Source organism: Henckelia pumila, chromosome 4, assembly GCF_033568475.1.
Source record: "Henckelia pumila isolate YLH828 chromosome 4, ASM3356847v2, whole genome shotgun sequence".
Taxonomy (NCBI): Eukaryota; Viridiplantae; Streptophyta; class Magnoliopsida; order Lamiales; family Gesneriaceae; genus Henckelia; species Henckelia pumila.
Window position 1 is genome coordinate 30213729 of NC_133123.1, and position 72089 is coordinate 30285817.

The 72089-nt window shown below is 35.2% G+C and overlaps 4 protein-coding genes and 1 long non-coding RNA gene across 7 annotated transcripts; all 5 read left to right on the plus strand.

Moving 5' to 3' along the window:
- Window positions 1–21564: 21564 nt before the first annotated feature.
- Window positions 21565–25424, plus strand: LOC140865782 (protein trichome birefringence-like 19). Its single transcript, XM_073270551.1, has 2 exons — window positions 21565–22120; window positions 24503–25424. Exons 1-2 carry the CDS (start codon window positions 21635–21637, stop codon window positions 25307–25309), a joined length of 1293 nt encoding a protein of 430 aa, XP_073126652.1. The 5' UTR covers window positions 21565–21634; the 3' UTR covers window positions 25310–25424.
- Window positions 25425–25804: 380 nt separating this feature from the next.
- On the plus strand, window positions 25805–27318 carry LOC140860761 (glucan endo-1,3-beta-glucosidase 12-like). The gene is made up of 2 exons (XM_073263764.1): window positions 25805–27164; window positions 27287–27318. The coding sequence occupies exons 1-2, from the start codon at window positions 25805–25807 to the stop codon at window positions 27316–27318; spliced, it is 1392 nt and encodes a 463-aa protein (XP_073119865.1).
- Window positions 27319–28978: 1660 nt separating this feature from the next.
- On the plus strand, window positions 28979–33211 carry LOC140860130 (proline-rich receptor-like protein kinase PERK8). 2 transcript variants are annotated; one of them, XM_073262955.1, is made up of 10 exons: window positions 28979–29022; window positions 29389–29473; window positions 29853–30994; window positions 31070–31474; window positions 31750–31830; window positions 31910–31980; window positions 32132–32214; window positions 32339–32486; window positions 32596–32757; window positions 32840–33211. In XM_073262955.1, exons 1-10 carry the CDS (start codon window positions 28992–28994, stop codon window positions 33026–33028), a joined length of 2397 nt encoding a protein of 798 aa, XP_073119056.1. In that variant the 5' UTR covers window positions 28979–28991; the 3' UTR covers window positions 33029–33211. The 2 variants fall into 2 exon arrangements, with proteins under 2 accessions (XP_073119056.1, XP_073119055.1); XM_073262954.1 differs by lacking the exon at window positions 28979–29022 and having other exon boundaries at window positions 29266–29473.
- Window positions 33212–35033: 1822 nt separating this feature from the next.
- On the plus strand, window positions 35034–41780 carry LOC140860763 (histone acetyltransferase HAC1-like). The gene is made up of 13 exons (XM_073263773.1): window positions 35034–35191; window positions 35312–35981; window positions 36139–36435; window positions 36521–36793; window positions 37773–37901; window positions 38327–38527; window positions 38638–38774; window positions 39248–39551; window positions 39850–39986; window positions 40276–40354; window positions 40456–40836; window positions 41022–41248; window positions 41337–41780. The coding sequence occupies exons 1-13, from the start codon at window positions 35034–35036 to the stop codon at window positions 41428–41430; spliced, it is 3087 nt and encodes a 1028-aa protein (XP_073119874.1). The 3' UTR covers window positions 41431–41780.
- Window positions 41781–44193: 2413 nt separating this feature from the next.
- LOC140867446 (uncharacterized) lies at window positions 44194–46047 on the plus strand. Of its 2 annotated transcripts, XR_012145148.1 has the most exons (4): window positions 44194–44437; window positions 44535–44669; window positions 44771–44911; window positions 45832–46047. It is a non-coding gene; the product is annotated as an uncharacterized lncRNA (long non-coding RNA). The 2 variants fall into 2 exon arrangements; XR_012145147.1 differs by having other exon boundaries at window positions 44194–44669.
- Window positions 46048–72089: the final 26042 nt, after the last annotated feature.

A 72089-nucleotide genomic window follows, 5' to 3' on the forward strand; every position in this document is an offset into this window, starting at 1 on the left:
AGAGCCCGTTTAGAAACAAAAGTTATTGGCTTAAAAAAACACTTAAATAAGTTCAGCTTTTTAAAGTGCTTTTATTAAAAAAAAAAAGCAGAAGTGGTTTTAGTGTTTCGATAAATATTAAAAAAGTGCTTTTTAATTAAAAACATAAGCAAAAGCCAAAAAGTCAAAATTTCTGACTTTTAAAAAAGCACTTATTTGGGCTTAAATAAGTTCTTTTTGTAAAACGTCTATTGTAACCAAACACGTAAATTTTTAAGAAAAGCACTTTTTTTAAAAAATAAGTGTTTTTTTTCCAAAATGTCTACTGTTCTCAAACGGGCTCATAGTCTTACTCTTCAAGTTAGACCAATGTAGAGGCAGAAAATGAAATGTTAGCACGGTCTTGAGTGGTATTTGCAGCTGCAAGCATTACAATTCATGTTGGATTAACAATATCAAATATTACATGACCTTAAATTTAATTTAATAAAAAGCTCACTCTTTTCAATTTCTTCAATTTCTTTATATAATTCAAGGTCATCCTCTATCGGATCTTTCCAAAAACTGAACTCCTCTGCTCTTAGCAAATCACTAGTGCACACCAATGCCTCTACCATTTTCGGACTCAAACTGCTCTTAAAAGGATCCACAACTCTTTTGTCCAAGTTAAAAGCGGACTCACTAGCAACGGTTGAGCATGGAATTGCAAAAATATCCTTGAAAACAAGTGAAAGGATGTAGTATCTAGTTTCACTTCCTCTCCACCACTCCAAAAGATTGAAAGATTGATTAGATCGCTTTTCAATCTCATCCGCTAAGTACTTATCCACTTCATTAGATATCTCTTGAAGTTGTTCTTATTCGTTTTGTGCTTCCACATCATTAAACAACTCATCACAAAGACCACCGCCACCACTAGTTGTAAGAGTGGGTGCCCAGTGAGCCAACTTGTGGTTATGGGCTTTGATGACTCTTTGTATAAACAATCTTTTGTTTAATATTATTTACACTTTTATTAATGGCAATGACTTTATATTACTTCATATTGTTATATTGTGATATACCATTGTTGTTTTGATAAAGACCTTGAATATACTATAGTGTATGTAAGATGTGGTAGAACATGGGGATGTCTATCATGAAATACATCTTATAGTCACTGTATATTCTAAACTGTTCCTAGTCGATTGAGCCGTCCGATAATAAGGATAAGGATCGCTCGAGTTTGAGACTAGCATTTGCGATACGGAGTACCACGTTTCATTGGTAGGGAACATGGAGATGTTCGAAGCATGCAAATGGATATTCATAGGATGAATAATCGAACTACCCTATCCGGACTTTCCAAGTGGTTATCACTTATCGAGTGGATATAGTCCGCGGTTTTGGTTGTATACCATTAGTCCTTATTACTTGAAACATCATGGAGACTCTATATGCTAGTACTGTGCTTTGACTCGTTTACCGACTCTGAGGGGGTCATCAGGTGTCGAGATTGGGTACAGTTACAACACATATAGGAGTCGATGCATTGTTGTCAAGGATTCACCACATACTTGCGAGTGTGGATATCCTATGCGATCTGAGGAGATATTAGTGTGACGAATCTCTGGCCAGAGTACTTGATGTGATTTAAGAAATGGTTTCTTAGTAGCACATGCGATGTCACTAATTTGATCTTCAAGATGTATTGCATAGTTATCGAATCTTGAGCGACTCTCGATATACCAATGGTTGTTGATTCGATCGGGATATATGGATGAAGGGACTGTACTGTACGCTAACCAAAATCTACTGGTTCTTGTAGGCACTATCAGTGATACCTAGGGAATCATGGGGCGATGTTGCTAGGCGCTTTACCATGATTCGTTGGGCAAGTCGGAAAGTGTTGTTCTGAGTCACAAGGAGTTGTGAGCCCACGGCTAGCTGTATCCCTGAACCATTGAGGGTCACACAGTGTAATGGAGTTTTAATCCCCGTTGAGATAGTTAAATTTAAAGAGTTAAATTTAATGAACTAAGAAGTTGGACTTCTTAAATAAGAGTAAGGGAGTAGGATTTTCTAAAATGACATAGGGATGGACATTTTTGGAAACCACTGAATTCGGATTCAGGAAAATTTATCTTGACATTAAAATGTGCAGAAATGGTTTCTGTGCACATTGGTGAAATCGGTTCATCAATCGGAGTCACGATGAATTTTATATTAATTTCTGAACGAGCGGGCTTTGCTTGTCGGGCCTCAACTTATGACTAATGGGCCCTAAGGTGTTAGTGGCCTGCATTATAAATAAGTTATTGCAGTACAGAAATTAGATACAACAGGTCATAATTTTTGAGACAGAGTTTTCGAAAAAAACCCTAGCCTCCTCTCAAACAATTCGGCCGACCTCTCCTCCCTCTCTGTGCCTGAGAAATTCCGGTCTGTGATTTTGAATTGCAGTCAGGAATAACGAATCAGATTCGTTTAATCTCTTCGCAGAAAACTTCTGATAGATTTTCTAGTGCAATCTATCAGAGGGATTTAAACCCCATTCGTGGACCTGATTGAAGGAGTTCATCGGTTCCAGGGAGAGACAACAAGAGCAGATTAATTCTGTTGGTGTCCAATAATCTCGCTTCGAGATTGAAGGTAAAAATTTAATAATCGTTATTTAATTTTTACACACACTTATAATTTAATCGTTGAACGGTTGATACCCACACTATGGAATTGTTCCATAATAAAATTTTTAAACTTTCGCTGCACCGGGTATCAATCGTGATTGATCTGAACGCCAGTTTTCCAACAGTGGTATCAGAGCCAGATTGCTCAGATCAAACGATTAAATTAATCGATTGTACAAAAATTTTTGAGTCTCGGTTTTTGGAAAAACAAAATAAATATTTTTAAATAAAAAAAAAATTTTCGGGGCAAAACCCGGGCAGCGATTGGATCGCTGCCCGGTGGGGCAGCAATCGTTGCTGCCCCGGGCGGCGCACGGCGCCGCCAGGGCAGCGAGAGTCGCTGCCCTAAGGGGGAAGCCGGGCTGCCCCCGGCCCGCTCCCACGGGTGCGGGCCGGCCCGGGGATGTCCCGGGCGGCCCGCGGGAAAAATTAAATTTTTTATTTAAAATTAATTTTAATGTGTTAAAATTTTATTTTTGGTCCGGTCAAAAATTGTTTTTGATTGGTTCACGAGATTTCGGATCGAATTGTTCGAGTCCGTAAATTTTAAAATTGATTTTTGGATAAATTTGAATTTTTGGAAAATTTTAATATTTTATCCTTAAATTGAATTTTGAAATCAATTATTTTTGGTACAATTGATGATAAGATTTGATCTTATGGATATATTAAGTAAAATATGATTTTATCTATAAAATTGGATTTTGTAGATAAAATATGATTTTATTTGATAAAGAGATAAAATATGATTTTATATGTGAAATAAGATTTTATATATAAAATATGATTTTATCTTGTTTAAATTTGAATTGCCACTGCATGTTATCCAATAAATTGATTTTGAATTAAATGTTATTGGATAAGGATGATCGATTGCCATGACCAATTTTGTAGGTGTATGTTAGGAATTTACATTTTGTTTTTATTGTTGTTGGTTTTATTAATGGGCCTGGTTTATGGCCCGATATGAATGTCATATGTAATAAAAGTGGGCTTGGTTTATGGCCCGTTCCCACCCCTAAAAATGTATCCCCTACTTGTCATTGTTATTTATTGTAAATACATTAGATTTAGTGGGAGATCAAGATTTGAAGAAGGTGGGCCCAGCAGACAATAAAGACTGAAGAAATGTAAATTGGAAGCACATGTAATACGATTGCATTGCATACTGCATATTACCTAGGATTGGACTAAGACCCGTGATTGGCAACCACGGGTCAATTAGAAATGGAATCGATCATCCTATATAATATATGATATTATGATTGTATGCATGTTTAGACATAATTGCGTGAATCCGGCAAGCATGCAATAAATTGAATATGATGAGATAAATATTTTATAATTAAAAATCCCTCATTTTAAATATGATTTAAAATTGATATCAAGATAAATAAAGGAAATTTAAATTTGTTTAAATGTTCCTACCTTCCATCAACGGTCAATGTATGTGATGCTACCCGCGGATACGGTCCGGCTCATATTATTGGGGGGGGCCCGTCCGTCAGAAAGTTGTACATTGGATCGACAAATGTTGTAAGTTGGGTGGAACTCCCATGGGATCGGCTCATATTATTGGGGGATCCACATGGCGACCGTCCATCACAACTTAATATTGATGGGTCATCTTGACATGTCACTTTAAACAGCGTCATATTATTGGGCCCTTATTTGACATGAGGTAAATACATGGGGGTTGCTTTGGAAGCAATTGGGCTCTACCTTTTGAGAATTATGGTTGGCTGATATTATTCGGGACCATAAGTTTGTCAATTGGACTCCATGTTCTCACTAAGGAAAAGGTTTCCCGTTTTCACTAGAGGGTGGTGAAATCGTTAAAATAGTGGGAGTGAGATTCATAAAATTAAATTCGCCTATTTTATGTCTTAGTAAATTGTTAAACAATCATTGATATATGTCTGTTTTCCTTTTCAGTATTTCATACAATGAATTCGCGAAATCCATTATTCTCGATCCTTGAACAAAACAAGTTGACTGGCGCCAACTATACGGAATGGTTCCGGAAGTTGAAGATTGTCTTAAATTCGGAGAAAATGCTCTACGTGTTAGAGAAAGCACCTCCGAAGGAAGCACCAGCTGATGTAAGTCCGGAGGAATTGGCCAAACTTGATGCATGGTGGGACCATGACATCAAGAACAAATGCTATATGCGAGCCTCGATGTCTGATGAACTCCAGAGGCGATTTGAGGACACCGTGAATGCTGCTGACATTCACGCTCAACTCAAGGAACTTTTTGGGGCTCAATCGAGGGCTGAAAGGTTCGCTACTGTTAAGGAGCTGATGACGTGCCGCATGCGTGAAGGGACTTCGGTCCGTGATCATGGGGTACGAGTGATTTGTCTCATACAGAAGTTAGCGACCCTAGATTTGGTGTTGGAGCATGAACTCAATGTGGATTTACTGCTTCTGTCTCTTCCTTCTTCGTTTGACGGATTTGTGGTAAATTTTAATATGAACAAGATAGAGGCCACCCTTGAAGAGATGGTCAATATGCTCGTTACATATGAATCCACACTTAAGAAGGATAAGCCAGCTTTCTTGGTGGGCTCCTCATCTTCTGCTAAGAAGGGGCCAAGTATGAAGGGTAAGAAACGTTCTGCCCCACCCAAGAAAGTCGAGCCCGAGAAGAAGCATAAGACAAAGGCTTCAAACATTGGTAAATCCAAGGATGTTTGTCATTACTGTAAGAAGCCGGGTCATTGGAAGCGCAACTGCAAGGAATATCTAGAGCAGTTGGGAACTGCGAAGGGTATGTTCTATATTGAAATAAACATTTCACTTAATACAACTTCTTGGGTATTGGATACCGGATGTGGATCTCACATTTGCAATGATTTGCAGGTGATGACAAGAAGTCGCAGGCTTAGAATGGGTGAGACCCAGCTGAGGCTCGGGAATGGTTCCAGAGTTGAAGCTACGGCCGTTGGAGATGTTTGTTTAACTTTGCAGAACGGTTTTAAGTTATTTTTAAGAGATGTTTTATTTATTCCAGATTTAATTAAAAACATTATTTCTGTTTCTATGCTAGATAGAGATGGTTATTCTTGCAATTTTGTAAATGGGATTTGCAATATTTACAAGAATGAATGTTTGATTGGAAATGGACAACTTGAAAACGATCTATACAACTTAAAATTAAAAGACGTTCCAGTGAATTATGTTGATAAACCGGCGACAACAAACAAAAGGAAAATCGATAGTCAAAACCCGGCAAACCTTTGGCACGCTAGGCTAGGTCATATTTCCTCAAGGAGGATGAACAAGCTAGTGGGAGAGGGCATGTTTGATATGTCTGATATTAACTCTCTACCTACTTGTGAATCCTGTCTGAAAGGAAAAATGACTAAATCTCCTTTTAAGGGGAAACCTGAGTGTAGTCAGAATCTGTTGGATTTGATCCATACAGATGTTTGTGGTCCATTTAGAGTAGGGACTCAACATGGCCACACCTACTTCATTACCTTTACTGATGATTATTCAAGGTATGGGTATTTATATTTAATGAAATATAAGTCTGAAGCATTTGAAAAGTTCAAATAATTCAAGGCTGAAGTAGAAAACAAGCTAGGTAAAAGTATTAAAGCACTTCGATCGGATCGAGGTGGAGAATACTTAAGTACCGAGTTCTTGGACTATCTAAAAGAGAATGGGATTCTCTCTCAGTGGACTCCTCCTATGACACCACAGCTTAATGGTGTATCGGAGCGTCGTAATCGAACTTTGTTGGACATGGTTCGATCCATGATGAGCTTCACTGAGATTCCACCTTCGTTTTGGGGCTATGCGCTTGAAACGGCGGTATTGTTGTTGAACAACGTCCACACTAAAGCAGTGGACAAAACACCATACGAGTTATGGAATGGCAAAGCTCCTAAGTATTCGTACTTGAGGATTTGGGGATGTCCTGCTTACGTGAAGCAGACAGTGGGAGACAAGTTGGATAGTCGATCCAGCTTATGTTATTTTGTGGGGTATCCGAAGAATTCAATCGGATACTATTTCTATTATCCTGCTGAAACAAAGGTGTTTGTTTCTAGGAATGCCACCTTCTTGGAGAAGGAGTTCTTATTGGATAAGAAAGGCGAGATGATGGAACTCGAAGAAGTTCGAGAAGAACCCGAAATACAAAATAACGATCCTACACCTCAGGAACCATTGCTGGAAACGCCTGAACCTAGAAGATCCGAGAGGACTTCTAGACCTCCTGTTCAATATGGTCTTCTTCTTGAAGGGGATCAAGATGAACCCGACATTGGATGTGATCCAAGAAACTTCAAGGAAGCAATTTCTGATGCGGATTCAAATTTATGGCTTGAAGCTATGCAGTCTGAATTGGATTCGATGCATACAAACCAAGTCTGGTCTTTAGTAGATCCTCCTGATGGAATTGTTCCAATAGGGTGTAAATGGATCTACAAGAGAAAGCTTGGGCCTGATGGTAAGGTATTGACCTACAAGGCGCGATTGGTGGCGAAAGGTTACACTCAAAGACAAGGAGTTGACTATGATGAAACCTTTTCACCAGTTGCAATGTTCAAGTCCATAAGAATCCTTATTGCCATAGCTGCATGGTATGACTATGAGATATGGCAAATGGATGTGAAGACTGCTTTTCTTAATGGAGACATTAAGGAAGAAATCTATATGAAGCAGCCTGAGGGGTTCACATCCATGGGAAGCGAGCATAAGGTATACAAGCTTCAGAGATCAATTTATGGTCTAAAACAAGCATCAAGAAGTTGGAACCAGAAATTTGATGAAACAATAAAAGATTTTGGTTTCATCAAGAACCCGGAGGAACCATGCGTGTACAAGAAAGTAGTTAAGGATGCTGTGACATTCTTAGTACTTTATGTTGATGACATCCTACTCATTGGGAATGATGTAGGGATGTTGCAGTCAACAAAGATATGGTTATCAGGTAGATTCTCGATGAAGGATTTGGGTGAGGCATCCTACATTCTTGGGATACAGATCTATAGAGATAGATCTAAGAGAATGATAGGACTCACACAATCAACCTACATCGATACCATATTGAAACGGTTTTCAATGGATGGGTCCAAGAGAGGACATCTACCCATGTGTCATGGAGTTTCTCTATCCAAGTCTATGTGTCCCAAGACTGATGCAGAGATAGAGAATATGACACATGTACCATATGCGTCAGCTATAGGTAGTATCATGTATGGGATGATATCTACCAGACCGGATGTAGCATTTGCTCTGAGTGTCACGAGCAGATATCAAGCTAATCCCGGTCAAATGCATTGGAAAGCCGTGAAGGACATTCTTAAGTACTTACGAAGGACTAAGAATATGTTCATGGTATATGGAGGACGAGAACTGAAATTGGAAGGCTATACCGACTCTAGCTTCCAAAGTGACGTGGATGACTCGAAGTCAACCTCTGGATTTGTGTTCATGCTCAATGGCGGTGCTGTCTCTTGGAAGAGTTCCAAGCAGGACACCACATCGGATTCTACCACTGAGGCTGAATACATTGCAGCATCAGCTGCTGCTAAAGAGGCCGTTTGGATGAGGAATTTCGTCCAAGAGTTGGGCGTCATTCCTGAATTTGTTGGTCCAGTCCCGGTGTACTGTGACAACACGGGTGCCGTTGCTCAAGCAAAGGAACCAAGGTCTCATCAAAGATCCAAACACGTACTGAGGAAATACCACATCATCCGGGAGATTGTGGAAAGAGGAGACATCACTGTCGAACGAGTGGCCTCTGCAGACAAAATCGCTGATCCGCTTACTAAGCCCTTGCCAGGACCATTGTTTGACAAACATCGCGAAGCAATGGGTCTACGTAGTATGACTAGTTGGCTATAGGGCAAGTGGGAGATTGTAAGAGTGGGTGCCCAGTGAGCCAACTTGTGGCTATGGGCTTTGATGACTCTTTGTATAAACAATCTTTTGTTTAATATTATTTACACTTTTATTAATGGCAATGACTTTATATTACTTCATATTGTTATATTGTGATATACCATTGTTGTTTTGATAAAGACCTTGAATATACTATAGTGTATGTAAGATGTGGTAGAACATGGGGATGTCTATCATGAAATACATCTTATAGTCACTGTATATTCTAAACTGTTCCTAGTCGATTGAGCCGTCCGATAATAAGGATAAGGATCGCTCGAGTTTGAGACTAGCATTTGCGATGCGGAGTACCACGTTTCATTGGTAGGGAACATGGAGATGTTCGAAGCATGCAAATGAATATTCATAGGATGAATAATCGAACTACCCTATCCGGACTTTCCAAGTGGTTATCACTTATCGAGTGGATATAGTCCGCGGTTTTGGTTGTACACCATTAGTCCTTATTACTTGAAACATCATGGAGACTCTATATGCTAGTACTGTGCTTTGACTCGTTTACCGACTCTGAGGGGGTCATCAGGTGTCGAGATTGGGTACAGTTACAACACATATAGGAGTCGATGCATTGTTGTCAAGGATTCACCACATACTTGCGAGTGTGTATATCCTATGCGATCTGAGGAGATATTAGTGTGACGAATCTCTGGCCAGAGTACTTGATGTGATTTAAGAAATGGTTTCTTAGTAGCACATGCGATGTCACTAATTTGATCTTCAAGATGTATTGCATAGTTATCGAATCTTGAGCGACTCTCGATATACCAATGGTTGTTGATTCGATCGGGATATATGGATGAAGGGACCGTACTGTACGCTAACCAAAATCTACTGGTTCTTGTAGGCACTATCAGTGATACCTAGGGAATCATGGGGCGATGTTGCTAGGCGCTTTACCATGATTCGTTGGGCAAGTCGGAAAGTGTTGTTCTGAGTCACAAGGAGTTGTGAGCCCACGGCTAGCTGTATCCCTGAACCATTGAGGGTCACACAGTGTAATGGAGTTTTAATCCCCGTTGAGATAGTTAAATTTAAAGAGTTAAATTTAATGAACTAAGAAGTTGGACTTCTTAAATAAGATTAAGGGAGTAGGATTTCCTAAAATGACATAGGGATGGACATTTTTGGAAACCACTGAATTCGGATTCAGGAAAATTTATCTTGACATTAAAATGTGCAGAAATGGTTTCTGTGCACATTGGTGAAATCGGTTCATCAATCGGAGTCACGATGAATTTTATATTAATTTCTGAACGAGCGAGCTTTGCTTGTCGGGCCTCAACTTATGACTAATGGACCCTAAGGTGTTAGTGGCCTGCATTATAAATAAGTTATTGCAGTACAGAAATTAGATACAACAGGTCATAATTTTTGAGACAGAGTTTTCGAAAAAGACCCTAGCCTCCTCTCAAACAATTCGGCCGACCTCTCCTCCCTCTCTGTGCCTGAGAAATTCCGGTCTGTGATTTTGAATTGCAGTCAGGAATAACGAATCAGATTCGTTTAATCTCTTCGCAGAAAACTTCTGATAGATTTTCTAGTGCAATCTATCAGAGGGATTTAAACCCCATTCGTGGACCTGATTGAAGGAGTTCATCGGTTCCAGGGAGAGACAACAAGAGCAGATTAATTCTGTTGGTGTCCAATAATCTCGCTTCGAGATTGAAGGTAAAAATTTAATAATCATTATTTAATTTTTACACACACTTATAATTTAATCGTTGAACGGTTGATACCCACACTATGGAATTGTTCCATAATAAAATTTTTAAACTTCCGCTGCACCGGGTATCAATCGTGATTGATCTGAACGCCAGTTTTCCAACACTAGTACCTCCATCTCCACCATCACACTCTATTTGCATACTTTGATTCTCAACATTCAAGACATCATGTATTCCCTTGCACTCCATCCCCAAAATAACCAAGTTTTGTTTGATCTTATCAATGAACTTTTGGATCTTTGTAGGAGTACCTCCAAATTTTTTATGCTGACTTTGATCATCTGAAGCTTGTTTCTTGGGTCCAAAACATTTTCAATAAATATCAAAGGGTATGGTATGTACGGTATCCCTTTAATATCGGCATATTCAGCATATTTCGGTATGGTATGTATGGTATACCGAATTTCGGTTTTTTTCCAGCCCTAGGTAAGAGTTCTTGAGGTTGATGATTTAATTTCTTGCTCGTGATTCTTCGTCTTCTTCTTTTTTCCATTTGATTTATATTGTTTTCACAAGCCTGTCTTTCCGGGAACTCTTGTACAAATGTGGTGTTTATTTTGCCCTTAAATCTCAGTGATCTCTGTTGTTTCTTTCTTTTCTTTTTCTTTTTTTTTTAAAAATAATATTTATTAAAGGCGGGTCCGAACGGCATGGCTTCCAGTTTACTGTGGTTCCTCCGGGTACATATCGCATCTTATAGTATTCTATTACCTTTGTTAATAGGTGGTTATGCAATATACTCTTTGATAGACAGTATAGTTAGTACAAGTGTGTAAACCGAAATAGAGTGAATATATGAAAAATAAAAAGCTAGCATGAATTGAAACTCTCTGTTAAAAGAAAGATTTCAAATTCAAAGATTCAACAGTGTTCGCAACCTGTTTTGGAATTCAGGAGTAGAAACCTTTTGGAAGGAAGAAACAAGACTTTTGTTTTGATCCTTCCCAGTTCAGTAGTTCCAGGCAGTGGGCAACTTTGGTCCAAGAAATGCTTTAGTAACCATGCATATGCTCGATTATCATGTGTGGAGATTTTCAGAATACTCACCTCGCCCTTTGCTTTTTTTCAAACAAAACACTTACTTCTATCTTTTTGACTTGGATGAGTTGGATCTGCCTTCTGAGTTTTAAAATCATGTTTCTCTGATTTTCCTCTAACATTCAAGATATCAGGGCGTGTATCTTGTTTTCCTTCAAATTTATTCTTTTGTTCTTTGAAAATAGTGCTGCTTGTACCTCTCTAGTGTCAGGGTGCCTCTTCAATAGATCAATTTATCCGATAAGGTTTCTACCATATATCCAGCGGTACAAATTGACTTGTTTGGCTACCAACTAATACCTTCAAAGACTTGAGTCACCGGCAAATCACTCGCCTTGAAATGAGAATATATGGAAAATGAATATTCTAGTTCGAGTTGTATGGTAAAAAATCACTAACTCTAATAATAGAAAAATAAAAGTGATGGAAAATATGAAACAAACAAATCAACGAATTTTATCTTGTTAATTTTGTCTATGATTCATATTCTTTGTTGTTATTACTGGTAATACTTGGTGTGCACATGTTCTATTGGTTAGTTGTTTTCAACTTTCTTTGTGATTATTTTATCTGTTTGATTTTCTTGTTGTTCCCTAGGATATTTGAGTCTCATGACTCTACTTTGGAAAGGGTTAAAAATCATTTGATGTAACTAGAGGACAAGATTATCATTAGGTTGGTTGAGAGATCCCACCTAGGTTATGATGCCCGATTATATGATACGTCGGATGGTCTTAATGTGACCCAGCACTTGATGAGGGACTCAGAGAGGTCTCATGCTAGGGTAAGTTAGTTGAAGTATTTTGCAACATTTTGGCAGTCAAATTGAGTTTGTGAGTGTTCTAAATGTAGTTTGGCGCATTTGCGAATGAGGCCAAACGTCCATTCTTTCCTTTGAACTTATTTTGGCATATGGCGTACCCGTCACCAAGGGTAAACTGTTGATTTTTTATTTTTAATTTTTCTCTTAACTTTCGTACTGCTTTATTAATTCTAAATTTTTTGAACTCCTACAGTTTCTACATGCGGGGGCTGACGATGTTAATATCAACTCCCAAATTTGGGAGATGTACCGCTGAAATCTTCCCCCTAGTTTAACTATGGAGAGAGGTGTTGCAGATGTTGTGGAGACTGCATATTATGATGTACGTGGTTTGCAGGTATGTATGCAATTTGCAATTACTAACAAGCTGATATACTTCTGTTTCTGTAAAAACAAAGCCATGAACTTAGTTTCATTTTTTATTTGCGAATACGAGTTTCTAATTGTGCTAACTGGCACATGCAGAGCCTCACCACTTTTATAACCTTTCTATTATGCACTTGCAGGTTATCTCGGAGAGGATCCATCTAGGTTTGTTTGTTGCAGAGTCGAATTTTGAGCCTCACCCGACATGTACAAAACTGACATATTAACAAAGGTAAAAGAGAAAAAATAACATTTGGAATATGACTATAGTACAAAGATAATAAGAACGATTGTTTTGGTTTTAAACTTGTTGCAGGACCAGGACAAAGTGTTAGATTTGCTCACGTATCCAAAAGTTGAAGAGAAAGTTAAACAAAGGGTGGTGGCTAAAGCTCAGAAGTACGAGCAAGGAGAAATGCCCGGTAAAGTTACGAGAATGGTAAGCAACCTCTTTGGCGAGTGGATAATGCCTCTCACCAAGGAGGTTCAAGTGAAGTATCTGCTCACAAGGATGGATGGCGTTTCTGAGTAAAACAAATTGTTCCAGTGTTCTGATCTGATTGCTGAGAAACAAACTTTTAGTTGCATACTCTGTTTTTCAAACTGTTCCACTGTTTGTGACGTCCGGGGCTGAGGAGGCTGGGAGTGATCGCCGGTGCCAAGAGATTGCACGAACAATGAGCGACTTCTGGTAGGCTTCTAGGCGGATGAAGACATAAATAAACCGATCTCGTGCCGGAATGAGAGAGATTTTGAGACTGTGTAGGTATGAGACTACATAGTTGAGGAGATGTTTAAAGATTTCATATGTATTATTCATATGAAGAAGATGCATCTTTTTGGGGGAGCTCATCATATAAAAACTCCAAAGTTAAGCGTGCTTGACTTGGAGCAATTATAAGATGAGTGATCGAACTGCACCAAGGATCTGTTGTGACCTCTACCTACATTTCTTTGAGGGTAAGCAACCGAGGTAAAATTTTGTTATATTTTAATTTCATTACACCATGCATGTTTGGATTTGAGCTCACTGAAATTTATATATTTCAATTCTAACGCATCAAAACATTTAAATAACGGTTCAAACAACTCTAAAATTCGAATTACCTAACTTAATAATTTTGGAATTTCCAAAATTTGAAACCCTAGATTATCGAAAGTCAATATAATCAAAATTCCCAAAATTTGAAACCCTAGATTCGAATTATAGCTCTAAAACTTCGAAACAAGTTTAAGAAAACCTAAATAACTTTTTACTATACTGAAGAGCGGTTTGCGACGGCGAACAGCGACTACAGGAAACGGCTGACAGAATCGAGTTTCGGATGACGTGAGAAAACCTTGCAAAATGGATATCAGTAGCTAGATCTCGTCGCAAAAATTTCGAATCTATATTTATTTTCTTTTTTTTAGGAAAACTATATTTATTTTCAAAACCGACCACAAACAAAGAAGATACGAGCAATTAAAGTGACGAAAAAAATTTTAAAAAAGAAGAAGAAAAGAAACATAGGGGTGGTTGAGATGAGATTGAGAGGACAGAGTGTCGTGTATATCATAAACTTGTGTTATGTGTATTTATATATATATATTTATAAATATTAGTTTAAAGTTTTAAAAAAATATTAGTTTAAATAGCCACGGTTTTTAAAATCGTTGCTATTTTTGCTACGATTTTAAAGAAATCATTACTAAAATAGTCATTTAAATAAAAAGTTTTGAATAATATACAAAAAATTAAATATTTATGATAATATATATATATACGTTAATGATGTTATATCATCCAAATCTTGATATTCGACAATATATATTTTTATCAAATTTTTGTAATTTATTTGGCATAAATATAAATTTTAATATAACTTCTAAAAAATTATTCTAATTATGTCAAATTATCGGATATTTTGGGTTAGTAGAGAAGAATCAAATGACCTTCGACCATGTTGTCTTTTTTCCCTTCTTATTTTATTTTTAATTTTTAATTTTTATCCTTTATTTAAAAATATTATTTAATATTTTAAATAAGTTCGTTCGCGCTCGAGCGATAATAACAAAGTTAATAATTATATTAATTTTATATTTCATTTATAAATTTAAATACATATATATATATAACTAATATTTATTAACAAATTAAATAATGGATTAATTGCAAATAAATAATTGGAGTGTAAATATCAATATTCTATTTATATTAATATAATTATTTTAAAAGTAAAGATGACTATTATGCGAAAAATCAAGGGTAGATCTGGATCACACACAGATATATATACATAGTTACAAAATAATATAATTATTTTAAAAATAAATATGATTTTTATATGGAATAACAAAATTGAAAAAAACTAATTTTAATATATAATTAAGTGTATATGTCTAATTTGTATATTATTTAAATCATGGAATATTCTTTAATTTGTATATATCTAAATATGGTTAAATTAGACATGGTTTATAAACCGTGGCTACGTTAACCATAATTTTTCTTAAATTATGGCTAATTACATCACGATTTTCAAAAAACCGTGGTTAAATTAGCCACGATTTTAAAAAACCGTGGTTAAATAAATAGTCATGGTGTAATAAAAACTGTGGCTAACTTAGCCATGATTTTAAAAAACTGTGGTTAAATAGCCACGGTGTAATAAAAACTTTGGCTAAATTAGGTATGATTTTAAGAAATTGTAGTTAAATAGCCACGGTATAATAAAAACCGTGGATAATTTAGCCACGATTTTAATTTAGCCACAATTTTTAAAAAACCATGGCTAAGTTGATTATTTTCTTGTAGTGAAATGTTTTGCAAATATTCAAGCTCTCAAATTTTGCATATCTCATCTTCAAAACAATAATACTAATTTACATACTTCTTCTCGTCCACTTTCAATTTACACATTTATTTTTCCAATTTGTAAAATTTAGATTGTTGTACGTAATATTCGATCAGAGTCGTATTTGTGATTTCTTAAAATGACAGATTTTTGTGGAGTTGACAGATTTTTATTAATTTTTATACAATGTCATAGAATTGTAAACATAATTCCATGGATTTCTGCAGAGTTTTTTGCAGACTTTCATAAAAATATGTTTAATAGATTTTATAACTTGAACGACATTGAAAATATCGATAGTCAAATATCTATAAACAAATACAAAAGTTTTAAAATTATAGTATGATGGCAAAAATTATATATTTACCTATCATAATATATTTAGTTTTATGTCGTATCTTTTAATGTCATTAATATTAAAATTATTTGTATAATTTATGTATTAAAATAGAAAAAATTTAATTCCAAAATTCCGACCGACAAAATTCAAAAAATTGAAATTTTGGCCTTTTTTAAAAATTCTTGAATTTCAAATTATAAAAATTAATTAATAAAAAATTTAGAAATATTTTTTAAATCGGCTAAAAACTAAAAAATTTTGAAGAGAAAATGTGTTTATAGAAATGTTATTTGAAATAGAAAAGATAGAAATATGTAGAAATATAATTTGAAAGAGGAGAGAGAATTTTCAAAGACAAATCTTGACATTTTAGCATTGTACATTATGTTTTTATGTTGGAAAAATAATTTTTTTGGTCCATTAACTTGTCCATATTTTGGTTTTGGTCTATTAACTTTTTCGATGTGGTTTTTGGTACACTAACTTTTCATTTTCTGTGATTTTTGGTCCAACTGCATACGTGTCATCTTTTGATTGGTCCAAAATGATGACGTGGACCAATCAGAAGATGACACATATGCAGTTGGACCAAAAATCACAGAAAATAAAAAGTTAGCGTACCATAACCCAATCGAAAAAGTTAATGGACCAAAACCAAAACATGGACAATTTAATGGACCAAAAAAAGTATTTTCCCTTTTATGTTTGTACTTCAATGACTTTCATGGAGTCATTAAAAATCCATTGAAAATTTGAATACCTCTAGAATTTTATGAAATTTATAAAAGTCACTGTTGAATACCACATGACTTTTAAAAAACTCCACGAAAGTCTATTTTGAATACCTCTAAATTTTTGTAGAGTTTATAAAAGTGTAGATTGAATATCTATTGACATCTAAACTCCACCAAACTCTATAAAATTAATTAAATCTCCCACTTTGAATACATAAACTTGAAATTTTGATGTCAATGTCATCCTAAAAATATGGATATATATTAATTCATGAATATAATACATATACATATATAATTAGATTTTGAACTTGAGATATAGACCTAAACTTAAAATTTTGATGTCAATGTCATCCTAAAAATATGGATATACATTAACTCATGAAAAATTAAAATTTAAAATCAACAATTAATGTTGACTTGTCCCTCTTACACATAAAAAAAAAAATATTATCTCATCAAAATTTTTTTATCGAGAAATAAATTTTAATTTCAGAATTTTTTATTTTATTTCATTGGGTATATGATTAGAGATGTTAAAGTGGTTAAATCCGTTATGTTGGCTCTCTCCATCCTGCTAAATGGTATGCTGACTTGATAATTTTTCAACCCGCGCCACTCTGTAAAGTGGTGGGTTGCAGGCCAACCCGTCAACTATAACTGAAAATTTATGAGCCGACTCGCCCACATCGTCAAATAGACAAGTGTGTTACTAATTTTTCAACATGTTCAAATGGTAAGCTAGCCCGCCCCAACCAACTTATGGATTTTAATGGATTACGGATTTTCTGTAAGTCGGTCCGTTTTAACATCTCTATATATGATGATGGTAGATGAAGCAAAGTCCTAACAATAAGACTGTGTATATTTGGGTTAATTTTATCAAGCCCATTCTACAGCCCATAATTATTCCATAAATGGGTTATTGGCCCATCAATTTCCATACAAATGATTATTATGAAGGGATGAAATTTCAAAAAATTCAAGAGATGCCCAATTTAGAATTGAAGTTTTGTTTTAAAAAACTAAAATTAAAATTATTTTAAAGTAGTTTTACTATAAATTATAATATTTTGGAATTTGGATCCAATATTAACAAACAAATCCACCCACCCTTTTTAAGAAAAATTTAAAACAGGGGCCGGTAAACAAAACTTATGTTTTATAATACGAAGTTGCTTTTAAGCATTTTGTTAAATTAGCTCTACATATACATATAATTTTTCAATAAAATTAATAATTTTTTTTTTTTTATCGAAAGAGCTCCTCTATCTAGAAATATTCATAATATACGAACATATAGTCCAACATATATATATATGGAATAACTCGATTATATTTTTCATTAAAAACTAGCTAGAGTGATGTTTGTCCATCACAAAAATATATTCTTAGCTGCATTTTACTTTTTGATATTGCTTGTAAATCTACATATTAATTGACACGACAGGGAAGATTTGAAAAAGGGCCGGAATATTGCATAGGTGGTAATATGCTTTAAAATATTTGAGTTGTATATAATTACCTTAAACTATAGCTTAGGTTAAAAGAAACAATTCATCATTTTTATAACCGGTATAAGACTTAAGATTATGTGTTTAATTCTCATTTATTTTGCACAAAAACTTCAATAAGACTATCTCACGAGTTAATATTGTGAGATGTGTTTCTTATTTGAATCACTCATGAAAATATTATCTTTCATACCAAAAATATTATTTTTGTTATAAATATAAGCAAATTTGATTCGTCTTACAAGATACATAACTACTTTTTTTTGAAAGGAGTTGATTATTATTATTTTTAGTTGAAAAAGGTTGAGAGGGGGTTCGTGTTCGAGTGCTATGCTCAGGAACAATCAAAATGTGGTATTTGAGATAATGCATATATAGTAATCAATTATATTTTTTGGTAAAACGATAAATACTTAGTATATATTAAAATTGATATATATTACATCCACAAGCACCACTGTTTGTGACACGAAATAAACCCTATTCTGTTTTCGAATGTACAATTATATGTAGATATTACATATCAATTTTTTTTTTTGAGTTACATGCCATATTCATGATTAAATGATATGGTTAAATGAAATATAAAGCTTAACTGACACATATTAATAAATAATTAAACAAGGGGCGTTAAATCTCACACAGAAAGGGACATCAAATCAAACATCAAATTTTAAAATTATTAAATGTCACGTTTAGCTGAATAATCCAGCTGCCCATTCATGCATGCATGGCCTAAACAGCTGGATTATCTATTGATTTCATAATTATCATTTAAAAGGATGTTACATGTTACCCACCCATATGAATACGGCGTGCGAAAAGTAATCCATCTCTATATGTACAAAATTATATCATGTAGTAATGCATTCTAATTTGATTGTAATTAGCGATATTCTTTTTCATGACTCAAAAATTCAAAATTTATGCATCTTTAGAATTAGTAACAAAATTTCATTTGGACCTCTATATTTTTCTCTCTCCAGTTTTGGTTCTTTATATTATCTCTGCTATCTTAGTTTTCTTTGGGATAAATATAGTAATTTTTATTGTGTAACATCTATATAGTATTTAGGGCTGGAAATATTTATCAAAATCTCGATCCTTCTCGAATCTTATTTCATTCTCGTCGCAAAAAATTCCTACCCGAATAATATTGGGAGAGGGGTCGAGAATAAATCCTCTTCCCGACCCGACCCGACCCGACCCAATCCAAATTAATTTTTTAAATAAATTTTATTAATAATTTTATTAATATTGGGCATTTGAGCTATATGTTTATTGAGCTTCGTCTTATATAAAGATTAATTATTGATTTATTTCACATCATTATGTATCGTTGAAATGATTCAATATTAGAATCTCGAAATAACATTTTATTTTTTTTCTATATATTTTTTAAAAAATAATTAATAATTTGATTAATTCATATTTATAATTATAACAAATATAGAATAAGAGATGTAAATTTCCCTTCATCTATTTAACAAAATTTAATATTTAACCCATATTTTGAATGTAATTTGTACATAAAATTTTATCAATTAATAATTATTTGGTGCACACTTGATATTCTACTTCGACAAAAATGTAAAAAAACAAGATTTTCATATTTTAATCACAAATTTTGCTATTAAATTTGGTTGTAGATGAAAATATTTCGTGAAAAAATTAATTGATATTAGTTATTACATAAAATATTTTGAGTTTTAAAATAATCAAATTTAATAATAATAATAATAATAATATAAACATATATAATAATTTTGATATGCACTGATATGTTTCTAGTTGAAAATATGGTTCTTATAAGTTTTTAGATAGTTTTTTTTATAAAAAAAAAATTTAAAAATAGTAAAAAAAAAATTAGTTTTTTGAAAATTTTTTTGAACTGTTATCCTTATTTTTTAAATATTATATGTTTATAATTTAACATTTATTTTTTATTTATACAAATAAAATTTTAAATAGTATTTTTTAAAAATAATAAAAAAAATTTGGACAAAATTTTGAACATGAAAAAATTATCGGGATATTCTCTCCCTACCAGACGGGATCCCGAATATTTAGGTTTCAAAAAGTATCGGGTACGGGATCGGAAAAAAAAATAATTTTTCGATTCTTATCGAGACGAGAATCGGGGAGAAGGGTTACGGGACGGGTCTATATTCGGTCCGATTGCACCCCTAATAGTATTGACACGAGGTTACGTATGTATAGTGTCATATTAGTACTCATAAAAAAGCACTAAAATTATTAAAATAAAAAATATACGATTAAGACTAAAATTTAATGATATGGAGGACTAATTAAATTGCAAACAAACAAATATTTATGATTAAAATTATAATTTCCCTTTAATTTTAATTATAAGAAGTCTAAGATCCTCTCTCGTAATTTTCGATTTTATTAAATGTGGTATATAGCATATATAATCATTTAAAACCATAACATTCCTAAAATTAATCATCTTTAGTATTAATTAGTAATCGGTTCTTGCCAACCAATTATAATTAGCAGCTAAAGTGTCATTTTTTTAATGAAATATCTGTTTCTACATTGATATTAATAATAAAGCCAGATCGATCGTGACTATTGATTAAGAAATGTTGATAATAATAATAATAATAATAATAATAATAATAATAATAATAATAATAATAATAATAATAATAATAATAATAATAAGTAAATAAATTCAATAAATTCGAAGCCATATATATAATTAACCTTAACTAATTGGGTGATACTTCATGAAAGGAAGTTGATATTTACACTCCACTTTGTGTTATCTACACTCCATTTCATGTATAAAATATGTGTCTAATTTGCTCACAAATGGAGTATAAATAACAAAAAATGAAGTGTAAATATCAACTCCTTTCATAAAATCTTGCAAGTATATCCTCACACGGTGTGAGTCACACCTAGCTTGAATTATAAATGCTTTACTTATTAATTTGTATTTCCTTCACGCTAGTGAATTTCTTTTTTCTTTTGAGAACAATAAATTAAGAATTGGTATTTAAGATGTTAACAATTTAAAACCAATTTTTTTTCTTTAGAAAAACTATTTTGTTATTTTCCATTATGGACGAGGCCTTGCTCCTAAATTTCAAATTTTCTATAATTTATTTTTTGTGTTGGGGGAGTAGCTAGTTCGTTGTTATTATTTTTAATTTGATTTCGGACCTAATATATCGTTTTAAATTTGAGATTTTGATGTCAAATAAACTATAAAATATAAACCATCGACTATATGAAGAAGTCTTCTATTCTACTTGTTGTTCTAAAGTGTGCTACACTTTGTCCAAATAAGAGATTTCATACTAACATATATAATATGCAAAGAGTAGGTTCAAGCAGAAGACCGATGTTATAAAATTGACCCGCACATTTAGAAGTTTTTGCGATACATGAATATATGTTCTTAATATAAAATTTGTGGTTTTAGTTAAATTTTAATTTACTTTTCTATTCACGCTCCATTTGAATCCAAAGGAAGACAATGGTCAATATTCTTACCAAAACCAATAACTAATTCACACACACACACACACCACATATATAATATCACATTGCCAACTAATGTCGAAACGAAACCTTATAATACACGAGCAATCCTTCTTCCTCAAAACATTTCCAAACAACCCCTTAATTCATCATCGACAGATCAGTACTGAAGCTCCAAGAATATGGAGCTTCACTTCAGGAAAAACCAAACCCATACTCAAAAAATAAAAAATTTCGGTATCGCGATATCCGCCGCATTGATACTCCTCACAGTTATCCGCCTGAATTATCCCGTGACACCGAGATATCCTTCAGTACCACGCAAGAATTCAGCTGAAATCATCCCACCACACCACCATGCAGAGGATATCAAGACAACCGATAATCAAGAGAAGTGCGATATCTTCACCGGAGAATGGATTCCGAATCCGAATGCTCCATATTACACGAATAAGACGTGTTGGGCGATCCATGAGCATCAGAACTGCATGAAGTATGGGAGGCCAGATGCCGGATTCATGCAGTGGAGGTGGAAACCCGACGGGTGCGATTTGCCCGTATTGAACCCGTTTCAGTTTCTGGATATGGTCCGGGATAAGTCACTGGCTTTTGTTGGAGATTCTGTGGGGAGGAACCAAATGCAATCCATGATATGCCTCTTGTCCCGGGTATGTTTAAGTTGGTGTTTTGAAAATGTTTTTAGGAAGCATTAATTCTCGAGTTTTTAATTTCCTTTCACGTTTATTGGAAGTAATCTCAAACATTGTCTTAATCTTTAATTTATTTTTACAATTTTTTCTCCCTGGGATTCCTAGCTATCATTTTTCATATTGATTTATTCAATATTTTTATTTCCACAATGGAATAGTATATGTAGTACTAGTCTAGTAGTTACCATCCACATCAATAATAATTAATTGCCCATAAAGTGGTTTATTAAATATTTGAAATTGAAGACAGTAGACGAGGTTAGATGATATTATTGGAAAAGAAAAATAATAGTAGGTTACCTAAAGTGGTACTATATATTTTCAAAAATCCAATCACGAGCTCAATTATTTGTATTAACGATTAGGTAAATTATTATTAGAAACATATTGCACATCCAGTTATCAACAACACCAGTAACAACTACACTATATATATAGCCTAGCTAGAATACAAAAATTACAAGAATCTTTCGTTTTTTTTAAAAAAAAATGGAACAAAAAGGGTGGAAATCATTAAATATATTATTCCTCCATATCATTAATTTTATAGATAAGATTGATATATACAAGGATGAGAAATTTCAACTAAAGAAGAGTGTGGTGTGACCCAGAAAATGAGTGGGTTCTATTTGTCCTCCCTCTTGTAAAACAAAGTTGTCAAGTAACAATTAATAATCGAATCATCTCACATATGTTTATTTGAATATATATGATTTGATTCGCATTTGAAATTACTAAATTCAAGTAGCTAGAGCTGGAACATACTTGAAATATTTTGGATCCAATGCATGTTCAGGTGGAATTTGGATCATCTGGCTTGCACAAATTAAAAACACCAGATCCAAAAGCCATGAAGTATTGTTTGATAGTTGTAACACATTTATAATTTTTTTAATACAAATATTGTAAAATTTGATCAAAAATTTGAAAGACAGTCCAAATCGTATAAATTTGAAGTTTTTTTCAGTAGATTTGATCATTAAGTTTGAATCATACGAATATATTTGTAAATTTAAGTCTTTTTTATTTTATTTTATTTTTTAATAATTAGGAAATTGAGCTCCAGTTCTAATGTCCAAATAGAGTACTTTAGAAAGTGTGAGCCCGGGCCCGCCAACTAGGATACATAATTGATTGTACTTATTAAAAGTACTTTATTAAACAAATCTTTATAAATATATATAAATACTATTCTAATTGCGGAAACTACTAAAATGGTTAGTAATTAATTAATTTTACGTGATAATTATAAATTGTGTAAGTATGAGCTTTATGCTTGCATCACTTGAAAAAACTTAAAAGATATATAACAACTTAAAAAAATAGATTCATAAACTCATATTTTTCTAAAATTTCACAACCATATACTTTCTAGATTACGTATTTATACCTTTATGAGCTTTATGCTTGCATATCACGTAATTTACTATGGTCATAGTCTTTGAATGCACTCATAAGATATATCGATCCAATCTAATCGTTAAAAATGTATAAAAGAAACATTAATAAGTGTGTTTCATAGTGTACGTAATTCTCTTATCCTGCATATGATTAAATCCAATCCACATCTTATTTCATGAAAGGGTAGGAACAATCTTGATGCAAACTAAACATTATGTGCTTATACATAAAAAAATAAAATAAAAAATGAACCATTATATTCTCTAAACAGTGATTTATCGATGGTGTCTCGTTCATTATCCTGACAAAAAAAAATAATAAAAGTTTTTTTTTGCTAAAATAATAATTGAACTTGACAAATGACAGATACATTGGGAATCCAATATCGGGAATTGGAGCAACTGAACATGGATCCCGATCCTCATCAATTTCTAGGGGTGATGCTTGGCTCCACCTCCACCGGGTGAATTGAAGGGTGAATTTCAATTCACCCGGTGGATTTGGGTCGTTCATGGTCTGAGTTCATATACAGGGGTAGGATCCCACACATAAAATTGTATGGGGTTCGGACTCATGAACGATGGATGTTGTATCGGGTGAAATTAATCCGATATAGTATAAAATGAGCCAATTTCTAGATCTACATATGCACCGTCTTTTTTTTTTGACTTGTAAATTAATTCTATATCACAAATAATTAACCATTTATTTAATAATTATTTACCCAAATTTGGTGTGACATACGTAAAGAATTCCGACTACATCAGTGAATTCGAACAGAGCATGTCCCGGCCCGACAATGCTGAAACGTTACACTAATTCTTTGTCTATATCTACGTTTTTTTATATGAGATAAAATATTCTGCCACCATTTTGTTCGTATGAGTCAATTTGAATGGAGAGAATATAATACTCGATAACTTGTGAGTTCAATTTCAGGTGGAATACCCAATCGACGTCTCCCCCTCGGAAGACGAGCATTTCAAACGATGGAAATACGTGACATACAACTTCACCTTAGCCTACTTGTGGACTCCATTTCTGGTCCGGTACGAGGACCGGGATCCCGACGGGCCCACCCACACCGGTCTCTTCAACCTCTACCTCGACGAGTTCGATGAGGCATGGACCACGCAGATCGACGGTTTCGATTACCTCATCCTCAACGCCGGCCACTGGTTCAGCCGCACCGCCTTCTACTACGAGAACCGCCGCATCGTCGGCTGCCGCTACTGCCAGCTCCCCAACGTCACCGACCTCCCGATGACCTTCGGGTACCGCCGCGCCTTCCGTACGGCGTTTAGAGCCATCAACGGGAGGGAGAATTTCAGAGGAGTCACGTTCTTACGAACCTACGCGCCTTCGCATTTCGAGGGCGGGATGTGGAACGCCGGCGGGAACTGCGTGAGGCGGCGGCCGTTACGGAGCAACGAGACGATGCTGGAGGGGTTGAATTTGGATCTGTACATGATCCAATTGGGGGAGTTCCGGGCGGCGGAGAAGGTGCGGAGGAAGAGATTCAGGTGGCTGGACACGACGCAGGCCATGTTGTTGAGGCCCGATGGGCACCCGAGCAGATATGGGCATTGGCCCAATGAGAATGTGACTATGTACAATGATTGTGTCCATTGGTGCTTGCCTGGGCCCATTGATTCTTGGGCCGATTTTTTGTTTCACCTGTTGAAGACAGAAGCCCGGAGATCATACAGCGAAAAACTTCTTAAGCGCCAAAAAAGGTTTCATTGAATCGCTTGTTTGATTCTGCTTGAGAGTTGTATTTATTTTATTATTCTTTTCATTTATAAATGAAATTATGTATTTATTTTAGTCTCTTTTTTTTTTTTTTTTCCCTCAGATACGATCATGGCACATCAATATTTTGTATGAAAAATGATTAAAATTGCAAGAATGAAAAGATACTGTTTCAAACCAATTAGATTAGCTAGTTAGTTTGATCATGTATGTAACAGAGAAATATTGTATGTGGTCTGCAGCAACATTCCTCATGAATCTCAGGAAAAATGGCAATTAGTCAAAAGAATGGACATACAATAATTGCAATCCAGCACAAAAGGGCTTATTCAAATTTGAGAGTGGGACTCGTTTCCTAAATCCCTCCCCAAAATTAAGTATTTTATATTTCAACATTTAGAATTTAAAAAAACCTGAATATCTAGCACATGTAGTAGCAACTAGAAAGATATGTTCACTCACTCTCAAAGAAAATCACGCAAAAAACCAATGGCAATGTCCCTTGCAAATCTCCTTGTATTTCTCTTCCCTTTTCTCCTCCAACTCAGCCCACCGCCGCAAGTTTCGGCCGTGGGCATCAACTACGGCACGGTCGGAGACAACCTCCCGCCGCCGAAGCGGGTGGCTCAGCTGCTTCAGTCCACCCTCGTTAACAAGGTCAAGATTTATGACACCAACAATGAAATCCTCGAAGCTTTCTCAAACACTGGCATAGACCTCATCGTGGCGGTCGAAAACTCGCACGTGGCCAACTTGAGCTCCGACCCTCATGCTGCCGATGAGTGGTTCACCAGCCGTGTCGCCCCCTTCATTCCGGCCACCTCCATAGTAGCCATCAACATAGGAAACGAGTACTTAACCGCAGACGAAAATCTCGATCAGAAGGCTCTGTTCCAAGCCATGCAGAACCTGCACTCTGTTTTGCTCGCTCGTGGCCTGGACCGGAAAATCAAGGTCACCACACCGCACAGCATGGCTGTTCTTGCTTCCTCCTTTCCTCCATCCGCCTCCGCTTTCGCCGCCATGCTCCTCCCTGCCATGACATCTATCGTTGGATTCTTGGCAGACACCGGCGCACCTTTCATGGTGAATGCATACCCTTATTTCGCATATCGTGACAATCCTAAAACAATCAGTCTAGAGTATGCGTTACTAGGCAATGTCACCAACGTACAAGATCCCAAGGGGTACGTGTACACCAACATGTTGGATGCACAAATCGACAGCGTTCGATCAGCCATTTCTTCATTAGGATTCGGCAACCGTTCGATCAAGATCGTCGTTTCCGAGTCCGGTTGGCCGTCGAAAGGCGAAGCCGGAGAGACGGCGGCGACACCTGAAAACGCAAAGACTTACAACACAAGATTGATCGAACGGGCACAAGCAAACAAAGGGACCCCCATGAAGCCAAATGAAAGCATAGACATTTTCGTTTTCTCTCTGTTCAACGAGAACAAGAAACAAGGAGGTGCGAGCGAAAGGAATTTCGGGGTTTTCAACGCCCAAGGTTCTAAAGTTTACGAGCTGGATCTGAGCTGCCAGTTTTGTTCCGGGGATAGACTAGAGTTCGGGGAGAAAACATCGGTGGCGGCGAGAACTAGGGGCCCTTCTGTTTGGTGCGTGGCGAAACCACACGCAGATGAGAAAGTGATTCAGGCAGTCCTGGACTTCTGCTGCGGACCTGGTGGTGTGGATTGCAGGGAGATTCATGAAAATGGAGATTGTTTGGGACCGGATAAGATACACGCACACGCTTCATATGCCATGAATGCATACTATCAGATGCATGGAAGGAACTATTGGAACTGTGACTTCAAAGGAACTGGTCTTGTTACGTTCAGTGATCCAAGTACGTTTCTTTACACATTCCTACTTTACTACACATTTGTCCCTTGTAAAATTCTTGATTATCTTGTGCTTAATTAGATTGCTTTAAATTCTCAGATCTATATATGTTATGTTGGTTTTCAGGTTATGGAAGATGCCGATATTCACAACAGTAAGAGGGCGTATTACACATTCAATGCATGTGTTAGCTAGCATTCTGAAAGCATTCACTTTCTTGTTCTATGTCAAACTATAATCTCCAAAAAGGGCCTGAAAATTGGACTGTAACTTAATTTGTCAAAAGGGAAGGAAAAGTTAATTTGTCTCGTGGGGAGGAGATAAAGCTAATTTTTCTCCACAATCAGAGGCTTTCAATGTTTGAAAAAAGTGGCTTTTGTCTATCGCATGTTTCCACATTTTCTTGAAAAACAATAATTAAAACAAACATGATCCGCATAATCATAAATTTCAAGAAGCAGTACTGATCAAGAACATCTAGCCAAATAACTTTAAGGTTACAATGCACGCATGAGAAATTTGAATAATGCATATGCATGCCTCTCCAGAAATCTATATCTATCTGGCTATATACGTACAAAAGAAATCATGTGTTGTCTTGCACTTCAATTATTTAATTAAGCCCATGCAAATGATAGCTAGGGAGAGTCACCAATATATTCATGTAATTAATTACACTAAAAAGAAATTGAGTCAAGAGTATTCAAAAATAATATTTTAAAAATTTATTTTCCAAAAATTATTGATTAATCAATATTATATTAAAAAAAATAAAAATTCAATGTATTATATATATACGTACATATAACATATGGGTTAAAATTATAAATCATGCATAAGTCTTAAAGAACATTAATCATTATTTTATGGAAGTTTATTTATTTTATCGATTGTATTTTAAGTATTTGTGACGAAATAATTTGTTCCAGTAGTTATGGGATTATATTCAATTATTTTTGTATAATTAGCATATTTGGATAATATAGCTTATGAAAAATTTATTTGAATTATATCTGAAATTTTCATGTTAAACGTTATACAAGAAATTTAAGGTTTAGAAAACTTTTAATTTAAGGGTCAAAGTAATGAACAATGCATCCATACATTTTGATTATTTTATTTTACATTAAATAAATACTATTCGAATTATTTCATTAGTGATTGAACTAGCTAGTTTGATATTTATTTCATGTATTATATTATTTATTATATATTATTTATCATTTAAAATTTTATTATTCACAATGAATTTATGATAACTGATATCGCTTTACAGATCCATGGTAATTATATAAATATAATTATCCACAATATAGAATCTTAGAAAATAGGTAAAAAAAATATATAGAGGAAAGTCAATGTTAAATATTATTTAAATAAATAATAGTTTTATTGGTAGTATTTTATTTTTTAACATCAATTTGTCTTTTTTTTTTTAATCATTCAGTTGTGATAATTATTTTAGTTTGATCATAGGTTGTCGTTAACTCGTTATGTTTATTTTAGTAGTGTAATAAATTATGGTTTAAACATTAGTAAATTTTTGGTTGATACTCTTGGTTACTTTCTATTATATATCGCGTTTAAATAGATAACTATTTTTAAAATTTTATTTCATTTTATATTGTTCTATATGTCATACTTATTATAATTTGCTACATATCATAATTAAGATCTACCTATTTTTATTTTCTACTCCAAATTTTTTAATTTCTGTATTTCATTAGTATCTACGTGCAGTTTAGAAAAAGACTTATTAACTGACCCAAAAATAAAGAATAAAAAAATAATAATTTGATTGATTCTTGCAACGTGCGAGCAAATCTGAACAATGGGCATGGAAGATTCAACTGTTTTCGGAGGTTAGTAGATCCCATTAAAGACTAATCAGTGTACACTAGCTATTAATAAACTATAAAGAACTCTTAATTTTGGTGACAGAGCGAGCCATTGAGCAATGAACACACATGGCCTTCATGGGTGTTAGTTTGACTTTGCTTCTCCATGCCCGTTAATGCAATTCTTAAATCACGTGAACAATTCTTTAATTAGCTGTAAATTTCTTGTTTTTTTGTTTTTAAAAAAGAAAAGAAAAGGAAAAAGAAAGAAGAAGTTGTTGATAGTCAATGGAAGGCTCTGCATGTTGGACAATTTCCAAGATTTCTCTTATTTTGTGACGAAGTGTTCGGCACTATTACTGAGTGGCACCCACGTTTGGTTTGGTGCAGCTCCTGTATCTTATCTTCCTGGAAAGAAGTTTATTGGGAAAACAGGTTTCGGTGGATTTCAAGATTCTGACTTTGTTGCAGAGAGGTGAGACCTTCTTTGATTTTTTGAGTCTTGTGGTTTCTTGTGATTCGATTGCAATGCATTTGCGTCTGAATCTTGTTTTCTGAAATCTTTGATCTGAATCTTTTGCTCGTTTTTCTATGCTGGATTACTGATCGATTCGCTAAGAAAGTTGAAGTCTTTTTTTCGCGCGTTTCTGGGTACATTTTGAATCTGAGCAAGATAAAATATGGTGTTTTTTGAGGTGGTTTTGTCTGATTGATGAGGGTTATCTTGTTAGCTTCAAAAGTAAAAGGTTGTGAACGTGGTGTTTAAGATTAATGTGCAGTATTTGAATGGAGGTGTGGTGTTGCTGAACTAGATTTCAATAGAAGAAGACTTTTTTTTTTTTTTCTTGTTTTAGATTTGTGGAGCAAATGGCTTCAAGATCACCATCGCCAGATTCTTCTCCTGGTGCAGTGCCACCAGCTTCCTCCAAAAATTCTTCAGTTCCACCACCTTCTACATCCTCTGCTCCGCCACCTAGTTCCTTAGCTCTACCTCCGCTTTCTATCAGTCCTCCGTCGCCCCCAGAATCACCTCCGGCTGTGGCTTCGCCTCCGCCAGCATTGCCTTCTTCACCGCCACCTTCAGCCCCACCCCCTTCATCCCCTCCACCTTCTTCACCGGCCCAGTTGCCCCCACCATCACCCCAACCACCTTCTTCACCTCCCCCACAACCACCACCATCGCCTACGCCGCCTTCTGCTCCACCCCCATTGCCTCCACCTTTGCCTCAACCCACTCCCTCACCACCACCCCCATTGCCTTCATCGTCGCCTCCTCCCTTGTCTCCGCCATTGCCTCCGCCATTGCCTCCACCACCTTCCCCTGCTTCTCCACCACCCACGGTCGATTCACCACCCCCACCAATCCAGTCCCCTCCACCACCATCTAAAGCATCTCCACCCAAGGAATCCCCTACCCCTCCTGTGGCACCACCTCCAGCTGTTTCACCAACACCTCCCCCTCCATCCATTGTACCCTCTTCTCCACCACCAGCCATAGCTCCTTCAGTTCCTATCTCTAGTCCTCCACCTCCATCCCTAGTCCCCCCACCAAATAGTTCTCATCCACCACTTCCATTGCCACCCCCACCAAATAGTTCCGCACTTTCTCCTCCTCCACTTACCAGCCCTCCACCTTCCACCCAATCTCCTCCTCCTCCTGTTACAAATCCATCCTTGCCGCCTTCGATATCTCCTCCCTCACCCCTGCGCAATTCCTCTATCAATGGCAGCACGCCTACCGCACCTCTACCATCCTTGCCCATCGAAAAACCCACTGCAACATCAACTAAATCTAGTAATATAACTGATGTAACATCAGGGAATTCAGGTGGTCTCAAAGGAGGAGGTGTAGCTGTAATAGGTGGTGTTGTGGGATTTCTGGCACTCACTGTTGTGGTTCTGGCTGTATGGTTTACCAACAGGCGAAGAAAAAAGGACAGAAGCCTTAGTTTGAACTATGCAGTGCCCTCACCTTTTGCGTCTTCACAGAATTCAGGTGATATTAGATTGTGTTTCTTGACTCATTTAAATGATTCGCGTTCCTTTCTCATGTTTCTATAACTATAAACAGATTCATCTTTTCTTGGGCCCAAGTATTCAGCTCCTCTAGCTGGAAATGCTTCAGCAAACAATTACATGTACTCAGCAGATGGGGGTATAGGCATGTCAAGATCATGGTTTACCTATGAAGAACTATCAGAAGCTACAAATGGGTTCTCGGAAGATAATCTACTCGGGGAAGGTGGATTTGGTTATGTCTATAAAGGAGTTCTGGCAGACGAAAGACAAGTAGCTGTTAAACAGTTAAAAGCTGGCAGTGGACAAGGAGAGCGTGAATTCAGAGCAGAAGTTGAAATCATTAGCCGAATACATCACCGGCATTTGGTATCTCTTGTTGGTTACTGCATCTCTGAACATCAAAGGCTGCTCGTGTATGATTACTTGCCCAACGACACACTGCACTATCATCTTCACGGTAATATAGTGTTCATAGCAATAGAAACTTGCAACTCCGTGTATACTCAGTTGTTTTCTTGCCTTCGCTTACATAAATCGCAAACTAGAACTGGGATACAGTACAATATTTAAGTTATCCTATTACCCGGTCACTTGTTAAAAATGATGAATTTTGATCAACTTGCCATACATGTTCACAATACTGCAAATATGATCCTTCTTACCAAATTAAGATTTCCGCTTAAATGTAAAAGTATATCTGATTTCTTAATTTGATGTTCTTGCCAAGTGAAGGCAGTTCAGTCATGGATTGGGCTACCCGAATCAGAGTTGCTGCTGGTTCTGCTCGCGGGCTTGCATATCTTCATGAAGACTGTAAGATATAGCCTTGTTATTTACGTGTTCAATTTTTGTTAAGAACCTAATGAAAAAGTTATGGTTTTGTGTTTATCAGGTCAACCCCGCATTATTCACCGAGATATCAAGTCATCAAACATTCTCTTGGATAAAAACTTTGAAGCACGGGTACGCTGATTCCTTCGTACAATTCTAATAGTCTAGAAGATATCTCGTGCTAATTTTTTCTTATAATTGAACCTCAACTAACGAAAGTAAGAAATATACACTTAACACTGAAAATGATACTAATGGTAGTATTGTGTTGTATATGAAACAGGTTGCAGATTTTGGGCTTGCGAAGCTAGCACAGGATTTGGAGTTGCATACCCATGTGTCCACGCGTGTAATGGGAACCTTTGGGTAGGTAACCAGTTCTTTATCGTTAAAGCTATGGCAGGAAAATCAGTCTATAATAGTTGCAGCTTGTTGGATCGATGTTTCTTTTGCATCAACACATTTACTCACTGATCCATATTTCTTGCAGATACCTGGCTCCAGAATATGCTTCAACTGGAAAACTGACCGTGAAATCCGATGTTTTTTCATTTGGTGTTGTTCTTTTGGAGCTCATCACTGGTCGTAAGCCTGTTGATGCATCTCAGCCTTTAGGAGATGAAAGTCTGGTTGAATGGGTAAGCACCATCAACCTTGTTCTTTATTTTAATCTAGGTGGTTTCAAAGAACACCTTTCACTTATCAAGAAACCTTTCGAATATATATGTATGTACCTCACTCATGCAGGCTCGACCCTTGCTGGCCAAGGCACTCGAAGCAGAAGATTTCGGAGACTTAATAGATCAAAGACTAGAAAACAACTTTGTTGAAATTGAGATGTTCAGGATGATTGAAGCAGCTGCAGCTTGTGTGCGCCATTTAGCTTCAAAAAGACCGAAGATGAGCCAGGTACCGAAACTTCCACCATCAAGCAATCAAACACCATCCAGAACATTGAATTTGATCACTTTCATACATTCTCAATTTGCAGGTAGTGAGAGCTTTAGATGCAATGGACGAGTTAGCTGATTTAAACAACGGGATGAAACCGGGACAGAGTGGAGTCTTCGAGTCTAGGGAACATTCTGCACAGATGAGAATGTTCCAAAGAATGGCATTTGGAAGTCAAGAATTCAGTTCAGAAACCTTCGGCTATTCTCAAAGCACCTGGAGAAATTGATGCTTCTCTTCACCTGTAAATTCAAAATTCTCCCAACTGGAAATAAGCATTGTTCTACAGGCACAAACGTCCAGTTAAATTTTGAGAGTTTCTATAATTTGGTAAATATGACACTGTAATTATATATGTTTATGTTTCAGTTTTAATTTGTTTGAATTTAAATCTTGCTTGTTAGGCATACGTGCTTTTCTAAACCATTGCTTGCTTGATCTTTCACATTTGCTTCTGATACTTAGCACAATGTTTTTATTCTTCATATAAAGTTCATTTGTTTTGAAATAACTTGTAAGTAGCACGTGCGCGTGGTGATACATTGTCTATACAATAAATTTATTTTGTTATTTTTCGAAAGAGCTGACCCCGAAGGGGTCAATTATATTTAGTGGATGATCACTGATAATCGTGTAAATTTTGAATTATTAAATGTGAAAATCAACCCAAATAATACAATCATCATTGTTAACAGATTTTCTTGGTGTATGTCTAATTGTTGATATTTGAAAATGTAATCATTCAAACTAGAATAAACAATTCCTAATCAAGTAATCATTTAGCATCATTTTAGTTATTTATTATTTCAACTCGTTTATTAAAGTTTTAAAATATTTTTTTATGATAAATTATTAAAATATAAATAAGAATACATTTTTCACCAAAAAATCCTGCAAAAATAACCAAAATAAAATTACAAAACCACTTATTTAATTCAAATAAACTCCAGTAGTATTATCAAATGATTTTTATGTCATTTATTCAATAGTCCTCATAAATCACCATGATAAATAAATGGAATAAATAAATAATATAATTATGAAATTACTAAATTATTACCTTCGATATATATTTTTTTATTATTTCAGCTATTTTTAAAATCTCTTTCAATAATTCTTTATAATGAATTATTAAAGTATACATTTCTCCAAAAAAAAAAACCCTAAAGAAATAACTAAATAAAATTAGAAACCCAATTATTTAACTCAAAATACCTATAAAAAAATCCAATTATAAGATTAAAAAAAATCCTATAATATCAAAGCCTCTCTCAGGCTTAATATAGCAACATTATTACGGTATTACCTCTTATAGCAACAATTATTAAATTAAATATAAAAATATGTATATTATTATCATATAAAATTCAATTTATGAGTGTGTTGTATTTGAGGAGTAATAAATCCCTCATTTTGTGAATCCGAGAATTATGCTAGAATTAAGCTGCTTGGTTTCTCTCTACTTTGTCTTTAATATTAATTAATAAAATAAAATTCTATTTATTTATGCGTGTGTAACTTGTATTGGAAGGTTAAATCTGTCCTTGGTTAATTATTGAATTATTATATAATCTTTTTCCGTTATTCTGTAGCTTTAATATCAAGCTGGTTTGATTTTTCCTCTTTATTAATAAATAAAATAAAACGAGGGATAAATCTGTCATTAGCTAAAACGATAATTACGCTTGAGGGTTAACATTAAATTATCCACTTGATTTTGTAGTCTCCCCTACTTCCTATTCAAACCTGTACGGATTTCTCTTCGTTTTTCTTCCCTTTTTTTTTTTTTTTTAATAATTGGCGATTCAATTAATAAACGGATGATCACTGGGTAATTTCCTTCTTTGAGATTGTAATGGGAAAGGGTTTTGGATTTTGATTGAATTGAATTGAATGACTTAAAAAAAATTGTTGATTTCGAACTGGACTTGGGGAGAATTCACCTTTCGTGGGTGGGTTTTCGACTAAAAATGGATGTTTTATTTTTTTTTTGTGAATGACTGATTTGTAGGATGTGATGTTATTTATTAAATGATTTATGCGGTCTTGTTCATGGTTTTTGACGTCTAAAACGTCAAAAGTGTTAGTCAGGAGAGTATTTTTTTTTGACTCCAACATATTTGGAAAATGGCTTGTTTGACTTTATTTTAAGCTTCAATAGACTATTGATTTCATGTACCTTCCGTAAAAGTTGATGACACGCTATATTTTCAGGTGCGTTATGTTGTGACGAGATGGACAACTTGGGTCTTTTCCAAAGGTCGTATCAAGATTTTTCATGCTGCCCGCAGCTTCTCGACATTGGTTCAAACCATCAAGTTCCTAGTAAACACTTGAATAATGCCAGAATCTTTGGTTCGCATAAGGCTAGAGACTTGGTGAGAAGGAGCGTGTAAGTTTTGCAATTTGTAGGACAAGTTATATTTGGTTATGCTTCAAGGATGGCAGACATGTCATGCCCTCTATATGTGTTGTCTGGTTCACTTGAAAATTTCTCGCTGTCATTTTGCAGAGAGGAAATCGTCCGTAGAAGAGGAGGCCTTGCTTCAGGTCCGGAAATAATGAAACAAGAATTTTCAGGAAATATCCACTATCGACATCATACCTCAATGGGCGTTGACATTGAGGCTACTCAACCATATCATAAAAGAAGAAATGTTGATGATCCTGATTTATCTGATGATTATTCATTGTGGGTGATAGTCAATGAAGGGAAATCGAAAGCAAAGCGTCAACAATTAGCCACTGTGAAGAGTGAAAGGTCTAGCTCCATACAGAGTTCAGAAAAAGATATTCGAATGGATAATGGTGTTTCTGATCATCAAAATATGGGCTATGTCGATGCTTCCTTCCGTTATGAAGATAGTTGCTTGGCTGATAAACAACAGATGGGGTGTTGCTATGCCAACAAGGCCCTATCTGATTCAAAATATGAGAGCTATGATGGCTTGTCTAATCTGACCGAAGAGCCTTCCATTGTTCAAGACGAAAAGAAGATCAAAACCATGTCTATGGCTAAGGATGGAAGAATAGATGCAAATTGCTTCTCACCTGAATCAACTACTAGTAACCTGTCTGAAGTAGAATTGAAGAAAAATGAAGTGGCCATTTCTCTTGTTGATTTCTTCACGGCTGAGCAAATTAAAGAACACTTGTGCAACCTAAAACAGCGAAACAACCTGGTACGTACAAAGGTGTTGTAATCTATGGGAGCCTCTTTATCTCCACATTTTTGCATTGTGCATTCCATACAATTTGAAGCAAATTTCAGACCCACGACAATTAGATGTAATCACGGTTAATATTCCTGTCTCTCATTCTCTTCTCTTTTCTTGATAGATTGTTGGTGAGGAATCAATTGAAAACACAAGTAGACATGATTTTGGTGAAAATACATGTCAGTTATGTGAAATGGATGAGATTAAGCTAGCCCCTCCAAGCATGTTCTGTGAATCTTGCGAAGCTCGTATCAAATGCAACTCGATCTATTACTGGACTGTGGATGAACTGGGTACACGGCAGTGCTTTTGTACTCATTGCTTTAGGGGTTCTAGAAGTAACATCCTAGTTAAGGGGCTATCTATTTCCAAGGAAAAGCTCCACAAGGACAAAAATACTGAAGAAGAAGATGAAGCTGTGAGATTAATCTCCTTGATTCCTTAATGTTTTTTTTATTGCTTGCAATGTCGACTACTGACCCATTTTACTATTTTCTGCTTAGTGGGTAGGCTGTGACAACTGTGGACGTTGGCAACATCAAATATGTGCTCTTTATAATTCAAAACAAGATTTTGATGGGAAAGTCAAATACATTTGCCCGTATTGCCGATTAGCTGAGATGAAGGCAATGGAGCATGTATCCACACCTATTGCTGTTGGCGCACAGGATCTCCCAAGAACCCTGCTTAGTGATCACATAGAGCAGCGACTTTTCAGGAGCCTCGAGCATGAGAGAAAACAAAGGGCGGAATCATTGGGAAAGTCTCCTGAAGAGGTAAGCAGTACATACAAATATCGATTGAGGATATTCAACAAGTTTGCTCCATGATGTGATTTTTCTTGCATTTATTATTTCTTTTTGTTTCTTCTTTTGTTCTCTTCTCTTTCATTATTTAGTTGTTTCCTCCTTTCTCTATAAGTTCCTATCCTTGTTTATTCTAAAGTTTGGTTCTCAACTTCTTAACTTTGGGATGAAAGATTACCAGAAATTAGAAACATAGTATCCAGGATCACTGGTTTTGAGCAATAAATCTGCATACAAATGTCTCAACCTAGGCTACTTCTGAACGAATTTGGATAGATCATCCAGTTAGAGTATGCTAGACAATTTACATTTACATTCAACGACTACATGACAAAAAAAAAATTCCGCATGACTGCTATTTTTAGCAAGTGATTTATTTTTCAAATGACATTCATGTCTTGGTCATAAAGTAAATGCACGCTCAAGTCTTATCAATCAAAGTAAATGCACACTCAAGTCTTATCAATCAAAGTAAATGCACGCACAAGTCTTATCAATCCAAACACACTTACAAAGTGTGTTTATTTAGTAGTATGAATTTCGAAGCATAAGTGCATAACCTGGACAGTGGTCAAGGTAAAAATTTGTGTTAAGGGCAGATCAGTTATTTGGATGGAGGCTGTATATTTCCATGCTTCTGCTTTTTACTTAATCCGCAATGTATAAGAACTATTGGAGAACCAGTTGGGCTTGCATGCAGATGAGTTAAGCATGTTTGACAAACTTTGAATGTTTTAAGTGGCCTCAAACATTTACTCTTGTAAGTTGTAACGCAAAGGAACATAAGCGAATTCTTGAAAGGTGGCCTTTACACATGTTTTAACTTTGGTGGTCTATGAGTCTATCTAAGCAGTTTATGAGATAAATTCTAATGTTCATTTGACATCGGTGCTTCTGTCGGTTCTTCCGTTCCTGGTTCATTACAATGATATGTTTTCTATTTTAAAAGGTACCTGGAGCTTCAGACCTCACAGTTAGAGTGGTGCTATCTGTCAATAAACAAGTAAAAGTAGGCCCGAAGTTTTTAGATATCCTCCATGATGGAAAGTATCCAACTGAGTTTCCATATAAATCAAAGGTCAGTGTTTGTTATTCTTATAAATATATACTTGTGCTCTGTTCTGTAATGGGGCTGGGACTCCTAAGAAATATTATAAATGCGTAAAAATTTTTTGGTTGAGTTACTCATGTATGATGTCAAATCTTGTTTGAATCTTTTGGCTGGTCGCATTTGAGTTAAAATTTGCGCTTGACATTCAAAACATGCTTCATTAAAGAGTTGCAACTCAGGCTTCTATCTAGGCTCAATGGCTAAAGCCTCATTGTACCTTGATGGTAGATGTGCGTCTTTAGGACTTCTATTAACTATGCTTCAAACCATCAAATGGGTTTGAAGTAGAAATAGGGATATGGGAGGTTCATCTTATAAAAATCTGATGGAGTGGATTGTGCTTTTTACTCTCTCTTGTGGATAGTTACAGGTTTAGAATTGTTTCTCTGCAGGTGATCCTATTGTTTCAAAAGGTTGAAGGTGTAGATGTATGTCTCTTCTGCATGTATGTCCAAGAGTTTGGATCAGAATGTGAACAACCAAATCAGCGCAGCGTATATATTTCATATCTTGATTCCGTGAAGTATTTTAGACCGGAAGTAAAAACTGTTGCTGGAGAGGCTTTGCGTACTTTTGTGTACCACGAAATAATGGTAATTACACTCTCTTGTTATCTTACTTTTCTGTCATTTTGTACATATTAGAAGTTCTACTAAAGATTGTGGATTACATGAGCCGCTCTATTTTGGTTGCATCACTGCAGATTGGATATCTTAGCTACTGCAAGAGACGCGGTTTCACTACCTGCTACATATGGGCTTGCCCACCTTCAAAAGGAGATGATTACATATTTTATTACCATCCAGTGGCTCAAAAATTGTCAAAGAATCTGAGAGCATGGTATTTCACTATATCCTCCTTTTGCTACTCCTTTCTGAAGGATGTGTTTTCAACTGTTTGAATACCCATAAGTGCACAATCCTAAATTAATTCTTACTAGTAAACCGAAGCATATGCGCATGTGCACAAAATATATTTTTATAAATTTAAATTTATTTATAAATTAGGATGATAGGTAAAGGGATAGAGTAATTATAAATTAGGATAACGGGATAGTGGGAAGAGGAGGTGGGAAGTTTTTGAATAATAAATTATGTTTTTGCCTCTTAACTATTGAATATGTTGAAAAAATGATAAGGGTAGATTTAAAAATTTATTAAAATGACCAAATAGAGTTTTTTTAGCTATTATAATACATCAAGGAAGTAAGGATAGTAAGGATTAGTTATTACTCTCTTCATTAGATAACTACATATATATTTGGCAGGCTTTGCTTTTACGCCATGACTGACCAAACCCTTTTGTCCATTTAGGTACAAAAAGTTTCTTCAGAGAGCCGAGGAGGAAAATGTTGTGGTGGAATATACAAATATCTATGATTGCTTCTTTATTCCAAGAGGAAAAGACAACCACAATATAACAGCTGCTCGATTACCTTATTTTCTTGGAGACTACTGGTCTGGTGCTGCTGAAGATATCATACGAAATACCGAGAAGGATAGTGAAGACAAATCTGAAAGCAAGGTGAACAGAAAAACACAGAAGAGATCTTTAAGAGCAACAAGACATAGCGATTCATCTGTTGAGGAGACAATGGATGTTCAAGTGATGCAGCAGGTATGCTTTTCTAAAACTAGTTCTTGGCATCTTGGTTGGGATGGCCTCAGTGGGTATAGTGTCACTTCTCAATGGGTTTCCCTTTTTTCCCCATAAATCTGTGTTTTATTATTCATGCTAGTTGAGTGATAGTTATCTGCAAACCTTGGGTTAAATATTTTAGTTGAGAAAAAGAGTTGAGGGTGTGAGAGACCTCTGGCCCCTCAAGATTTTAGCATATCAAGATTTTCACCTTCAAAGTGACCACTTATATACAGTAGCATTGCCTCTAATTTTATGCTATTTCCCGAATTTACAGCTTGGGGATGCTATCCTGCCATATAAGGAAGACTTTTTTGTTGTCCGGTTGCAGTTCACGTGCGTGAACTGCCGTGAAGCAATACTCTCTGGAAATCATTGGACTTGCAATCAATGCCATTACCATTTATGTAGCAGGTGAGTTTTGTCTTCAAGACCAAGACATTTCTTCTGTTTTTTAACTCAAGAAATACTTATGGAGCTATCTATTAACTTTGTTTCGTATCATCCATCAACAAGCTTTTACCTGGTTTCATTTTATTATTCATACCATCAGCATGTCCAATATGATTCTTGAGTGTGTGTTGAATCACATGTGATTAATTTGGAGAACAAAGAAGTGAAATTATTTCTACACAACATTAATTTTACAGAGGATAATTTCCCTAGAGCCTTTAATACCATTTCTGTTTTATTTTAATCCCAGATGCCATGCCGTGATGGAAAATCCAGCGAAGGAAACAGTCACTAAATCCTGCTGCCCGGAAAAACATCTCCTCCTTCAGGTGCTTTATTTAACCTGAAAATTTCTTGCTCGATTGCTGGTAATTCTGCACTCAACATTCTTACTTTCCTTTTTTCATATTTGGTTTCTGATCCTTTTCAGATTGCCGTGGATGTACCTGAAAACACAGATGATAAAGATATCATATTAGATAATGAGCTCTTTGAGAGTAGACACTCGTTCTTGAGTTTCTGTCAGAAAAATCATTATCAGTTTGACACGCTTCGCCGCTCCAAGCATTCATCAATGATGATCTTGTACCATATCCAGAAGATGACAGAACTAACAATTGGGACCGTCTGCAGCATTTGCCAACAACATAAAACCGTGGAACGGCACTGTGAAATTTGTTCTGAGTTTCTTGTTTGCACTGCATGCTATCAGAGAGAGGGCAATGGTTGCCATGTTCATGAGCTAATCCAGCACTCAACGAAAGTCGATTTGAGAACGACGAGCAAGCAAATGCAGGATCAGGGATTGAAGGTATAGCTGATGTCTTTCATATCCCTTTAAACTATTGAAATAAATCCATAAGCTTACCCAAAAAATTCAATTTCATGCTTGATTATAGAGGTCATGATTCAGATGCATGAAGTCATGGAAATCTTGTATGAATAATTTGATAATTGCTCTGCTTTTCCTAATAATTTACCATAACCCTCCTGCAGATAAAGTCACTGTTGGATCTTTTGTTACATGCGGCACTTTGTCCCTCATCAAGAGAAAAATCATGTCCATATCCCAAGTGCCAAGCTATTAAAACTCTCTTTCAGCACGGTCGAGGGTGTGCGGAACATGTTGCTGGTGGTTGTAAACAGTGCAAGAAAATATGGCACTTGATATGCCTACATGCAAGAAACTGTGAAGATTCTAGTTGCAAATTTCCTCGCTGCATGTAAGCCTAAAGCTTCTGATTTTATGGTCCCAACTCTTTCATGGTTTCAAATACAGCTTGTCACCAATTTGAGCTATACTTTGTGCAGGGATGTAAAGAAGTATAAGGAAAAGATTGGAGCAGATTCCGAACTTCAGAGAAGAGCTGCAGCTAAAGGAAGCCTCTGCAAAAACATTCTGTGACATTGGTGAATCACCAAGAGAAGTAATTGTACAGTTGAATACTGTAAATAACAAGTATGCAGCCATTTTTCAGCATTGGGGACATCTCAGCTGTTTGAAGTTTTGATCACAAAGACAGCTAAAGAACCATCAGAAGAACATATGCATTAGATTTGGGGTCTTGGGGATTTTTAGAAGCTTAGCCCCGTTTTTTCGATTTCGTCATTTCAATTGTAATTAACATGGTCAATTTTTCGAGGTTTTGGGCTCTCTCTTGTCAATTTATATTGTATATATAAGTGAAGCATTAGTTCCAAAAGAAAAAAAAAAAAACAGTGAAGCACTAGCTATATGTATATGAAATGGGACAGTCCGTGACATCTTCCTTATTTGAGAGAAGATTACGAGTCATTGGACTAAGAGGTCCATGTCAACACTGTCACTTTGCAATCCAAATATTGTCAAGTATATTATTGGTTTGATTTATAATGGCTACATTTTTTTTCATCCGTCTCAATTATACAGTCTAATTTTTATATTTAATGTTATCTGTCTTACATTTTTATCAATTTACTATTATTAAATTAATATTATTAACTATTTGTATGATTATTATATTATATCAATATTATTAAATAAGAGTAAAATGAGAAATTGTTTTACAAAATTTATTTTTCCAAACACTTTCTGAGGTAAACCATATACAAACCTAAATAAGTGTAACAAAGAGTATTCTTTTTGAGCTTTTGCTTTTAAATATTGACAAATCTACCCTTTAACATTTCTTTCAATTTGTAAAGTCAAATATTTTAAAACCATTACTCGATTCTCAAGTATTTGCACACATAAATTTTAATATTGATTTTTATAATTTACTTGATATTTATTACGGTGAAATATTTTAAAACTATGATTTTTCCGAAAGAAATTTCTAAATGCATATCCTAAATTGGTGGAGATGCAAATCAATTGATTTTTCAATTTTTCCTATTAATCTTTTTAAGCTAATAATATTGATGGAATCACTTTTTTTTTTTTTGAAATAATTGATAGGATCACTTATTTCCTATTAGATTTAAAATTCTTACTTATTTATATTTTAGATGTGTAGTATTGAGAAATGATATGGTGAGCAAGAGCAACCATCGTGAGCACCCATGTGAGCATCTGCTGACGTGGCATTATGCATATCCAATAGGTGAGTGACACATCAGCTCACATGGGTGCTCACGGTAAAACTAATATTAAATTTTTTGTACTTTATTTTTTAAAAAAATAGGATTTTGAATTTTTTAAGTGCATATTGTTGTAATTGTACTTAGAGTTAGAATGAAGTAAATTATGTATAAAATTCTTATTTTATCTAAATTTAAAAATTCAAAAAATGGTTACATAATTTTCAAAATAAAGTTAATAAATATATATTAATAAAATAGTCTAAAAATATTATTAAATATAGTGTGAGCTGAGAAAAATAAAAAAAGAAATATGAGTATATAATCGTGAGTCGAGACGGATGGAGTATCAATTATCAACATACAAAACTAATAATCGATTAAAAATATCGATTCTGTAAAAGTAGGCTCGACCATGATTTTAAAACCGGCGGTTCTGGTTTCAATTCCTGGCGGTTTCGATTACTTTTAATTTTTAAACCGATTTAAACGAAAATTTACTCCATTAAATTTGATGGTTCGAGAAAATTAACGATACAGTACCTGATGTAATCAAATTTATTAAAGATAATCATTTGATATAATGATAATAATAATAATAATAATAATAATAATAATAATAATAACATTGTATTTTTTACTAAAATATTAATTCATGTAAGCTCAAACTATTTCGTTGAGTGATTTAACTGAGTGTTCTGATATCTCATTTCACAAAATAAATGAGATTATAGCAGTAACACTTTATTCTTCGTTAGATTAGTTTAAGTTCGTAAACTAATATATGTAGCGATTTTAACCATATCTACACATGACGATTTGAATGAAAATTCATTCTAAGTATATAGATGTCATACTTTTTGTTTTGGAAAATTTTATTTAATAAAAAAGATGTAAAATAATGTTTAGGAGACCTTTTTGGAATCACGTTAGTTCACCCCTATTTAGGGAGTGTTTGCAATCACTAAAAAAAATTGATTGTTAGCTTTTGGCTTAAAAAATCATTTTTGTATGTTTTCTTAAACCTAGATTGTGTGTTAGCTTATGCTTAACTTAATTGAAATCCAAAAGCTAGTCATGTGATGATTTTGATTCTCCAAAAATGATTCTAATAAGAAGGTCATTGTTAAAATTACTCTAATCACTTATTTATCAAACACTATCCAACTTTGATTTTTAGATTTTCAAATATGTTTTCAAACACTACCAACTTTTGATTTTTCTTAACTTTTTTATAATCTATAAATTAATCATTTTTACAAAAGTACAATCTATTGCAAACACTCCCTTAATTTTATCATGCCATAGTCGTTTCAAATAATATTATAATTAATTACAATATATTTATACAAAATAATACAAGGGTGAATTCCCCTTAAATCCCCAAACCCAAACTTAGTTTTGGGCTCAGTCCCTGCAGCAGCTATTCTTATTTCGTAGTCCCTGGTCCATCTAATTTGTGTGTTTAAACTCCCTAACCGAATGTTTTTACCAATTTGCCCTCCAAATCTTCAGATGTCAAACAACTTCCTTTCCTTCTTATTTATTATTTCTACTCATCTTTTTTTAAGCAATTTTATTTATCTTCTTCACTGCGTTTGCTCTCATTCCTCTCTCTTCGTTGCCATCTTTCTAGGACCTAACCAAAAAATCATCTGAAAAATCTCAAAGCACGGATTCGATGCTGCTCAACCCCGCGTCCTTCACTCTCCTTCCCCTTTCTCTTCTTCTTCACGATTAGTCTTGGCTCTACAAAAAAAAACCCATTAAAAAAATAACAAGAAGTTTATCAGTATATTAGAGAAGATGAATTTGAGTGACAAACAACCGAAATTTCTCATCTTCCTTGGCAGGTTCGATTCTTAAAATCAATTATTTTCCCTCTTTTGGTTTCCATTCTCCTTAATTTTCATTTGGTTTTCATTCTCCTTAATTTTCATTTGTTGTAAGTCCATGTCTCCATCACAAATGGGCAAAAAATGACCGAAGCCACTAACAATTGGAAATTATGGACAAAGACACGATTTTTAGTCACCTAAAATGACGAAGATTAAATGAAAAAGAGCGACGAACCTTAGAAAAATGGTAAGTTCTCATTGGAAGTATGTGATTGTTCAGACTTACGTTTCTTCAATTTTTTTTTTTTTTGTTATTCAATTTGTACTATTTCTATTTCTAACCTCAAGCCCCAAACCATGGAAGCCACTAAACAATGGAAATCATGGACAAAGATGTTATTTTTAGTGACCAGAAGTTACGAAGAAACAAAAAAAAAGAGCAATGAACTGATTCTTCTCGCAAAATGGTATATTCTTTCTCGCAAAATGGTATGTTCTTCTCTCCTTGACAAATGCAATTTTTAGATTTGAGTTTCTTCAATTGTGCATTTTTGTTCTTCAATTTTTAGTAATTCTTAGAATATTTGTGCTTGCTGCTAAAGAAAAAAAAAGAAAAAAAATAGTATACCGAGTTGTTTGGCTTCTCATAGTATGGGATATTTTATATTCAACAAGTCATTTGCATAATAGATTTAAGTGAATAAACTATAAAGTTTTTGTATCAATCCATGCAAATCAATTGTTTTAGAGGGGTTAAACACATATTGGATTGAATTGCATGGAGCAAAGCTTAAATACTGTAAGATACTTTCCTTTGAGTATTTCCTTTCATTGAAGGAAAAAAGAAGCATCATAAATATAAAAAAAAATGAAGAAAAAACAGGAAAAAGAGAAAAAAAAAAAGAAAAAAAAAGTAGAATGCTGCCCAAAAGATTTATTAGTTTCAATTCAGCTGCAAAATTTTATTTGTTACCTTGTTTGCTGCTACAAAATTCAAATGCAAAATTTTATTTGTTATTAAATTTTTCAGCTACTACAAATATATTGGTCATTGTAGTCCCTTAAATCCGTGCACTGGGTTGAATAATATTCTAAATGGTGTCTTACGTGAATATTGTGAAATGGTTAAATTTATCTAGTAGTAAGAGACCCTATAGCAAATTTCTTATTTTAAATATGTTTCTTCTTTAAACATAAATGGCTTGTGACTCTGAGAAATCCATGTGATTAAACATTGATGGGTTTTGATGAAACGCATAAACCTTTGTCTTAAATTAGTTATGATAGTTTGAGTACGATAATAGGACTGCCTAGTTAATTGCTAAACATATTTTCTTTGTTGCAATTACAATCTGGTGTATTTGCTAACCCCCAAGGACTACTATTGTTTTGTGTGTGGTTAATGACAGGTAGCTAAGGTCATCAGGAGACCAGAGATGATTCTTCTAGAGGCAGCAATACCTGAGTTGTGTCTATACCAGTATATATCTGCATTTCTTCTAGTATATCGGGGGGATCTCGGGTTATTTGGAAGTATATTTGTCTTGTTAAGTTATGTGTGAGATTGTTTTATCCTGTGAAGCATGTAAACGAGATTTATACTATTTTTATGTATTATAATCGTATTTACCATATTTTGGAATCATTTTAAGTTCAAAAGCAATAACGACTAAATTATCGATAAAAAATAGCTTATTTCAAGCACAAAAAAACCCAAGTCTAGTACAATTGGCATGCAATTGAGTACATAATGGAAAATTTTAAGCATATATTCGGAACGAATCATCGTGATCTTCTTTTAAACTCATATGTCTAATTAATGAATAAGAGTTGTGAAATAAAACTTCTTACCACAATTTTTATCTAAAAAACACAAGTCATTAGCAACAAAATTATATGTACAAAATAGCTTACTTCAAGCACAATAAAACCCAAGTTAAAGACAACAGGTATGAAATTGGGCACTTAATGCAAAATTTTATGATTTTTATTTCAAGCAAACATCGTGGTTATTTCAGCTACAAAATGATCTGAATCGGTACAAATTGTACTTAATTAGGTACAGAACACATGGGAACCGAGCATATAATTTTCGGTGAACATATTCTTCTTTTGAACTCTTTTAACTAATTAATGCATAAAACTTGGAAAGTAATTTCTTACCATTAGTTATATCTTTTATGAACAAAATACTATCAACTTACACAAAAAAAATTTATTTGAGGTACAAAATAATCTGAATTCGGTACAAATAATACTTAATTAGATACAAAACGCAGGGAACCAGACATATAATCTTAGAAAAACAACGTGTACCTATTTTGAAATACTATCAACTTACACAAAAAAAATTTTATTTGAGGTACAAAATTGAGTATATTTTTTAAAAAATACTATTACCTTAATAACTGACACAAAATTGCTTATTTCAGGTACAAAATAATATGTATTTGATATAAATAGTACTGAATTAGGTACAAATCGCAAGAAACCAGATAACAACGTACCCTTCATTTGAACTCTTGTATCTAACTAATACATAAGACTTAGAAGAAATAACATCTTAACATTATTTATATCTTTCAAGAACAAAACTTATCACTTTATTACTAGCACAATATAGCTTATTTTGGGTAGAAAATAATCTAAATTCGGTACTAATAGTACTTAATTAGGTACAAAACTCATAGAATCGAGTTTATAATCTTTGGAGAAGAATGTGCTCTATTGACTCCAATAGGTACCATATTTGTACTTGAACGTACCTGGTTTACTTACATATGTATCTTGTTTAACTATTTTTGTAGTAGCCCGGTTCCATTTTACAAGATTAGGTGATTTTAAATATGTTAGAAAATGACATATAATTTTAAAAGTGTCAAAACATGTTTAAGGATTCCTTATTTGGTTAAAATAAGTGGAAAATCAGATCCGGAACGTCCGAAAATGGTAGGGTAGGTCCCGGGGGTCCAAAACCAGTTCGTAAGCACCCGGAAACAGTTCGGAAGAAGCGGTTCGATCGGAGCTTCCGATCAGTTTGGAGCTTCCGATCCCCGTTCGGAGCTTCCAATCCCTGTCCAGTGCCAAGTGTCTTCGAGTATTGAACACGTAGCTGCAGGTGGAGATCGGAGCTTCCGATCCTACGATCGGAGCTTCCGATCGTGGCCTATAAATATGGGTTCTGAGGGACACAATTTCACACCAATCTCACATCTTTCCTCTCGTTTTAGGTATAGTCTAGGTGTTTTAGGTGGTTTCCAGCCTTCCTAGGCTTGGTCCGGAGGTTGGCGAGGCGCTCCAGGGTTGCTACAGAGTAGTGCCCAAGTTCTGGGGCAATCGTCATCAGGGGGCTGACGACGGATGCAGGTATAACTTTGACTCCTTATAGTAAATAGGGAGTATGCTATAGCGCAGTTAAGGCTTTTAGAATATTGTTATAATGCATGAGTATTTTGCATTGTAGTGCGGATTATAGGCTTGGACTTTAGAGCTGTTATAGCTTGCCTAGTAAAACTAAGGTACGTAAATATAGACTGAGATAGCCAATCTCACATCTTTCCTCTCATTTTAGGTGTAGTCTAGGTGTTTCACACCAATCTCACAAATCATGAACAGTAAATCATGCATATTATGACAGATAATAATGCAACACATAATTATGCAACAAATAAACATGAATATTCAGCTGGCTATCTCAGTCTGTACTTACGTACCTTAGTTCTACTAGGCAAGCTATACCAGCTCTAAAGTCCAAGCCTATAATCCGCACTACAATGCAAAATACTCATGCATTATAACAATATTCTAAAAGCCTTAACTGCGCTATAGCATACTCCCTATTTACTATAAGGAGTCAAAGCTATACCTGCGTCCGTCGTCAGCCCCCTGATGACGATTGCCCCAGAACTTGGGCACTACTCCGTAGCAACCCTGGAGCGCCTCGCCAACCTCCAGACCAAGCCTAGGAAGGCTGGAAACCACCTAAAACACCTATACTATACCTAAAACGAGAGGAAAGATATGAGATTGGTGTGAAATTGTGTCCCTCGGAACCCATATTTATAGGCCACGATCGGAAGCTCCGATCGTAGGATCGGAAGCTCCGATCTCCACCTGCAGCTACGTGTTCAATCCTCGAAGACACTTGGCACTGGACAGGGATTGGAAGCTCCGAACGGGGATCGGAAGCTCCGAACTAGTTCGGAAGCTCCGATCGAACCGCTTCTTCCGAACTGTTTTCGGGTGCTTACGAACTGGTTTTGGACCCCCGGGACTACACCTTCAGAATATGCATGATTTACTGTTCATGATTTGTATGCGGCATTTGCATACCGTGTTGAGTCTGTTATCCTTTTGAGATAACCAGTTGTTCTAGGGTCGCTCAGCCCTAGGGTTGTTGTTATTATACGATCGGGTACCGTGTGACACCTACTGGACCGACGGGGCAGCATGTACGTTTTTTACCCAGGACGGTGATAGTCCAAGATCGGGTTCAGTATGTGTGGCACCCACTGGATCTTCGGAGCAGCGTGCGCATACTGGAGGCGCCTATGAACTGAGCATGATTTTCCAGATATGATCCCAGTTATCCAGATCATTCATAGTTCATGTTGCATGCATCATATAGACCTGTATATTCAATACTTTACGTACTGGGCGTTGGCGCTCACGTCCCTGCTTTTATGTCGGACACCCCATTCGAAGGGGCAGGTTTTGCAGGTGGACCAGGAGCGAGATCAGTAGTTGATCGGTGACCAGGGCTTGGTAGCAAGGGTCATCAGAGGATTTCTAGATTAAGATTTTATTCGGTATATATATTCGATTTGGTTGTATCAAGATTTATTTATCTTGGAATTGTTTATCTTTAAGATTTTCCGCTGTTATTTCTCTGATTATGTTTAATTAAGTTAAATGCATGCTTAAGTTCTGATTAGTAGGTGATCACGGCGCGGGTCACTACAATTTTGTTATGTACTTTATCAATTGACATTAGTGTATTTTTTTTGTGTAAATACTCAAGTTGGAGAAATATGTGTTATATTCACCTCGTTATGTACTTTATTTTAATACTATTGTACCTTATTTACTTGAAAATGTACCATCATGAAGTGATTAATTAAATCTTTAGATTATACTTGACAATTGATATAAGTGAAACTTTTTTGAGTAGTTATTATATGGTATTGGGAGAAATTTTCAGCTGCCCAACCAATGATTCTCAACTCGTCTCCGACAACTAAAACCTGGTACCGTGTTTTAGTTATGCGAAAAATCAAAAACAAAAACAGGTAAGGTACCGTGTTTTAGTTAATAATTCAATATTTAAAATAACTATCACATTCACGTTCGGTGGATACAACAATCTTCCCACCGAATACTCAAAATCAGTAAGGTACATATCGAGAACATCATCCGATAAATTAGTACCAACTTAAGGTACATAATTTAGTAAATCTGGTACATTAAATTTAAAATAAGGTATATATAAGACTCAATCAAGCACAATTAGATCCAAATTGAGTATTCAGTTGAACGATTGTGGTTGACATCGAACATGAACTTGATTGGGTACACACAATGTGGGGACCCGGGTTGCTAATCTCATCTTAGGGCAATAAATGATTAATTAACAATTAATCAAACAATACATGAATAATAAACCAAGAGCTAAATTTTATTTTTTTTTAAAGAAGGCCCCTCGCTCGATCGGGTAAATGTTACCGATCGAGCGAGCATAAAATTACAGCTCTCGGGTCTGAATCCATTTTGGCCTCGCTCGATCGGTGGAATTTACCCGATCGAGCGAGCCCAAAAGCTCAGTACTCTGTTTTTGCAAACACAGGCCGCGCTCGATCCGTGGACTTTACCCGATCGAGCGGGCACTCTGTCCAGGAAAAAAAATGCAACTTTGCTGTACACTTTAATTTCAAATCTCATACAAACTTCATATAACTTCTCAACTTTATGCTAAATGATTTACATCCATTCAAACTAATAGCAAGTGATCTAGAATACATGAACTATCAAGTATAAATCAATACTTGACAAAAACAACATATACAAATGATTCTTGCTTTCTAACATGTTTACCAAATCTTAAATACATGTCATCTACTTAAAACCCGAATCACCACATGCTATCTCTCTTCTCAAGCTATCCAAGCCAACTCTAGCTTGATCATGCCCCAACCTGATGCAATGCACACATACAAACAAAGCAACAGCCGGATAACTCCGGTGAGAATAAATCTCAATATGAACAACATGTATATACATCAAATAAACATATGATAGTATATTTGTTCATCTCAATAACAAACATATAAACTCATTCAAATCTTGAATGTCATAACATAACATGCTAGCATTTATAAACACATATTCTAAACCATAGAAATCTCTAGGTTAATGCATAAATGCAATGCATGTGCCAAGGAATAGGCTATCAAATCTGATATCAATAAGCTTAGTTCTTGGGATCCCGGGGAATAAAATCTTTAACTAACCACCGACTTTCCCAATCGAGGTGGTGTTAAATATCTCAATTCCCCTGACTTTGGTACAACTATAGTGAGTCATCTAGCTCTGGATATAAATCTATATTCCGTGTCATGAGTCATCTGACTCTGGAAGTAAATCTACATTCCATGCCACTCACTACAGTTCTCCAAACGTCATCTGCACTCTAGGCCATTCTGCCCTCTGTGCTATTCAGGCTGGAGTTCAAGATGAATGCAACATGTTCTGTATGAATTAAATGCTATAAAACACCTTGAACACATCAATCATATAATCATATGAGCATATAATCAAAACGATACCGACAAATCTGTAAGTATCACATGTAATACATAAAACATGTTCAATACAGAAAATACTATAAATCAAATCAGACAAGTAAACATTTACATAAATATTCTGGGACTTCAAGAAAATAGCTATCTTGAATAATCTATCCCATTTATGTAAACGTAAACCATAACATATATGAAAACATGCATGTATGTGATTTTAGGCAACTCGATAATCAGAAACAATATCGAGTTATTCTGCCCATCTTATTAATGTCTATTCATACCTGTATTCTGAATAACATATCTGACACTCTTGCACCTCTTGATCAACTACAAGCTGCCCAAATCTGTCATCAAATTCTGCTCATTTCAATCTTTGCTACTTGAAGGTATTTTTGATTCAATTTCAAACACTTCAAGTCATTCGAACTCGAACACGTCGATTCAACTTCGATAATCTTCAATTCAAATCTGAAATAGATTATAACATATCTAAACATCAATGTCCAATCTGAATCGATGTTTCTTGAAAGCTTATACAGTTCAAATCTTGCTAATACAATCGAAATTCAAACCGACGTCGCAACTATTCGAGTCCGATAAATCTTTCGATTCAAATATCATTATATCTTCATTCTCGACATAATCACATATTCAATTCATCCACAATAACTTGAAGATCTGCTCTAGACATTGAGAATGCATAACAATTCAAAATCTTGAACCGGCGGCGTAACGATACGATTTCGGTCTTTCCAACAGCATAACAACAATCTTACTAATCATCTCAACTCAAAAGCAACACCAATTCATCAACATAATTTCGAAATCATCAGCCCTAAAAATTCAGAATTATGAAAAATCTTTCAAAAATAGAAAACATGTTCAAACGACGATCTTTTCTCGATCCATCTTAGATATGCTATCGTCATATATGCTAGAACATGTTTATACAATCAAATCTTAATTCTAACAACAACTTAAAATTCAAACATGGTATAACTTCATAAAACTTACGTCAAAACGTAGCACTCGGAGCTGTGATCGCAAATATATGTTCAATCGGAAATTCTACCGGGCAGATCAAAAGATATCAGAGTTTGAAATCTCAAAATTGGCTTGGAACCCTTTTATCTTCCTCTCTCGGTTTTCTTGCTGGGTTTCTGATCACTTTCATGTCTTTACACGTTTTCAATATCAAGTTGCAAGGAGAATTGCATTTTGGTCCCTGAACTTTGGCATAATTGCAAATTAGTCCCCGAACAAGCGATTTAATTCAATTTCAATCCTGAATAATTTAAGAATAATAGAATTTAATTCTAAACTCTAAATAGTCTCAAATTAAATATTCTTGGATTAAAATTAAATCATTTCGGACCTTATCGCATTTTAGTCCTTGAACTATTCAATATTTGCAAATTGGCCCTTGCTCGGATTTCATCCTCAAATTCAATCCTTGATATTTATAATCTTGGAATTCACATCTTAAATTACATAAATATCAATTGCAAATATTTTTAATCTTTTAATTTAAAAATTCCGGATATTAAAATCTTAAAATCCGAAAATCCTCAAATTAAATATTTTTGACCCGAAATTGAAATCTCTAATTTCCATAAATTCTTAAATTCATCTTTTCACTCTTATTCGGAATTTAAATCTTAAATCCCGGCATTAAGCACTTAATATTTTCGGGCCTTACAATTCCTCCCCTCTAAGGAATGATTTCGTCCTCGAAATCGCATTCGATTTGACTGCTGATTCACGTAAACTGTATAGCTGACTGAAATAATACTAACTCCAATTCTGAGCTTTCAATATCTATTCTGATATCTTCTCTTCTATCGTATCTTAATCTTCTTTCTAATTGCTTCTGCAAAACATATAATCACTGAGTCAACTTATATCTAAGTTGCTCTTTCTCGTGATCTAATTCTACATCAGTTAGTTTGTCTTGCTTACAAGCTTATAGACTTCTGTTATATCTGACTTGAATGCACATACATATTCTAGCTGATATTCTTCAGCCAATTCATATGGATAACAATTCATCTATCTGACAATTCACGATTGAGTATTAATCAACTAGCTAGATCAAATACTCATAGCTTCTAAAATCTATTTCTGAACCTAATGATTCTTGGGAAAATTTTCTTTTTTTCTGATCATTCTGTTCAGGCTTCACATTTCTATCTGTTACTCATTTGCTCATTATGTCTATGCTGTTTTGTTCTTATTCTGTTCAAAGCCATCTTCACATTCGCTATCATTTCGTGACTCATAGCTGGTCTGATAACTGATATTTCTGTAAGATTGTTTCAATATAAATACAATTCTATGTTTCTGATCAATCAATCATCAAAATATTGTCTTTATATCTATCAAATAGCTGTCACAGGAATCATAGTAATCACGTGGCAAATAATCAAGCAACTAGTACCGAGTCTAGTACTATAGTTCTGAGCATATCCTTGGAAATTTGGATAATCACATCTGATAGTCCACTAATCAGAGGATGGTATAATGAAATCTCATACAACCAAACACTCAGAACATCTGACAATCAATGCCACAATCTAAAAAACAAATCTAAAGTCTCTATCTCGACAATAGATTTCAATAATTCCTGTAATCTGATCATCTTGCTAAATGCATAACCAATATCTTTTTATGTTTGTATCATATCTAATACAACATATTCATGAATCTGTCGAAATCTACTACACTCTAAATTGCAAAATCATGACGATTCAAGTAGATTCGAACCAAAGTCGTTCAAAAAGTTGATCTGATTTCAACTCTTATGTAACTAATCTGTTACAGAAACCACTTGAGTTATTTTATTCTACTTCTTTTACTGGAATTGTAGTATTGGTAATGGTAATTCTGTCGTATCTGCTTTCATTTTTTTCACCAATACTGATTTCCAGGTGATGACTACATGTAAGTCATACATGTTTAGACAACTGAATGAATATTCAATCTGTTTTCATATGCCTCTTTCAGAATCTGATATTCCATATCTAGAATATCTGGCATAATCAAACGATTATTCACCACAAACATTCATTTGTTCTGCTCTGCTGTCTTATCTCTTATCTTAATCTAGCGTTCTCAGTCAATATTCTATTGCTTGATCTTAGATCAATGTTGCTTTTATCTTTCCAAACCAATCCAGTTTATCTTGGATTGCAACAATTCTGATCGTTTAAGTATCTGTCAAGCATAAACATTTAACAAGTACAGATCTGTACCCAATAAATCCAGCAATTAGCTAAAACCCAGAAATCTTGCTAGTATTCTGAATCTGAATTTCTATCAGTTACGAGCCACATACTTCAAGATACGCTGAATAAATACATCAAATAATCAAAATTCTCAAATCTCAGCTCAAAGGAACTTTCTCAAATCAAGATCATCCAAAATTACATATTCTGAATGATAAAATCTGCTAAGTGATACCATATCACTTGCATATCAAAACTTAAAGCGAGTAAATCAAATCAGACTCTAGCAAAGGAATAAGAGTCAATCAAAATCGATCGAGGTCGAATACAAAAACCTCAGAATCGATAGCAAGAAATTCAAGAATCATGATTTCTATGATGTAATAGCTTCAGCAAAATTGAAGAAAAAGCTCAACTGTAACTGATTTTTCTTATTCTCTATTGATATGAGTTCATTTATTAATTCTTAATTCTCAGCTGAAAATAGTCGAATATACTCTTTCTGACTTAACTTATTGTCATAGAATTAATCATCATTTTGGTACTACATAACTCTTTTCTACGAAATCTGCTAGCTGTTTCTGAAGTTCTTCATTTCAAGTAATGCTCTTCTATACGAGTTGCCATAATACTTTCGTACTAGACACCACTCTATATAGACCTGCATTTATGTCGTAGAAAGGTCAAAATATGTCATTGAACTATTTCTGTACAGTCTAACCATTGACATTGCTGTCAATTCTTGGTTAATTCTGTACTAGTTCAATATATCAACTAGACTTCTACTGACATTCTTCCACAGTCATCGTGATATAAACAGTACCGATATAATAGAAATTTATTTCTGCAACTCATATCAAATAGATCTCTACTCATTGCTATTGCTGATCTAACGTACTCACTGCACATAATCAATCAATTCTTATCTGATACTCAGTTATTGCATTAATATCTATAATGCATATTCAATCTTATTTCCCCAAGTCTGCATTTCATCTTCTCTGTCTAATCATTCAAATGCATTTCTTCTACTCAAAGGCAAAAATCTCAGCAAATACATTGAATAAAGGCTCATCAGATACGAATTATAGCATAATAAATCACTAATCTATGACTGTATGCTATGAAATCGTTAACTAGAATTAACTCACTTACCTGTAATATTCTTATCTGATACAACTTGAGCCTTCTTTTCTGTACTTACTTATTGCCTAAAGTTTCAGCTGGGGGAAGTATGCTTATATGTCTTCATCTGCTGGCATTTAGGCTGAATCAATCTTTGCTGTTGTTGTTGTAACATCCGGTATTTAAAATACGTAAATTCGCATGCATAATTAGGGAAATTATTTATTTATATTTTAGATTTATGGGTTAAATAAATTATGTGAATTATTTGTGCATGTTTTAAATTTAATTTTAAGTGTTTAACCCATAAATAGTAATTTTAAGTGATTTATGAAAGTTTGATTATTTTAGCGCGTAGACGGGACCGTGGACGGTCGAGATGACAACTTTCTACCTAAATTATTTTATGAGTCTTTTATGAGCCCAAAAATATTATTTTGAGTTATATTTCCCCAAAATATTTAGTATTTAATTTTATTTAAGGACCCGTTTTTATCCAAATTAAGCCAAAATAATGACTTTTATGTATCTTTAAAAATTCCCTAAATTGTATTTTCGGGATTTTGAGCTAAATTATCTTATGTATATTTAATTAGGGGTTTTTAAGTTTTATATTTTATATATATAACATTCATTAATTGTTTTAATTATATTACACATTATAAATCCTAAATTACAACCCTAAACTACCCAAACCCCACGCCTCCAAGCTCCCAGCCGCCACCCCAACTATTCATCATCTTCTCCAGTTGATCTTCAGCCCTAAAACTCCATAGTAGATCGGTTTTCAAGGTCCCAAGCAAGCCAAAGTCGTCCCGTCGTCCCGAAGTCCGTCCTACACGTGTTAAATCCATATCTACGGTGAAAGGCATGATTCTTTCTCACTTTTTCGATCCATATTAGTGTAATATCATGTGTGTGTGTGAGTGCTTTGTTTCATATCAAGAAAGTTCAAAAAACATCACAGTTTCCTATCTATGCATCTTGTTCTTGAAGGTTTGCATCATGACTCACGTTTTTCATGTCCATGGCTAGGTGGGCTGCTGGTCCATGGTTAGAGGGGTCCCTTGGGGTCCCTAGGGTCGAGTGGTAGGGTCAGACATGGGCTGGAATGGGCTAGGATTGGTCTGGTTCGAACTGAACCATGGCTGCCCGTTTTTCTGCACAGATTAGGGTTCATGGAAGGCTGCTTCGTGTTCAGTGGTTAGGATGCATGGGGTCGGGCTAGGTGCATTGTTCGAACCACCCAGACGTGGGTGACGTCTGGGTGGCGGTGCTCCGGCCAAGGGTGGCCGGAGTTGGCCGGCAGCAGCCTCACGGCCACAGGGCTGCAAAACGAAGGGCGTCGGGTTGGGGGTTTTGGAGTGGGTTCCGGGTTGGGTCAGGGCCTGGGTCGGGTCTGGTGAGTAGTGGGTCGGGTCAGGTAGGTCCGGGTCTGGGCTAGGTGGGCCGGGCTCGAGTATTTTTATTTTTTAGATATTATTTAAGTTGGAGTGGTTAATGGGCCTAATTAAATCACAAAAAATTTTAATTGGGCTCCATTAAATTTATTTTGGGGGAATTTAATGTTATTGGGCTTAATTAAATTTAATTAATTGAGTCCAATAATTTTATGGGCTTGGGGGCCCATTGGGCCGGGATATGGCCTTAATGGGCCAAAGTAAGGTTGATGGGCTTGGTCCAGTGTTAATGGGCTTGGTCCAATGTTAATGGGCTTGGTCCAGTGTTAATGGGCTTGGTCCAACGTTAATGGGCTTGGTCTAATTGTTGTTGGGCTTGGTCAAACAGTTAGTGGACTGAGAAAATAGTAAATGTGCTTGAGTGTTAGTGCCAGCAGTCCAGTGCAACCATGAGAAAGTGCATGTGTCCTGAATATATATTTAATTTATTTTTATGCATGAAAGTATTTTAGTATTATATGTTAGTAAGAAATTTAATTAAATATATATGAAGGACACACAGTTTATTAAGTACATGCATTCATGAAAATTAATTTTTATGCCATGATTTAAGATTGAGCAAAATAAATATTTTATGTTGGAAGTTGAAGTAGTGTGACAGTTTAAGGGGGAGCAAGTCCCCAAGTTTAAGGGCAGTTTACTGCCAGTTTAAGGGTGATTCGTCACCAGCCTCGTACGATGGTTTTAAGGGCTGATCAGTCGTCATGTATGTCAGTTTTAAGGTTACACTACGGATACAACCATGCTATATTAGAAAATTAAATGCTCAACAAGATTTAAGTATGTATTATGTGTGATTGTATGTAAGATCAGATTTAAGTATGTTGTAAGATTCATAATTTGAAGCATGCTCATTCATGTATATGTTATGTATTATGTATGAAATGTTTTAAGTATTTTCAAAACCTTGTTATTTAGCATGTTGGGCCCTAGGCTCACTACACTTATATGGTGCAGGTGAGAGCGTAGAGGACATAATAGTTCCCACTGGAGGCGAGGACGTATGAGCAGACAGGCAGTGACCCCCGTGGCCGTGTCTGAGTCGTGCTATGATCGTAGATGTTTTATTTATTTTATCATGAATATTTTATACATTTTATTTCATTGTCTATTCTGTTTATTATATTATTAGGTTCGGTGGTTGGCATTAATATTCATTTAACTAGTTTATTTCAGGTGTTGCATTTAATTAAGTTAGTCATGGAATATTTTAAACATGATATTTGTTTATTATTGTTCAGTGGTCTGTATACGATTGTTTTATTTAATTATTACAGTGCATGACTCAGACTGTTAGTTTAGGTTTCATGTTGATCATTTAATTAGGTTAGTATTTATTTAATTAGTTTATTTAATGATGCATGTTAATTGAGCTAGTATTTTCCTTAAAGCCATTTTATTGATGTGCATATATGTATGGGCATATATGTGCATTTCTCTTACTCAGTAGATATTCAGTAGTATAAAAAAAAAAATAATTTCCGCACATGTTTATTTCAAAAGAGTCGGGTCGTTTCATTTGGTATCAGAACACGGTCCTTGGAGGGGTCATCACTGCTGTGCGAGCTCAGAAATCCACGCCAACGGTCTGTAAGTTTTAATTATTTTTAATTTGCTTTAGTAGTAGCATGTGTAAGACCTAAGAGTTTATGTTAGCAAAAAAATTTTTTTTAAAAAAAAAAAAATACTTAGTTATGCATGGCGATTTACGTAAGAAAAATTAGGGTGGTGCAGAATGCCTCCGAGACCGGTGAACAGACGTGATAATCCTCCACCACCTCCACCTCCACCACCACTTACAGCATTGGAGCAGGCCAATGCTAACATGATGGCAGGGATCACTGCTCTGCTACAGCAGCAAGCCGCACGTCCTAGGCTTTCTCATGATGAGGACGTGGCTGAAAGGTTTCAGAAGAAGGGACCCAAGGAGTTCACAGGTACTACGGATCCGCTCATAGCAGAGGGTTGGATTCGATCCTTGGAGACGATCTTCGATTACATGGGGATCACTGATACAGACAGGGTCAGATGCGCAGTGTACATGATGAGAGGTGATGCAGCTTCATGGTGGGAAGGCGCTGTCAGGGGCGTTAACCTACCTACTCTGAATTGGATTGAGTTCAGACGTATGTTCTTCGCCAAGTATTTCACTGAGGATGTGCGTAGCCGCATGATCCGTGAGTTCATGAGTCTTCGTCAGGGGGACAGATCTGTTGTGGAGTACATCACATTGTTTGAGAGAGGTTGCCGTTTTGTACCTCTTATTGCGGGGAGTGCTCCAGAGAAGCTTCGACAGTTTGTGGATGGATTACGGGCTGACATCAAGCATGATGTACATATGTTGGATGTCGCTACCTATGAGGCGGCAGTCAGCAGGGCGTTGCGTTCAGAGGAGGGCAGGAAAGACATCATTCGGGAACAGCACAGTAAGAGGCAGTTTCAGCCGAGTTATCAGCAACCATCTTCGCAGCCTCCTGCGAAGAAGCAGTTTAATGGGCCGTCTCAGGGCCCGAACCACCAGAGACCACATCAGCAGGGACAACAGTATTCGGGCGGGGCCTTTACTCTTGGAAGATATCCCTCTTGTCCTAAGTGCCAGAAGATGCACGCAGGGCCATGTCTCTTAGGAGCAGGAGTCTGTTTTCACTGCAAAGATCCAGGGCACAAGATGTCCGATTGCCCAAAGAAGAAGAATAATACTGCAGGGAGAGTGTTCTTGTTGCAGGCGGGAGAAGCTGAACTAGATACCCCCTTGCTTACCGGTACGCCTCATCCCTAGTGTTTTATGATTTATTTATTTTGGATTATCAGAGTGCGCAGCGGAAGCATGAGTTTTTGGATATTAACACTTGGGAATTAGTTAGGTGTTTGTGGATTGGATCAATTGGGTGGTAGAGACTCCGTTTTAGGGTTTGAACAGCCTAATTTCGAGGACGAAATTCAAATTAAGGGGGGGAGAATTGTAACACCCGGTATTTAAAATACGTAAATTCGCATGCATAATTAGGGAAATTATTTATTTATATTTTAGATTTATGGGTTAAATAAATTATGTGAATTATTTGTGCATGTTTTAAATTTAATTTTAAGTGTTTAACCCATAAATAGTAATTTTAAGTGATTTATGAAAGTTTGATTATTTTAGCGCGTAGACGGGACCGTGGACGGACGAGATGACAACTTTCTACCTAAATTATTTTATGAGTCTTTTATGAGCCCAAAAATATTATTTTGAGTTATATTTCCCCAAAATATTTAGTATTTAATTTTATTTAATTATAGGACCCGTTTTTATCCAAATTAAGCCAAAATAATGACTTTTATGTATCTTTAAAAATTCCCTAAATTGTATTTTCGGGATTTTGAGCTAAATTATCTTATGTATATTTAATTAGGGGTTTTTAAGTTTTATATTTTATATATATAACATTCATTAATTGTTTTAATTATATTACACATTATAAATCCTAAATTACAACCCTAAACTACCCAAACCCCACGCCTCCAAGCTCCCAGCCGCCACCCCAACTATTCATCATCTTATCCAGTTGATCTTCCGCCCTAAAACTCCATAGTAGATCGGTTTTCAAGGTCCCAAGCAAGCCAAAGTCGTCCCGTCGTCCCGAAGTCCGTCCTACACGTGTTAAATCCATATCTACGGTGAAAGGCATGATTCTTTCTCACTTTTTCGATCCATATTAGTGTAATATCATGTGTGTGTGTGAGTGCTTTGTTTCATATCAAGAAAGTTCAAAAAACATCACAGTTTCCTATCTATGCATCTTGTTCTTGAAGGTTTGCATCATGACTCACGTTTTTCATGTCCATGGCTAGGTGGGCTGCTGGTCCATGGTTAGAGGGGTCCCTTGGGGTCCCTAGGGTTGAGTGGTAGGGTCAAACATGGGCTGGAATGGGCTAGGATTGGTCTGGTTCGAACTGAACCATGGCTGCCCGTTTTTCTGCACAGATTAGGGTTCATGGAAGGCTGCTTCGTGTTCAGTGGTTAGGATGCATGGGGTCGGGCTAGGTTCATTGTTCGAACTACCCAGACGTGGGTGACGTCTGGGTGGCGGTGCTCCGGCCAAGGGTGGCCGGAGTTGGCCGGCAGCAGCCATGGAATGGCTGCTGCTCACGGCCACAAGGCTGCAAAACGAAGGGCGTCGGGTTGGGGGTTTTGGAGTGGGTTCCGGGTTGGGTCAGGGCCTGGGTCGGGTCTGGTGAGTAGTGGGTCGGGTCAGGTAGGTCCGGGTCTGGGCTAGGTGGGCCGGGCTCGAGTATTTTTATTTTTTAGATATTATTTAAGTTGGAGTGGTTAATGGGCCTAATTAAATCCCAAAAAAATTTAATTGGGCTCCATTAAATTTATTTTGGGGGAATTTAAAATTATTGGGCTTAATTAAATTTAATTAATTGAGTCCAATAATTTTATGGGCTTGGGGGCCCATTGGGCCGGGATATGGCCTTAATGGGCCAAAGTAAGGTTGATGGGCTTGGTCCAGTGTTAATGGGCTTGGTCTAATTGTTGTTGGGCTTGGTCAAACAGTTAGTGGACTGAGAAAATAGTAAATGAGCTTGAGTGTTAGTGCCAGCAGTCCAGTGCAACCATGAGAAAGTGCATGTGTCCTGAATATATATTTAATTTATTTTTATGCATGAAAGTATTTTAGTATTATATGTTAGTAAGAAATTTAATTAAATATATATGAAGGACACACAGTTTATTAAGTACATGCATTCATGAAAATTAATTTTTATGCCATGATTTAAGATTGAGCAAAATAAATATTTTATGTTGGAAGTTGAAGTAGTGTGACAGTTTAAGGGGGAGCAAGTCCCAAGTTTAAGGGCAGTTTACTGCCAGTTTAAGGGTGATTCGTCACCAGCCTCATACGATGGTTTTAAGGGCTGATCAGTCGTCATGTATGTCAGTTTTAAGGTTACACTACGGATACAACCATGCTATATTAGAAAATTAAATGCTCAACAAGATTTAAGTATGTATTATGTGTGATTGTATGTAAGATCAGATTTAAGTATGTTGTAAGATTCATAATTTGAAGCATGCTCATTCATGTATATGTTATGTATTATGTATGAAATGTTTTAAGTATTTTCAAAACCTTGTTATTTAGCATGTTGGGCCCTAGGCTCACTACACTTATATGGTGCAGGTGAGAGCGTAGAGGACATAGTAGTTCCCACTGGAGGCGAGGACGTATGAGCAGACAGGCAGTGACCCCCGTGGCCGTGTCTGAGTCGTGCTATGATCGTAGATGTTTTATTTATTTTATCATGAATATTTTATACATTTTATTTCATTGTCTATTCTGTTTATTATATTATTAGGTTCGGTGGTTGGCATTAATATTCATTTAACTAGTTTATTTCAGGTGTTGCATTTAATTAAGTTAGTCATGGAATATTTTAAACATGATATTTGTTTATTATTGTTCAGTGGTCTGTATACGATTGTTTTATTTAATTATTACAGTGCATGACTCAGACTGTTAGTTTAGGTTTCATGTTGATCATTTAATTAGGTTAGTATTTATTTAATTAGTTTATTTAATGATGCATGTTAATTGAGCTAGTATTTTCCTTAAAGCCATTTTATTGATGTGCATATATGTATGGGCATATATGTGCATTTCTCTTACTCAGTAGATATTCAGTAGTATAAAAAAAAAAAAAATTTCCGCACATGTTTATTTCAAAAGAGTCGGGTCGTTTCAGTTGTCACTATCTCTTGCTTCATAGCTATACTGCTATGAAAGTTATAGCGGAGGTGATGATCATAGTTTTTCACAATTACAGAGGCGTAAATCAAAATTCAACTCTGCCTCGTACTACCGATTCACGATTTTGTTCTTCTATTACTGGCTTGAAATCAACTTATGCGTCTCTACTGTTCTATCATCTTTCGCATATACGGGAAGAAACAATTCTGTTTACTTACCTGCCAAACAATTTCAGTACTTCTTCTGGCAACTTCACCAACTTCTTGCTAAGTCCTGGAGTTGATATAAAATCAGGCTGGTTCTATGTTCATCTGACTATGCTTCTCTTGAACAACTGATCCAGCACTTCAAATCAACTCCTTTCTAGACATAACATATTCTGTATCTTTCTGAGTTGATGATTCATAACTTTGGAGTTGTTCAACTAACATACTCCTCAGTGCAATCGGCTCAAAAACTTACCTCAACACTGTTCTGTTCTATCTACGGTTCTGTTCTGTCTGAGGTTCTTATGCTATCTGCACAATCTGTCTTATTCGCTAACAGAAGCAAGATATATGGCAGAGATTATAAAATACAATTGCAGTATACATACATATAATCTCATGCTTCTGAATAGAACACATACTTGCAAATACTCATGCTTTTCACATAATACATGCTTGCAACGAATTCACTTATTCTAATGAATTCAAGAAATCATGCATATATATCAGCATATAAGCATGCAATTCTTATCTCTATAAAGCAAGTAGTGTTCAATCAAGCAATCATAGTCGCATATCATTCTGTAAAACAAGTAAAGCATACTCATGCAATACTATCAATGCATGCGACTCAATCTACCCCGCTCAAATTCTATCTTAATCCAAGACTTTATGCTCTGATACCACCTGTTGTGGGGACCCGAGTTGCTAATTTCATCTTAGGGCAATAAATGATTAATTAACAATTAATCAAACAATACATGAATAATAAACCAAGAGCTAAATTTTTTTTTTTTTTAAAGAAGGCCCCTCGCTCGATCGGGTAAATGTTACCGATCGAGCGAGCATAAAATTACAGCTCTCGGGTCTGAATCCATTTTGGCCTCGCTCGATCGGTGGAATTCACCCGATCGAGCGAGCCCAAAAGATCAGTACTCTGTTTTTGCAAACACAGGCCGCGCTCGATCCGTGGACTTTACCCGATCGAGCGGGCACTCTGTCCAGGAAAAAAAATGCAACTTTGCTGTACACTTTAATTTCAAATCTCATACAAACTTCATATAACTTCTCAACTTTATGCTAAATGATTTACATGCATTCAAACTAATAGCAAGTGATCTAGAATACATGAACTATCAAGTATAAATCAATACTTGACAAAAACAACATATACAAATGATTCTTGCTTTCTAACATGTTTACCAAATCTTAAATACATGTCATCTACTTAAAACCCGAATCACCACATGCTATCTCTCTTCTCAAGCTATCCAAGCCAACTCTAGCTTGATCATGCCCCAACCTGATGCAATGCACACATACAAACAAAGCAACAGCCGGATAACTTCGGTGAGAATAAATCTCAGTATGAACAACATGTATATACATCAAATAAACATATGATAGTATATTTGTTCATCTCAATAACAAACATATAAACTCATTCAAATCTTGAATGTCATAACATAACATGCTAGCATTTATAAACACATATTCTAAACCATAGAAATCTCTAGGTTAATGCATAAATGCAATGCATGTACCAAGGAATAGGCTATCAAATCTGATATCAATAAGCTTAGTTCTTGGGATCCCGGGGAATAAAATCTTTAACTAACCACCGACTCTCCCAATCGAGGTGGTGTTAAATATCTCAATTCCCCTGACTTTGGTGCAACTATAGTGAGTCATCTAGCTCTGGATATAAATCTATATTCCGTGCCATGAGTCATCTGACTCTGGAAGTAAATCTACATTCCATGCCACTCACTACAGTTCTCCAAACGTCATCTGCACTCTAGGCCATTCTGCGCTCTGTGCTATTCAGGCTAGAGTTCAAGATGAATGCAACATGTTCTGTATGAATTAAATGCTATAAAACACCTTGAACACATCAATCATATAATCATATGAGCATATAATCAAAACGATACCGACAAATCTGTAAGTATCACATGTAATACATAAAACATGTTCAATACAGAAAATACTATAAATCAAATCAGACAAGTAAACATTTACATAAATATTCTGGGACTTCAAGAAAATAGCTATCTTGAATAATCTATCCCATTTATGTAAACGTAAACCATAACATATATGAAAACATGCATGTATGTGATTTTAGGCAACTCGATAATCAGAAACAATATCGAGTTATTCTGCCCATCTTATTAATGTCTATTCATACCTGTATTCTGAATAACATATCTGACACTCTTGCACCTCTTGATCAACTACAAGCTGCCCAAATCTGTCATCAAATTCTGCTCATTTCAATCTTTGCTACTTGAAGGTATTTTTGATTCAATTTCAAACACTTCAAGTCATTCGAACTCGAACACGTCGATTCAACTTCGATAATCTTCAATTCAAATCTGAAATAGATTATAACATATCTAAACATCAATGTCCAATCTGAATCGATGTTTCTTGAAAGCTTATACAGTTCAAATCTTGCTAATACAATCGAAATTCAAACCGACGTCGCAACTATTCGAGTCCGATAAATCTTTCGATTCAAATATCATTATATCTTCATTCTCGACATAATCACATATTCAATTCATCCACAATAACTTGAAGATCTGCTCTAGACATTGAGAATGCATAACAATTCAAAATCTTGAACCGGCGGCGTAACGATACGATTTCGGTCTTTCCAACAGCATAACAACAATCTTACTAATCATCTCAACTCAAAAGCAACACCAATTCATCAACATAATTTCGAAATCATCAGCCCTAAAAATTCAGAATTATGAAAAATCTTTCAAAAATAGAAAACATGTTCAAACGACGATCTTTTCTCGATCCATCTTAGATATGCTATCGTCATATATGCTAGAACATGTTTATACAATCAAATCTTAATTCTAACAACAACTTAAAATTCAAACATGGTATAACTTCATAAAACTTACGTCAAAACGTAGCACTCGGAGCTGTGATCGCAAATATATGTTCAATCGGAAATTCTACCGGGCGGATCAAAAGATATCAGAGTTTGAAATCTCAAAATTGGTTTGGAACCCTTTTCTCTTCCTCTCTCGGTTTTCTAGCTGGGTTTCTGATCACTTTCATGTCTTTACACGTTTTCAATATCAAGTTGCAAGGAGAATTGCATTTTGGTCCCTGAACTTTGGCATAATTGCAAATTAGTCCCCGAACAAGCGATTTAATTCAATTTCAATCCTGAATAATTTAAGAATAATAGAATTTAATTCTAAACTCTAAATAGTCTCAAATTAAATATTCTTGAATTAAAATTAAATCATTTCGGACCTTATCGCATTTTAGTCCTTGAACTATTCAATATTTGCAAATTGGCCCTTGCTCGGATTTCATCCTCAAATTCAATCCTTGATATTTATAATCTTGGAATTCACATCTTAAATTACATAAATATCAATTGCAAATATTTTTAATCTTTTAATTTAAGAATTCTGGATATTAAAATCTTAAAATCCGAAAATCTTCAAATTAAATATTTTTGACCCGAAATTGAAATCTCTAGTTTCCATAAATTCTTAAATTCATCTTTTCACTCTTATTCGGAATTTAAATCTTAAATCCCGGCATTAAGCACTTAATATTTTCGGGCCTTACAATTCCTCCCCTCTAAGGAATGATTTCGTCCTCGAAATCGCATTCGATTTGACTGCTGATTCACGTAAACTGTATAGCTGACTGAAATAATACTAACTCCAATTCTGAGCTTTCAATATCTATTCTGATATCTTCTCTTCTATCGTATCTTAATCTTCTTTCTAATTGCTTCTGCAAAACATATAATCACTGAGTCAACTTATATCTAAGTTGCTCTTTCTCGTGATCTAATTCTACATCAGTTAGTTTGTCTTGCTTACAAGCTTATAGACTTCTGTTATATCTGACTTGAATGCACATACATATTCTAGCTGATATTCTTCAGCCAATGCATATGGATAACAATTCATCTATCTGACAATTCACGATTGAGTATTAATCAACTAGCTAGATCAAATACTCATAGCTTCTAAAATCTATTTCTGAACCTAATGATTCTTGGGAAAATTTTCTTTTTTTTCTGATCATTCTGTTCAGGCTTCACATTTCTATCTGTTACTCATTTGCTCATTATGTCTATGCTGTTTTGTTCTTATTCTATTCAAAGCCATCTTCACATTCGCTATCATTTCGTGACTCATAGCTGGTCTGATAACTGATATTTCTGTAAGATTGTTTCAATATAAATACAATTCTATGTTTCTGATCAATCAATCATCAAAATATTGTCTTTATATCTATCAAATAGCTGTCACAGGAATCATAGTAATCACGTGGCAAATAATCAAGCAACTAGTACCGAGTCTAGTACTATAGTTCTGAGCATATCCTTGGAAATTTGGATAATCACATCTGATAGTCCACTAATCAGAGGATGGTATAATGAAATCTCATACAACCAAACACTCAGAACATCTGACAATCAATGCCACAATCTAAAAAAACAAATCTAAAGTCTCTATCTCGACAATAGATTTCAATAATTCCTGTAATCTGATCATCTTGCTAAATGCATAACCAATATCTTTTTATGTTTGTATCATATCTAATACAACATATTCATGAATCTGTCGAAATCTACTACACTCTAAATTGCAAAATCATGACGATTCAAGTAGATTCGAACCAAAGTCGTTCAAAAAGTTGATCTGATTTCAACTCTTATGTAACTAATCTGTTACAGAAACCACTTGAGTTATTTTATTCTACTTCTTTTACTGGAATTGTAGTATTGGTAATGGTAATTCTGTCGTATCTGCTTTCATTTTTTTCACCAATACTGATTTCCAGGTGATGACTACATGTAAGTCATACATGTTTAGACAACTGAATGAATATTCAATCTGTTGTCATATGCCTCTTTCAGAATCTGATATTCCATATCTAGAATATCTGGCATAATCAAACGATTATTCACCACAAACATTCATTTGTTCTGCTCTGCTGTCTTATCTCTTATCTTAATCTAGCGTTCTCAGTCAATATTCTATTTCTTGATCTTAGATCAATGTTGCTTTTATCTTTCCAAACCAATCCAGTTTATCTTGGATTGCAACAATTCTGATCGTTTAAGTATCTGTCAAGCATAAACATTTAACAAGTACAGATCTGTACCCAATAAATCCAGCAATTAGCTAAAACCCAGAAATCTTGCTAGTATTCTGAATCTGAATTTCTATCAGTTACGAGCCACATACTTCAAGATACGCTGAATAAATACATCAAATAATCAAAATTCTCAAATCTCAGCTCAAAGGAACTTTCTCAAATCAAGATCATCCAAAATTACATATTCTGAATGATAAAATCTGCTAAGTGATACCATATCACTTGCATATCAAAACTTAAAGCGAGTAAATCAAATCAGACTCTAGCAAAGGAATAAGAGTCAATCAAAATCGATCGAGGTCGAATACAAAAACCTCAGAATCGATAGCAAGAAATTCAAGAATCATGATTTCTATGATGTAATAGCTTCAGCAAAATTGAAGAAAAAGCTCAACTGTAACTGATTTTTCTTATTCTCTATTGATATGAGTTCATTTATTAATTCTTAATTCTCAGCTGAAAATAGTCGAATATACTCTTTCTGACTTAACTTATTGTCATAGAATTAATCATCATTTTGGTACTACATAACTCTTTTCTACGAAATCTGCTAGCTGTTTCTGAAGTTCTTCATTTCAAGTAATGCTCTTCTATACGAGTTGCCATAATACTTTCGTACTAGACACCACTCTATATAGACCTGCATTTATGTCGTAGAAAGGTCAAAATATGTCATTGAACTATTTCTGTACAGTCTAACCATTGACATTGCTGTCAATTCTTGGTTAATTCTGTACTAGTTCAATATATCAACTAGACTTCTACTGACATTCTTCCACAGTCATCGTGATATAAACAGTACCGATATAATAGAAATTTATTTCTGCAACTCATATCAAATAGATCTCTACTCATTGCTATTGCTGATCTAACGTACTCACTGCACATAATCAATCAATTCTTATCTGATACTCAGTTATTGCATTAATATCTATAATGCATATTCAATCTTATTTCCCCAAGTCTGCATTTCATCTTCTCTGTCTAATCATTCAAATGCATTTCTTCTACTCAAAGGCAAAAATCTCAGCAAATACATTGAATAAAGGCTCATCAGATACGAATTATAGCATAATAAATCACTAATCTATGACTGTATGCTATGAAATCGTTAACTAGAATTAACTCACTTACCTGTAATATTCTTATCTGATACAACTTGAGCCTTCTTTTCTGTACTTACTTATTGCCTAAAGTTTCAGCTGGGGGAAGTATGCTTATATGTCTTCATCTGCTGGCATTTAGGCTGAATCAATCTTTGTTGTTGTTGTTGTAACACCCGGTATTTAAAATACGTAAATTCGCATGCATAATTAGGGAAATTATTTATTTATATTTTAGATTTATGGGTTAAATAAATTATGTGAATTATTTGTGCATGTTTTAAATTTAATTTTAAGTGTTTAACCCATAAATAGTAATTTTAAGTGATTTATGAAAGTTTGATTATTTTAGCGCGTAGACGGGACCGTGGACGGACGAGATGACAACTTTCTACCTAAATTATTTTATGAGTCTTTTATGAGCCCAAAAATATTATTTTGAGTTATATTTCCCCAAAATATTTAGTATTTAATTTTATTTAATTATAGGACCCGTTTTTATCCAAATTAAACCAAAATAATGACTTTTATGTATCTTTAAAAATTCCCTAAATTGTATTTTCGGGATTTTGAGCTAAATTATCTTATGTATATTTAATTAGGGGTTTTTAAGTTTTATATTTTATATATATAACATTCATTAATTGTTTTAATTATATTACACATTATAAATCCTAAATTACAACCCTAAACTACCCAAACCCCACGCCTCCAAGCTCCCAGCCGCCACCCCAACTATTCATCATCTTCTCCAGTTGATCTTCAGCCCTAAAACTCCATAGTAGATCGGTTTTCAAGGTCCCAAGCAAGCCAAAGTCGTCCCGTCGTCCCGAAGTCCGTCCTACACGTGTTAAATCCATATCTACGGTGAAAGGCATGATTCTTTCTCACTTTTTCGATCCATATTAGTGTAATATCATGTGTGTGTGTGAGTGCTTTGTTTCATATCAAGAAAGTTCAAAAAACATCACAGTTTCCTATCTATGCATCTTGTTCTTGAAGGTTTGCATCATGACTCACGTTTTTCATGTCCATGGCTAGGTGGGCTGCTGGTCCATGGTTAGAGGGGTCCCTTAGGGTCCCTAGGGTCGAGTGGTAGGGTCAGACATGGGCTGGAATGGGCTAGTATTGGTCTGGTTTGAACTGAACCATGGCTGCCCGTTTTTCTGCACAGATTAGGGTTCATGGAAGGCTGCTTCGTGTTCAGTGGTTAGGATGCATGGGGTCGGGCTAGGTGCATTGTTCGAACCACCCAGACGTGGGTGACGTCTGGGTGGCGGTGCTCCGGCCAAGGGTGGCCGAAGTTGGCCGGCAGCAGCCATGGAATGGCTGCTGCTCACGGCCACAGGGCTGCAAAACGAAGGGCGTCGGGTTGGGGGTTTTGGAGTGGGTTCCGGGTTGGGTCAGGGCCTGGGTCGGGTCTGGTGAGTAGTGGGTTGGGTCAGGTAGGTCCGGGTCCGGGCTAGGTGGGCCGGGCTCGAGTATTTTTATTTTTTAAATATTATTTAAGTTGGAGTGGTTAATGGGCCTAATTAAATCCCAAAAAAATTTAATTGGGCTCCATTAAATTTATTTTGGGGGAATTTAATGTTATTGGGCTTAATTAAATTTAATTAATTGAGTCCAATAATTTTATGGGCTTGGGGGCCCATTGGGCCGGGATATGGCCTTAATGGGCCAAAGTAAGGTTGATGGGCTTGGTCCAGTGTTAATGGGCTTGGTCCAATGTTAATGGGCTTGGTCCAGTGTTAATGGGCTTGGTCTAATTGTTGTTGGGCTTGGTCAAACAGTTAGTGGACTGAGAAAATAGTAAATGGGCTTGAGTGTTAGTGCCAGCAGTCCAGTGCAACCATGAGAAAGTGCATGTGTCCTGAATATATATTTAATTTATTTTTATGCATGAAAGTATTTTAGTATTATATGTTAGTAAGAAATTTAATTAAATATATATGAAGGACACACAGTTTATTAAGTACATGCATTCATGAAAATTAATTTTTATGCCATGATTTAAGATTGAGCAAAATAAATATTTTATGTTGGAAGTTGAAGTAGTGTGACAGTTTAAGGGGGAGCAAGTCCCCAAGTTTAAGGGCAGTTTACTGCCAGTTTAAGGATGATTCGTCACCAGCCTCGTACGATGGTTTTAAGGGCTGATCAGTCGTCATGTATGTCAGTTTTAAGGTTACACTATGGATACAACCATGCTATATTAGAAAATTAAATGCTCAACAAGATTTAAGTATGTATTATGTGTGATTGTATGTAAGATCAGATTTAAGTATGTTGTAAGATTCATAATTTGAAGCATGCTCATTCATGTATATGTTATGTATTATGTATGAAATGTTTTAAGTATTTTCAAAACCTTGTTATTTAGCATGTTGGGCCCTAGGCTCACTACACTTATATGGTGCAGGTGAGAGCGTAGAGGACATAGTAGTTCCCACTGGAGGCGAGGACGTATGAGCAGACAGGCAGTGACCCCCGTGGCCGTGTCTGAGTCGTGCTATGATCGTAGATGTTTTATTTATTTTATCATGAATATTTTATACATTTTATTTCATTGTCTATTCTGTTTATTATATTATTAGGTTCGGTGGTTGGCATTAATATTCATTTAACTAGTTTATTTCAGGTGTTGCATTTAATTAAGTTAGTCATGGAATATTTTAAACATGATATTTGTTTATTATTGTTCAGTGGTCTGTATACGATTGTTTTATTTAATTATTACAGTGCATGACTCAGACTGTTAGTTTAGGTTTCATGTTGATCATTTAATTAGGTTAGTATTTATTTAATTAGTTTATTTAATGATGCATGTTAATTGAGCTAGTATTTTCCTTAAAGCCAT

Bases quoted from the DNA above. Each gene is read 5' to 3' on its own strand.
- LOC140865782 (XM_073270551.1), top strand. From the start codon at position 21,635: ATGGAGCTTCACTTCAGGAAAAACCAAACCCATACTCAAAAAATAAAA. The intron at 22,121-24,502 runs GTATGTTTAAGT...GTTCAATTTCAG, and splicing joins TGATATGCCTCTTGTCCCGG to GTGGAATACCCAATCGACGT.
- LOC140860761 (XM_073263764.1), top strand. From the start codon at position 25,805: ATGGCAATGTCCCTTGCAAATCTCCTTGTATTTCTCTTCCCTTTTCTC. The intron at 27,165-27,286 runs GTACGTTTCTTT...GTTGGTTTTCAG, and splicing joins TGTTACGTTCAGTGATCCAA to GTTATGGAAGATGCCGATAT.
- LOC140860130 (XM_073262954.1), top strand. From the start codon at position 29,301: ATGTTGGACAATTTCCAAGATTTCTCTTATTTTGTGACGAAGTGTTCG. The intron at 30,995-31,069 runs GTGATATTAGAT...AACTATAAACAG, and splicing joins TGCGTCTTCACAGAATTCAG to ATTCATCTTTTCTTGGGCCC. The intron at 31,831-31,909 runs GTAAGATATAGC...TGTGTTTATCAG, and splicing joins TGCATATCTTCATGAAGACT to GTCAACCCCGCATTATTCAC.
- LOC140860763 (XM_073263773.1), top strand. From the start codon at position 35,034: ATGGACAACTTGGGTCTTTTCCAAAGGTCGTATCAAGATTTTTCATGC. The intron at 39,987-40,275 runs GTGAGTTTTGTC...TTTTAATCCCAG, and splicing joins CATTACCATTTATGTAGCAG to ATGCCATGCCGTGATGGAAA. The intron at 41,249-41,336 runs GTAAGCCTAAAG...TACTTTGTGCAG, and splicing joins TGCAAATTTCCTCGCTGCAT to GGATGTAAAGAAGTATAAGG.